General features: G+C 40.5%; 2 protein-coding genes and 1 long non-coding RNA gene across 8 annotated transcripts; 2 read left to right on the top strand and 1 right to left on the bottom strand.

Moving 5' to 3' along the window:
• Nucleotides 1–16,967: 16,967 nt before the first annotated feature.
• DUSP19 (dual specificity phosphatase 19) lies at nt 16,968–26,767 on the top strand. Its single transcript, XM_075608890.1, has 4 exons — nt 16,968–17,325; nt 18,447–18,493; nt 20,237–20,389; nt 26,380–26,767. The coding sequence occupies exons 1-4, from the start codon at nt 17,100–17,102 to the stop codon at nt 26,602–26,604; spliced, it is 651 nt and encodes a 216-aa protein (XP_075465005.1). The 5' UTR covers nt 16,968–17,099; the 3' UTR covers nt 26,605–26,767.
• LOC142499485 (uncharacterized) lies at nt 26,482–33,542 on the bottom strand. Of its 2 annotated transcripts, XR_012802686.1 has the most exons (3): nt 33,247–33,542; nt 29,967–30,090; nt 26,482–26,739 (listed from the first exon to the last, which is right to left on the bottom strand). It is a non-coding gene; the product is annotated as an uncharacterized LOC142499485 (long non-coding RNA). The 2 variants fall into 2 exon arrangements; XR_012802685.1 differs by lacking the exon at nt 33,247–33,542 and having other exon boundaries at nt 29,967–30,269.
• On the top strand, nt 33,336–66,100 carry NUP35 (nucleoporin 35). Of its 5 annotated transcripts, none has more exons than XM_075608884.1 (10): nt 33,336–33,481; nt 40,372–40,521; nt 40,916–41,040; nt 42,162–42,222; nt 45,259–45,400; nt 47,003–47,072; nt 47,170–47,298; nt 55,396–55,560; nt 57,331–57,400; nt 64,194–66,087. In XM_075608884.1, exons 1-10 carry the CDS (start codon nt 33,451–33,453, stop codon nt 64,277–64,279), a joined length of 1,029 nt encoding a protein of 342 aa, XP_075464999.1. In that variant the 5' UTR covers nt 33,336–33,450; the 3' UTR covers nt 64,280–66,087. The 5 variants fall into 5 exon arrangements, with proteins under 5 accessions (XP_075464999.1, XP_075465004.1, XP_075465003.1 ...); XM_075608886.1 differs by lacking the exon at nt 33,336–33,481 and adding an exon at nt 33,500–33,703 and having other exon boundaries at nt 64,194–66,100; XM_075608887.1 differs by lacking the exon at nt 33,336–33,481 and adding an exon at nt 38,332–38,750 and having other exon boundaries at nt 64,194–66,100.
• The last annotated feature ends 5,989 nt before the right edge of the window (nt 66,101–72,089 follow it).

Below are 72,089 nucleotides of genomic sequence, written 5' to 3'. Positions count from 1 at the left end.
TAATTACTATCGTAAGTTTATACAGAGTTTTTCCACCATTGTGGCACCTCTCACTGCGCTCACCAAAAAAGGAGCTGATCCTTCTGCTTGGTCATCCAAGGCCATCTCCGCCTTCGAGACACTCAAGGAAGCCTTTATATCCGCACCTATTCTCCATCATCCCAACATCGAACTTCCCTTCGTCCTGGAGGTCGACGCTTCTGATTGCGGCGCTGGTGCCGTTCTTTCCCAGAGACCCACGCCCCAAGATAAGTTACATCCCTGTGCATATTTTTCCAAGAAATTCTCGTCTGCCGAGAGGAACTATGACGTGGGTAACAGGGAACTTCTGACCGTGAAGATGGCTCTTCAAGAGTGGAAACACCTGCTAGAGGGGTCGAAAGAGCCGTTTACTATTCTCACGGACCACAAGAACCTTCTTTACATAGAGAACGCTCGACGCCTTGGTCCACGATAGGCTCGTTGGGCTCTTTTTTTTTCTCGATTCGATTTTCACCTTTCCTATATCCCCGGGACCAAGAACGTAAAGGCAGACGCACTCTTCCGAATACATTCTTCTGAAGAGAGGCCAGAGGAATCTTTGGAGACTATCCTTCCACATGAGAGGATTCTCGCCACGTCTTCTTTCAAGAATCTTGACAAGATTTTGCACTCCCAGAGACGCATTCCCAAGGATTTGGTCGTTCCCGACAACAAACTCTTTGTACCATCCAAATTTGTTCCAGAGGTCCTGTCTTGGGGTCACTCCTCTAAATCTGCAGGTCATCCAGGTTTTAAGAAGACTACTGATCTCATTCGTCGGAATTTCTGGTGGCCAAGGATGTCTCAAGATATTCTGGAGTTTACCCGCGCATGCCCCACGTGCGCTCAAAGCAAGACTCTCCGTCAAAAGCCTCAGGGTTTTCTTTTACCCCTTCCAGTTCCCGACCGCCCCTGGTCCCACATTTCTATGGACTTCATCGTGGAGTTGCCCAGGTCCAGAGGAATGAACACTATCTTGGTGGTCGTGGACAGGTTCTCAAAGATGTCCCATTTCATTCCACTTAAAGGATTACCCACCTCCCTCGCCCTTTCTGATATCTTTACGGAGCAGATTTTCCGGATTCATGGGATCCCTTCGTCCATTGTTTCTGACAGAGGTTCTCAGTTCGTATCCAAATTTTGGAGAGCTTTCACGAAGAGATTGGGCATCTCTTCTTCTTTCTCTTCCGCCTATCATCCTCAGTCCAATGGACAAACGGAGAGAATCAATCAATCCCTGGAGAAGTACCTGAGATGTTTTATATCCGATTTCCAGGATGATTGTGCTCAACTCCTCTCTTGGGCAGAGTATGCCGTCAATTCTGCAAAAAACGAGTCCACCCGGGAGTCGCCCTTCTTTATAAATTATGGGTTCCACCCTCCCTGTCTTCCCATCCCCAACATTCCTTCTGGAGTACCAGCCGTAGATGAACGCATTTCTTCCCTCCAAACCGCATGGTCCAGGATTCAGTCTACCCTTCTCAACTCCTCCCGCAGATCGAAACTACAGGCCGATCGTCGTCGTCGTTCGGCGCCCAGTTACAAACCAGGGGATTTGGTATGGCTATCCTCTAGGAATATCCACCTCAAGGTACCATCTCTTAAACTGGCACCTAAGTTCCTGGGTCCCTACCCTATTTGTGAACAAATCAATCCCGTGGCATTCCGGCTCCAACTACCACCCAGTATGAAGATTCCCAATGTCTTTCATGTGTCCCTCTTAAAACCATTTATCTCCAGTCACTTCTTTCCGGATCAGACTCGTAAACCGGATCCCATTACTGTACAAAATAATGAGGAATACGAAGTTCACTCTCTTTTGGATTCTCGCCTATCCAGGGGTCAGCTCCAGTTCTTGGTGCAGTGGAAGGGCTTTGGCCCTGAAGAGAGATCCTGGGTACCTTCAAAGGACATTCATGCCCCGGCCCCTCTTAAGTCCTTCAGGAAAAAGTTTCCAGAGAAACCGTTCTTGGACCGTCCTGAGGCCGTTCCTGAAGAGGGGGTACTGTCAGGAATCGGCATTCTCCTCGCTCCCCACACAGCACTCCCTCCCTGCAGGGAGCCCCTGGACACACAAAACAATCCTGCCTTACCGGCCTCCACGGCTCCTCGCCCCTGCCGCCGTCGCGTGAGCACTCCCCTCGGCGATTCCTCTGCTCAGCGCCGGGCGCGCCCACGCCCTTCTGCACGCACACCTGCACCATCCACTGGCTCGGTTCACACGTGTACACGAGTTACGGAGCTCGCTCAGTCTGCACACTCTTATTCCCGTCCCCCGGGCCTCAGGCTCCGCCCCCGCACACTGCACGGGCATACTCAGGTTACTAACAAGACTCACCTGGCCTGTTATGCCTGCACCAATCTGCAGTGTCTCCCTGTAGCTCTTCCTGTCCCGCCTCCGTTCCTAATTGGACCTTCCTGCTTTATCTAGCTCCTCTCTGCTCTCAGTCTTTGCTCGACATAGTCTCTGTATGGAAGTACTTCTGGATTCTCTCAGTGTTTTCAAAGGTTCTGACGCAGCTCGTACGACTACCCCCTCTGGCTCTTGATCTCGGCACTCCTTGGACAACGCTCACTCTGGTAACCCCTTGAACACGGCTTGGACTACGACCTATCTCCACTCTCCACTCCCTGACTTTGGCAAGGCATCATTCACTCTCTCTACAACCGGTACCGGCAAGTATTGTCTACCTTACTACACCTGGCCTGGCAACGCTTCATACCACACTCCGGACACGCTCCCTTTGCTGCGGGTGCGTGTATTACCACTTCCCCCTTCAGCTCAGGGGACGGGTCTGGTCTGCGGGCAGCACCGGCGTAACACTTATTAGCCAAGTTCAACGACAAGTGGCGTGGGAATAAACAGTTCTAGAGCACCTAGAAATAAAATTCTTTTTGCCCCTAGTTCCTAGGCCTCCCCCCACTCGACCACCACCGGGTCCCCGAATCCTGGACCCCCGATAAGGGTCGAACCGAGAAGAGCGGGTCGCGCCATAGGTTCCAATGGCGGCGGCAGAAACAGCTCAAGAAAACGGCTAAGTGTGAAAAGCTGAAATTTAGGAATCCATAGCTCCGGTTCCGGAGGGTCCAGAGGGCCAGGGTTTGGGGTACATGTAGTCACTGCTCCAGCATCGCTGCAGAACCATCCTTGACCCTCTTGGACCAACCTGACGGAGTATGGACCCCCCTGAAAGTTCGGGACTTTTCCCATAGACTTCAATGGCGGCAAATTTCCATTGACCGGCTATGGCGGAAAACCCCCATTGACTTCAACGGCGGCGTGGCCCTGTTGAAAGTCTATGGCAGCGGATTCCCATAGCCGCCAACGGCGGCGGTTTGCCATTGAAGGTCTATGGCGGTGAAGCCCGTTGTTTTCAATGGGGATTTAGTGAAAAACTACAATTTACAGCAGAGTTTTTTGTATTAAAATAGGAAACGGTTTAAGGTGTATTTGTGTAACTCCAGTTCCGAATGTCGTAGCAAGTCTCAAATTGGACCATAGGGTGTCCCAGTTCCGGCATTGAGAACTGGGAAGTTTGGACCCGCTGGACCCAACGGAACCAGATATTTTATATGTTTGTGTTTTATTTTTAATACTGTGTCCCAAGGTATGGATAAAAACCAGAGGAAATTCCCTTGGCCATCAGGTAGCAGATGGTCAGAGAAGCGTCCCAATGTCTAGAATTTAAGTGCTGTTCAAAGGAGTTTATCACCTACACTGTTTACAGGAGGGCGGAGATGACTCAAACCAGAGCAGGCTATAAGTGTCCCATTTCACACCTTACAACAAAGGGTTTCCTGCCAGATATTCCGTTTGGTAGACTAGCTGGCATTCCTGATGCAAATGTGGGATTACAGAAATGAGACCCCAGAGTGCTAATGCGCATGTGCCAACTAGCAGGGGGGCAGGTATCAAAATGTGTTCCCAGGTTAGTGAGTGGCTACAGGTAATTGAAAACCAATCACCTGTACTTAATGTTAAGGATAGGGTTACAAAAGGTATATAATCTGTGGTCAACCCTTTGTCCTGTGTTAGTTGTTCGTTCTTATATACCATCTTGATTGCTGAGAGAAATGCTATGCAATATCTGCATGCAAGGCCTTTTCATGGCTTTTCGTGTCTTGGGATGATGAAGATTTGCTGTATGAACTGCCAGTCCAGATGTGACTGTTTCATAATTTCAATCTTTAAGTAAGTGTCCATATTTTGCCTGTTATTTGTATAATCTGTTGTGTTCACCTTTATCAAGGAATAAATTATATTTTATCATATCTAAGTCTCGTCCCAGTTCAACCCAGTTATATATGTATTATATTATATATATTTTGGTGTAAATTACAGCCTGTGATAAGCTATCGTCACACAGAGCCAATCTGATAAAATGATGGCTAAGCTGAAGCGGAAGTATGAGGAGGCACTGAAGGAGGTGACAGTTTTTCAGCAAGAGATGCACACTCTTCGCATAGAGCTGAATGCCTCACAAAAGGAGGTCAACAGTGTCCGGACAGAGGTAGACGTATCTCAGAAGGAAGTTCATACACTCCGCAGAGCACTGGATGCCTCACATCATGAGATCAACAGCTGCCGCACAGAACTAGAAGTCTCCAGAAAGGAACTTCACAGTCTCACTGAGGATCTGGACATGTCAAAGAAACTATCCTACATCTTAACTTAGATCTCAAAGTCTCTCAGAAGGAGCTTCAGAACCTAAACCTGGAGATGGAAGTCTCATGCCAGGAGACAGCCCGCCTCCAAGCAGATGTGCAAAAATGGAAGGTGGACTGCAAGGAAGCCCTGAATAGTACAGAGACTGAAAAAGGAGAAAATTTAAGATTAAAAAAAGAAAATTATGAGTTGACAGAACACGTCAAGGGAAAGAATGAAAAGCTGCACGAGCTTATAGAAATAAATAAACTTTTTGAAGATGAAAAGTTTATAGCAGAGCACCGACTGCAGAAGCAACTGCAAGGTCTGCATATGCACCTCCAGTATGCCGAGGAGAAGCAGCAAACGCTGCAGGAAGAAAAGCTGCAGGCTGCTAAAGAGGTACAAGCGCTGCAGGAACGTCTGAATACCCAGTACGTCCCCACAGAGCAGTATGAGGAGCTAAAGGCCATGCTGCATGTCATCAGAGCATCATTGGAGGCGGAGCTTCGATACCAGGTGACTGTATGAGAGGGAGTGGGAGAAGGCCCAGAAACTGGAGCAAGAGCTGGAGAGACAGAGAGACTGTTCCATTCCCTTGAGTCAGTACACCAAGGAGAAAACAGATGCAGCGGCAACCTTGACGACAAAAATTACAGAGCTCCAGAATATGAAGGAGACACTGATACAGACTCAGAGAAAGCAAAGTGTGCAGATACATTCCCTGAGAAGAGACTTGCAAGACGCACTCAAACAGAGTAAGACTCTGCAGACCAGTAACTTACAGATTCCTCCAATACGGGAAAAGGTATTGGCTCTGCTCAAGCACCGATATCCCACAGTAACTAATGCCCGTGAGGACATGGGTACAGTGAGAGTTGGGGACTCCACGCACCTTCAAAAAAAGATTACGAAGTTTGAGCCACCTAAGAAAGCACTAGCCAAACCTGCAGCTGCCCAACAGGCAACAAACAGAGGTAGGAGTGCAGAATTAAAGCCAGAAGAATCCTTAGCTGAGGAAGCTGAAAAGATAGGACGTTCTCTGGAAAGGGAGGTGGAGGACGTTCTCTGGAAAGGGAGGTGGAGGTGCAACTCAGTCCCAAAGAAGCTGAATTGGCGACTCTGTTGTGTGGAGGAGGTGGAGAAAGACCGCTTCAAGAGCGGAAAACTCTAATGGCTAGTCCTAACTACTCTACAACTGTTGCATACAGTTTACCTACAAAAAGAGGAGTGCCCGACGCAATGGAAATCTCATGACCGCGCACTCGGTAAAAAGACTTTACTTGGAAAAAGTCCTCCTCGAGCGACTGAGGAGTGCTGATCTCAAGCACCTTCGTGAGGAGACAAAAATAAACTGGAGAAAGGGCTCCAATCCCAGCGAGACAGAGGGTTCTCTTCCTCCATCCACTCTCATTCAAGTCACAGAAAGATCTCGAATGAGAGTGGAAGGATGGGCTTTGGCCGTGGTAAGCCCGAGCTTCCCACAAACAGGGAAGGTATGTAACAGGGGACTTATCCCTGTTCACAAATGTGCCTCTAATACAGCAGTGTGGTGGTTAACTGCTGGTAGGCAATTAACTAACACCACCTGGCTGATTACAGGTGGTAGAAAAAGCCTGCCTCTGAGACAGAAAGAGAGACTCCTTAGCTCACACCTGAGCTGAACTAGGAGACAGAGCAGAGATTCCTTAGTCCACAACTGGGCTGAACCAAGGAAGGACAGATGTCTTGAGCGACAAGCTGACCACAAGACAAAGGGGACAAGATTCTAAACTTGGAGCCTTACATTGCCTGTGCACACAAGGGTGCGGTTCCAAGAGAGCAGAGAAGCTTCCCCTACAGCAGTCCAGCTAACAGATAAGACTTTTCGTAGAAGACTATTATCTATGTCTATGTGTATTGATAAATGTCTCCATGATTTGGGGCTGGTAAATAGCTTAGCTAACCAACCCAGTCAGAGAGGGCTGAGCTACATGTGTAGATAGTCTCCAAAGCAGAGATAGTTTTTTTTGTTTGGTTTACTCTCTTATGTTGATTTTTGCTGTGTTTAAAGCGACAGGCACAATAAAGCCTTGTTTTAATTTCACCTTAAAACAGTCTCCATTGTGTACCTCTGCACATGTCCTCCTACAACGACCCTCTTCTATGTGTGTCACTGTGGTGACAGCACAGTGATCACTGACGAATGATTACATGATCGCAACTTACAGGAGGAACTGTGGCACTCTGGTGGTTAAGTGGTGCGATCTGGGTGATTGATATATATTTTTCTGACTCCTATAGGTTTTTTAAATTATTTATTTATTAACCATTTTGAAAACATGTTAATCTAAGAATTAGGATGTGTTTTGTGTCCTCTCGTTACTCTCTTTTGTTTGAAATCACTGTGTTTTCAAGACGTGTTCACAGCCAAAGTTCCTCTTAAGTTCCCCCTAGAAGTCCTATATAATAGCTGCATTCCCTATTTGAAGTAGTATGTGAGTTTAAGCAGCACTCCACTAGAGATAAAGGGGGTCATGCACTAAGCTCCGATAAGTCGTTTTAAGAACACAAAGTGCTCTTAGAACGTGATGTTGCGCTGAACGCGATTCACAGAGACATGCAAACAGGCACTTTGCATTCTAAAACTGACTTTTTTCTGGAAATTTTTCTAAGTCCAACTTTGCTCGTTCGTTACCCTGTTTGCGTTCAATTCTGCCCTTCTGCGGGATGCACTAAGCTACGCAACCTTAGCGTACGCGAAAGTTGCGTTCAAGAAAACACGTCGGCTCAAGGCAGCCACAAAAAAAGCTGGACTTAGAAAAATTTCTTTGTTTACATTTTTGCATGCGCAAAACCCATACAACAGGCCGGCGGGTGTCCCCGGCTAACCCCGCGGGAGGCCACGGATCATGCGGGTGTCCCCGGCTCACCAAGCGGGCGTCCCCGCGGGAGTGCGGGAGTCCCGGGGTACCCGCGGGCCTGCGGTACCAATGTTGTGCCTACAAAAATAATAAACTATATTTATAACTAAATACATCCCCCTAACACATACAACACAGTAATGCGCAAAATTACTATTATCCACATATGGATAATAATGCATTTACCCATTTTAAATACATATAAATTACAATAAATACTGTAAATACATATTACACTTACCTTTTGCAGGCACCCACGATGAAGGCCGTCTTCATCCTCATCTTCATCCTGCCCATGTCCCTCCAGTGCTGCAAAACATACACAAGAATAAAAATAGCCCCTAAACCTTTTAATCTTAGTATCTTGCTCTCTGAGCATGTCTTGATCTTTTTTTTTAATGTTTTTTCTAGTGTTCAAAAACATGATTTCTTCTCTAACTTATGAGGTTACCATGGTAATCTTTAGACTGCATTGAGCTCTGGAGCTTGAGAAAGAGCTTTATTTTAACCTCCCGGACACTTAATATTTAAAATGCTGATTTCTCCTAAACAAAGCGTCAGATTTAAAAATAAAATCCATATTTGAAGGGGCAAGAAGAGATCTCCTGAATTCGAAAATAAAATAAAAAATGGTGATAAGCGCGGGCTGCTGCTTTAAGCAATTGCCTAGTCGGCTTATGCCCTAGCACAGGGGTGAGCAAACTTTTTATGCCGAGCCCCCCTTTTTATCCATGAAATTTCTCGGGCCCCCCTGCCTGATGTAATCAAAATCCCATGAAAAAAAAACCTTTATTAAACGGTATACAATGTAAATACAAATATGTCTAAGGCCGCGCGTATAGTGCCCGCGACGTCACCCGTCGCCGCTAGCGAAAGTTGTATTTCGCTTTGCGGCGGCGGCGTGGGCGACCAGGCCATTGATTGGTTCAGGGGCTGTCACATGAGGCGACAGCCCCTTAAAAATCAAATATTGCCGGCTTCAAAAAATCACGTTGCCACGGCACGCTTACTATAAGTGCACGAGGCGGCGGCGACAATGCATTTGTTTTCGGGCGACGTCGCGTCGCCGGCACTATAAGCGCAGCCTAAATACTTACATACTTCAACAGCTCGCTCTTGCAAAATTAGGCTGCGTCCACGCTGCCGCTGAGAGCGGTGACATCACCAACTCTCCAAGCATGAGCACAGGGGGTCCTGCATAATTTTGCAAGCACGAGCGGGGAAGTGTTTACACTTTTTTTTATTATTTCTGTACATTCATAGTATGATTGATATAGTGGCAGCCTACCCTCTCACATGAAGAGGATCGCAGCTAAGCAGGTTGCCAGCGGAGGAGAGCAGGACCACAGCGCTATTGTAGGCAGACACCGGAGGGAGGGGCGTTTGACATCACAGCGCTGGGGCGTGCTCCTCCGCGTACCTCCGAATCACGTGGCCCCACCTGCACTATTCTATTTGGCCGCCCGCGCGCGCACATCTTTTTCGCCTGCACAACCAGGTTTTTTTTCTGCACGCGCCCCGCCGAAATAATCTTGCGCCTGGGGTGTCCCCCCCTCAGTTTGTGCAACGCTGCATTCAATCACAACACCCACAACCAACACACACACTCAATCACAACACACACACACACAACACACACTCAAATCACAACCAACACAGCACACACTCAATCACAACACACACACAGTCACAACCAACACTCACATAATCACCACCAACACACACAACACTCAATCCCAACACCCACACCCACAGACAACCAACAGGCACAGCGCGCACAGCGCGCACACACACACACACACACACACACACACACACACATATACACACACACACACACCCACACAACAATCCATATATATATACACACAAACACACACACACACACACATATATATATATATAGATATGCACACACACACACACACACACACACACATTCACATACTTTATATATACACACACACACACACACATACACATACATATATAGATATACCCACACACACACATATATACACACACACATACATATACACACACATATACATACAAAACACATATACATACAAAACACATACACACACATATACATATACACACACATACATATACACACACATTTCCACACACACACATTTACACACACACACACACACACACACACACACACACACACACACACACACACACACACACACACACACACACACACACACACAGTGGGTGGAGGGAGTAACTAAACCTGCTCCGGTCCCCCCATGTGCTGCTGAAAACGGGCGGGTAAAAGACAGGAGGAGGAGAAGGGCTTGTCTGTGTGCAGGGAAGGCCCCGCCCCCTCTACAAGGCCCCGCCCCCTCTGCAAGACAGCAGAGAACTGGAAGCAGCCTCTGCACGGAGCTTCTGGCACAGCTCTGCCCGCCCCCAGGTTTCCCCGCACGCAGCCTGCGCCCCCCCTACATAATCTTGCGCCCCCCCAAGGGGGCGCGCCCCCCAGTTTGCGCACCACTGCCCTAGCACAGTCCTCAAGTGCCACCAACATTTCAGGTTTTAAGGATATCTTTGCATTAGCAGTGGTGGCTCAATCAATGGCTCAGTCATTAACTGATTGAGCCACCTGTACTGAAGCAGGGATATCCTTAAAACCTGACCTGTTGGTGGCCCTTATGGACTAGAGTTGGCCAGGCTCTTAAATCATGCTTCAAAATACACACAACTCAGTCTACAGTTCTAAATGTCAACCTTTCTCTAATGCTGACTTCTCTTGGCAGAAATCTCACCTATCTTAACTGGGTATCAACTTAACGAACTCTTTCTATACTCTATATGAGGCTAAATACCCTAAAAGGATAAATACTTTAAAGAAAAGCTTAACTCTTGGTATAAGTTTTTAATATCAAACTACCGGTACATATCCCATAACCCCCAACCCCTCTAACCTACTTTGAAAATAATTTGTAATAGTCAAGTAAATGCTTACTACCAACTTTACCTCCAATTGATGATTCTAAGTGTAAGTTCATAATCAGGTGGGAGAGTGAGTTGGGTAAAACCCTAGAACTTGGGAGAAAATATTTAAATCAGCAGCAAAGACCTCAATCTGCACATAAAAGTAAATGCCGATCAACAGTACATGAGCAAACGAAGTAAAATTAATAAGGATATATCTACTGTTTGCAGAGAGTGGAGATTCCTTGGTTCATTAAATAAGCCTGTCCCAGTTTTATCTGGACATGAAAGAAAGCATGTTTTCACATTCTGACAGTGACTAGCTATTGTATTGCAGTCTGCTAGAGACAAATTAAAAATCACACTTGGTTTGTAATGGAAGTTTTAAAAAAATGACCAGCTACACTGAGTATCTTTCGAATGGATGTTGTAGATTTCAATCAATCTGGAATCCCTGGTTGAATCATATAAATTACCCTAATTTTGTCAAAGCTTTTACAGATTTGAAAATACTTCATATCCTTACTCAATTTTGTATTTGTTTTGCTACTTTCATTACAATTATATTTGTATGGTACTCTTGAATATTTATTAAATACTTTTTTTTTTTAAACTCACATTTTTTATTAATCGTTTTGCAGAGATTGGGGGTGGGGGATAGATTAAAGAAAAGTGAGTGGGGTACATTGGTACATATAATTAGGTGAAATCACACAGGGGGGGAGTTAGGGGGAGAGCGAAGGATACAGCATTTGTACATACAGTATATATTAAACACTTGAAGGGTTTCGTGTATTTAATAAAGAAAACAAAAGAGAAAAAGAACAGAATTTGTTACAAAGATGTCATTGATACATCCCATGTGCAGTTTGATTTACCTCATAAAGATCGGAATTATCTGACTTAGAAAATTTAGAAGTATTATGTCAGTTACATCACCCTGATATATTTATTTTACATCTCTGAGTCGGCTAGGAGATTTCAGGTCTCAGGCAATTATCTTTGTAAGGAACTAGTGTAACCACCAGATCTATTCTCTGTTCTTTTGAAGTTGTATTATTATGTGTCCCCTGAACAGCTAGGGACAAGAAAAATAAACTGTTCTAACAAGAGTTTAAAAAAAAAAAAAATGTAAGTGTCATGATGAATGGGACACAGATTGCCAATCCTGATCTATTCTCTATGCCAGTGATTCTGAACAAGGGTCTCATTAAAATCAACCACATGCAAAAAAGGCAAATACAAATAGCTGTGTATTAAGAAGCAAGGTGTAATCACATTAGGAGTGACAAGTGTATAAACATCAGTTCTTATTAGTGCTGCTGTGTTTACAAGATTTTTTTTTTTTTTAAAGCTGATAGGCGCATGGGAGTTTTAGAAGTATTATAAATAGTATTTTTACTGTACATCCTATTGCTGTTTAACCCTAGAGAACACCATCAGAAAAAAAAAGCTAATTCTACAGTTAAAGTCATCCTTAGTTGGACTACGCATACTGCAATTAACTGAAGCCTGGAAGATGGCTACGCTAAATTATTATTAGATCTCCCCAGTAATTACATATAATGTCTCCACTGCATACAGAGCAGTTGGAACGTTTGCACAATCGCTTTCTGGGATTTGTAAGAGAATGCTCTTTAGGGTATTTTGATGGATCATCTGTACAGACTCAGGGGCTGATTCATTATACTGTGAAGTGAATTGATCACCCTGCAATCGGCCGAAAACTCCTATTCCAGCCAATTGGAGTTTTCGAACAATGACTGTATAATTGTAACGCATGTGCTGCCTGCAAACCAGAAAAGACCCCGGTACTGAGGTGGGACGGAATGACACCACGCACCCACAGCAGAGGAGGCGTGCCCGGAGTGTGGTATTTGAGCGAAGCCGGATCTAGGCCAAAGAAGGGGGTTAGTTGGGTACTTGCCGGATCCGGGGTAGTAGAAGGTAGAGTGGTCGTGTCCGTAAGCCAAAGGTCTGGAAGAAGAGATAGCTGCATAGTCGAATTTTCGTTTGCCAAGTCCGAGGAGTAGAGAAGACAGCATAGTCTAATTCTGTTAGCCAGGGTCAAGATCCAGAGGAGGTTTGCAGACTAGCCAAGGTCAGGAACGCAGAGACTGAAAAACAAGAGAAGAGTCAAGCACAGGAGCAGACAGCACCAAGGCACCAGAAGCTATGCTGAGCACTGACTGAATGGAGATCTGGGGCTAAATAGCTGACAGGTGCCAATCAGAGGGGAGGTGGAGCCCGAGGGAGAGCCAGGATAGGAGTCCCGAAACGAGGAGGCGGGCTGGGACTGTCCTGAGACTCGGGAACGTGGCGCGTAGTAACGCGATAGGCGGGGGCGGAGCTAGCCTCTGCAATCAATGTATGAGATGCACGGGTTCGCACGCGCCCTAAATTTTGTCCCAAGAACATCAAAATATGCTTTTCTTGCATAGAAAACAACTGGAATCCTTACAATTGGCGAAGTGGCTCCAGTAATAAGGATAAATACTTTGACGTAATCCGTAAAAAAAAAACATGTTTACCTAACAAGTAAAATGTTAGGTTTTTCACAATTATCACATTTTATACTAGTACACACACACACTCTCTCTCTCTCTCTCTCTCTCTCAGACGTACTTTGAAAGTCTCTGTAGGAGAGCAGGGGTTTCATATCTACATATCTACATCATATCTAATTACAAATCCAGAGGAAGAAACATAAAACAAATACATGTGGTAATGGGAAAAAGTACTACTGTAGGTGATAGCTTGGAACTTGAGTATTGAAGGAAAACCTGTTCGTGTATACACACACACACACAGAAAGGAACCTATAAATCACTTCTACCAATTAGTATCCTACACCAGTCTGCTTAAACAAAATGGACAAAGCCACATCACCTCCGTGTTTTTTCAAGATTGCAGACAAAATTGCTCAAATATGGGGGTATTTATGTTGAGGTTTTTCTCCATTGTGCTCGGATGTTTTCACACTGATTTAAGAACATACTCGGACTCTCACTAACTACAAATTCTTAGTCAGCGTTCTTAAACAGGACATCCTAAAGACATACAGACAAGGCACATTTTACTAAGATTTGTATTACTTTTTCACACTGAAATTCTGACGCACAATTGAAAAATATATACAGTATATAACCTTAGTACCATAGGTCCCTAAATATCAAGGCAAAAGTGGCGCAATTTCGGGACAACACAGTTTCACCAGATGTAGCAATGGAAAGAAGTTATTCATTTCAATAGCATTTTTTTCTTTGATACATCTGCTGCATTTTTATTGCCCAGAATTGTGCCATATTTGCCTTGATACAGCACAGAGACTTCGTTTGGTTACAATATGTGAAGCGCTATGTACACTAATGGCGCTATATAAATAAAGACATACATACATATGGGAGAGTGTTACCATTACATGTCACACTTCCCTTGGCAGTTCTATAACACAGGTTTATATCAAAGTTCACTTGGGGGGTGAATTAGATATTATAAAATCTTTAATACGTTTCCCTGAGCGAATTCCAGACACTTTTCAATGTTGTAATAGTATTCAGGATGAGATCCAGGAAAAAGTACGTTTTGGAGTGAGACAGCAACTCCCATACTGTTGTCACCCAAATGACATTCCTGCAATGTCCGGTTATGCTTATGCTTTACCCTGAGGGCTTGCCAAATACTCTGGATTGCAGACAATAACATATACTGTATATCTAGCAACATTGTAATTCCTTACTATATTACATGGGGCCGGAAAACATTGTCCCCTGTTTGACCCTTCTTAATGACTGGTTGTATGGTATGTGTGAAGGAACATGGGTGACCTGAGCCCCTTTGATGATACCAAAAGATGTTTCAGAAAACCAGACACTGTAAAGCCAAACAGTTTATGACATGTATCTGTTGGTACGTTTTGTATATTTAAGGTTTTTGGCACAGAAACCAGAAAACCCTCTTGATAGTTAACTCTCCATTTGCCAAACTACATCCCAACACACATTAAATGTAACCTTTTCATGACTCAATCTTGACTATTAGTATAACATGGTATTAGTTTAATATTTGTATTAGCATATGTAATATTATAACTGGCAAATTATTGGTACAATGAGAAAAATGATGCAAACATAAAAATGTAATGGCCTTTGTCCAGATGCAAAAAATCTTGCATACCTACATGTTGCACTGCATTGAAATATGTAGCCTACAATTAAAAACAGATTTGACACCCTGAGGTACCATAGCAACATTTCTAAATAATTTACAGAAGACACAATACATAGGTGAAGTAACAAAACGAACACAAATAAATATGTTTCATGCAAACAATACGAAAGTAGCGTAAAGGGGGATCCTTTCGCGACAACACATCCCATTTTTTTAAGGTGTATTAAATTGCATCATAACCTGCACTTACTTGTTAACTGGAGGTATTCTTTCATATTTATTTAAAACTTAATTACCTTTTGGTTTAACCTAAAATTAACGGGCAAACATAATGCGGGTAAGTATTTATTGGTTCATTGAGTCACATATTCTCTGAAGGTAATAAAACAGATACATGATTCAAAAAATATGATGATCAAAGAATGGAAAAATAGAAAACGAGATTGACCAACTAAAAAATAAATAAAAAGCAAATAACCATGAATAATACAAAGCAAAAAAATATAATCTAAAACAACAACAAAAAAAGCTATAGTTGGCATATCCATTAAAGCTGCGGTTCAATAAATATCCTACATTTGTGTTTTTTTTTTTATAAATCAGTTCTGTACTTTGAGAAAATACTTGCAACTCAATGTAATTAGAAAAGATGTAACTCTGTAGGGTACCCTGCATATCACGTAGTATCTATAAGGGTCAGTGTGTGATCAATCTGTTCAAGTGAGGGTTAATCAAGTTATCCACAGCAATGTCTCAATCATTTCTTGATAGAGTTTTCACTAAAAAAAGTATTTACTTTGTGCAAAATATTCACACAGAGCAATGACTAAGACTTCCAGATAAAAAGATTAAGGGCCATCAAAATGATTATTTATAGGGCGTGTGATAAGACTCACCTACAATAGGTAAAATTCATGCCTAGATGCATTAAGCTCTGTTAAATCAGGGAACATAAAGGGATGTTACCTAAAACAGGAACACATGTTGTGTTCCTTGAATTAATGATATATCCACAAAGCTAATAGTATGCAAAAACTAAGTCTGTGCTTCATCTCATTAGTGGTTAACGTCATGTTATTGTAAGATAATGATTCATTATCTTATTCTTCCCATAACATGATGTTATGTAAATCATGGTATTACTAATTACTCCAATCCAGACCCTGAACTATGTATTTTGCTTAATTGGAAAGAGAGATAGGAGAGGGAAATAACTACTGTATGTCATTTAAATCATGCCAAATTGTGGAATTACACACATCAAGACACTACGAAAGCCATATTTCAGGGCATGAATGGGTGTAACGCCAAGTTTAGCTATTACTTCAACGACATAAAGTTACGTCCCTGGGTTAACCTTAATGCATTTGAGTAAATATGAGATTACATGGTAAAGTCCCATTTACATGTCATTTGCTTCTGATTATCACTAATGTCATATGTAGTTAATGCTATGTTATTTTACGGGGGAAAAGATGGCTTAACATTATGTTATTCTCATTTGTGGATACTGCATTACTATTAATATGCCGCTAATTTACTGTAGGTAGAGTTTAGGGCATGTAGGCATTGGATAATTATACCACAAACTGCGCTACTTTTTCAAACTAATATCCCACATTTCCTTATAATAATTAGACTGGTGTTGTTACACAGTCAAATGTCCATGTCACCAATGTAACATGAAAGCCCAACTTAATCTGAAAAAACAAAATGGTGTATGAATTGCTTGGTATAACCCGCAAATAAAAATATCACTTGTGAGCACATTCATGTCTCAGGAAATCTAGAAATTAGACTGAATTCTTGATCCTACCAAACTGGCAACCATTAGTAGCACTCAGTTAGTCCAAAGGTCACAAATAGAGGATGGTACTGTGTTAAACTGTAGTATAGACAAAGAAAAGTAAGGTAGAGGGGATACTTTTAAAGCAGCAGTCCAAGCTGCCGTTTTTTTTTTTTTACATTTTAAATAATTATATTATGAAATTCTGCAGAACCCCAACCCTCTCTAATGCGTGTCTGAGATCAGATGCATTCTAAATTCTGCTTTATTTGGTAGAATTTTCAGATGACCAGTATTTATTTTAACTTTTTGCAATCAAATTATCATATTCCCATCACAATTCAAAATTAAAACTAAAACACCAGGATAACTGTTCATCTCTAAGATGTCAACATGTCAACAGCATTACAATACCATTTTCCTTGACTACTTTTGCTGAGCTCTAGAAAGCAAACCAATCAGATCTGCTGATCGTTTCACCAATGAAAAGCAGTGTAACATGTAAAGACAGGAAAGCAATGCTGTGTACAGTGACAGTGAGCGGAATCGGTGGCATATTGGCTTGTGAAGGTGTGGTAACAATCATCTCTGCTCCAGTCTGTAAGACTACAGTAATCCTCATGTGATGCACTCACTTGGAGAGCAAATCAAAGGCTTCTCTAAGAATAATCTCAGGAAACAATGTACAAGAGTCACAACCTTATCAGGGAAGAGGATTATAGAGACCTGGAAAGACTCCCTGGTGCATGTTGTGGATGACCCAGATCAGCGTGATGGTGCAGGTTGTGGCTACGTGCAGGACCTCTGCATGGACCTGCAAGTTGGGGCCATTAAACCCTGGTTACTGCTTGGTAAGTGTGTTTTTGATGTGAAAATATGTATATGGTTCACGTTTTTGTTAGTGCATGAAATACTTATTACTATGTTTCCCAGCTTCTGATCTGCAAACTACTACTGGTCTTCTGAAGTGTATCAGTTGTGGAATGCTGGGAGTTGTAGTTCTGCTATTTATAAGTGTGGCTGTGATTTTGGGTAACATCTTGTAAAATTAGGGCCAAGAGATTTAATGTAACCCCCCCCCAAAAAAAAACTCAATATAACTTAAGAAACATTTAGTGAGTATTCATTTCATAAGGGTGTAGTTAGTGTTTCAAGTCCAAGAAATGATGTCTGTTTAGACATACTGTATGGCAATAACAGAATTAACAGGTGTATGATGCCTAAATAAGGAAATGTACAGATTATCAAAATTAACATTTTCATATACAGCAGAGGCCCTGGCAAAGGGGCATGTACATACGTATAATTGTATTTATATTGTGTGCCAAAAGTGTCCGCAGTGCTTTACAGAATTACAATACAATTAAATAAATTACAAACAATTGCAATAAGCACAACAGGAAAATTACAACATAAGGCAAAGGGAGACCCTGCCCTGAAGAGCTTACAATCTAAACATTGCTCTATTTTATTAATTCCTATAATAACAATCAGATTTATTTAGCACAGTAACTGTGTAACAAAACTAACCAGGGAAGGCCGTGGGCCGAGATTCACTAAACGCCGATGCGGGTTAATCCACCCCGATCCGGCGTTAACTTCATTGACTTGCATAGCCATATAGGGGTGCAGGGTTTTGAATAGAAGTTAACGGCAGATAGTTGTGCGATTCCCCGCATTGGCGCGTAGTGAGTCTCCCCAATAGTGACAGGGCACCGACCATGCAGGGAAGTGATAAGGCAATGAAAACAGCGCCTATGTCATTTTAATATGTTTACAAATATATCTAAGACCGCTTTCACAATAATTAGAAAAAAATACTTCTACAAAAGGTATGTCAGCAAGATTTAACCAATGAAACTAATCACAGCCATGAAATCATTTCAGGTTTATGTGGGACCTTTTAATACATTGTTTAACTTTTTTTTTTTTTTTAATCATTTTTATATTACACTTTGTATCGTCTTCATAGGGTCCCAAGACATTGCACAGGATCTGGAAATAATGAGAAAATCTAAGGTAACGCAATTCATTAATACCTACATTTTGTAGTTTACAGCTCTAGCAGCCGTACTAGTCCTGGAGAAGTGTAGATTCATGGAAGTTTTGATATATACGGTACCAATATGAGAGCTTTTTATTGAAATGATATCTCACTTTGCCTTATGTTGTCATTTACCTGTTACACTTATTCCCACTATATTGTAATTTTGTAAAGCGCTGCGTACATTGTTGACACTATATAAATACAATTATACATACATTGTATAAGACAGGGGTGCGCAAACTGGGGTTTTCTGGGTGGGCGCAGCGGTTGGAGAGGCCCTGCGCTCTTCCCCAGGGCATTTAAATGCCGGGGGACAGCGCAAGGCCTCTGCAACCTCTAATTACCGGGATTCAGCCGTCTTCTGGTCACGTCACCATGACAATACGGCGTCAAATGACGCTGCGGGTCATGTGACGCGTCGTCATGGTAATGCGCGTCAAATGACACTGTGGGTTCACATGACGTCACGTTACCTCGGCATCATTTGACGCCGGGTCACTGGAGAGGGGGGGGGGCAGCGCTGGGGGCAGCGCTGGGGCCGGCTTACAGGCGGGGCGCAGCAAAAAAACTTTGTGCACCCCTGGTATAAAATATCAAAATCGCATATCTCTTCTAAAAGTGGACTGTCAACAAGCTGAATCTGTTTATTCCTGAAATCAAAGCTTATTTTTTCCATTATTTGCAAATTATGAGACAATTTCAGTTAATTTCATAAATAGATTTTGTAAAATTTGCCACTTGTCACAAAGACAGAATGTATATTTAGTTTGGCGTTTAATATATTTATGATTTTAGGTATAGTCTCCTACTTGACTTTAAAACACATTTTTGCATGACTTGGCTTTTTAAAGCTGTTTCTAATTTCTACAGTGCAGTGTTTCCATCTTTTGACTTTTATGGGGTGTTTTTTTTTTGTACATCGCAGTTAAGTGAGTATTATTAGGTTACTATGCCTTTAGTGCATTTTTTCCTAGGTATAAATGTGAATGCTACTTGTAAACTTGAACAGTACATTTTGTTCTGCGCTCCACCACTTACATTTAAAGCAGCAATCCCTGTTTTTTTTTGTTTTTTTTCTTTAAAACTCTACCGGACCTGGTGGTAGAAGGGAGAGGGATCCCCATAGAGCTCATATGTCCACCAGTTCCAGAGATATTAGTAGATTTTTTTTGGTACCGTTTTTGACATTAAAATAAAAAAAAACAAATATGGAGGCGGACTACCAACATGGCGGCCAGGGTCACCGATAGAAAGCCGGTCCACCCAAGGCTCGACCGCTCCTGAATTAGCGGATCCCCAGACGTCATTGATGAGCTTCATGGGACCGGTTCAGGTAACATTAAAAAGAAAAAGTATTCATTTACCCAGGGTTACTGCTTTAAGAACTTGTTAACGTTCTCAGCATGATTTGGGATAATATCATTGATTGGTTCAGAAATACCAAGTGGCTTTTTGAAACTCAACTAAGAAGAACCAGTGGTGACCAATATTTTGACATAATAGAACAGAAGATCAGTATGTTTTGTTAAATGTAATATATAATACATTAGGAATGACTTGCATATATTTTGACTGAAATATTAGGTACAGAAAACACTCTTGTACACATGCAGTGACTTTTGCATTTTATGTGAATTTTACTTCATGATACTGTAAATTGAAAAAAATAATAAACATTTTGTTTTAAAAAACGTATCTGTTTCATTTATTTGCAGGTCACTCACATCTTAAACGTGGCTTACGGAGTGGAACATTCTTTCCCTAATGAATTCACTTATAAGAAAATCTCTATCCTGGATCTACCCGAGACTGACATTACATCCTATTTCCCAGAATGCTTTGATTTTATAGAGCAAGCCAGGATTCAGGTATAATGAAGCAAATTGTTGATGTTGTCCTAGATAAATACACCTAATACTATTACACATACGTTCTAAACAGTAACACAAAGACCATTTAACATAACATTGTAAATTACACTAAGATTTGTTTGCCTACTTTCCAATCCATTACAGGAGCCAGTGGCCGTGAAGCGGTTAAGGGTACAATTCCTCATAGCCAAAACCAACATTTTTATTCTAGAAATCACCTTTGTTCCATTCTCACCATGATCGTTTACTCAAATGAAAAATCCTCCAATCATTTTTTTATTTTTTTTCACCAGGTCCTGAAAGTCAGTCATTGTGTTTTCTTTTCTCCACAGCTTAAATCTTATCACCGCAGGCTTGTAATTGCTGCTGAATTCATCCCTCAGTTTAGTGCAGGGGTGGCCAATTCCAGTCCTCAAGGGCCACCAACAGGTCAGCTTTTAAGGATATCCCTGCTTCAGCACAGGCGGCTCAGTGTACGACTGAGCCACTGATTGAGCCACCTGTGCTGAAGCAGGAATATCCTTAAACCCTGACCTGTTGGTGACCCTTGAGGACTGGAATTGCCCCCCCCCCACCCCCCTAGTTTCGTATAAACTCTGACTAGTTGATATAAAAGCGTAGCATGCAGTGTATATTTAGTGATATTTTGTTACTGAACATTTCTCATTAAAGCTCATGTATCGAAGTATGAAAGCAGTACAACATTTTCTAAACGTTTCCATTGTAGAAATTGTAGAAAATGTTTAAGTATATGCACTATCTATTCTCTGAGATATTTGCACTTTAAATATCTTTTTCCAAACAATGGAGTAGCAGTGCACTTTAATACAAGCCTGTACAGTGAATTTTGATGGCATGTGTTCCTGTTCCATAGAGCAGCTGTGCGCAAACCGGGGGGGCGTGAGACTGCATGCGGGGGGAGGGGGGTCGTGCGGTTTACAGAGGCCCCGCGTGCTTCCCAAAGGCACTTACATTAAGTGCCGGGGGAACTGCAGGGCCTCTATAAACCTTTACTTACCATGGCTCCACACGCGTCACCATGGCAACGCGGCGTCATTACGTTGCAATTGCAACTTGACGTCATGTCGCCGAAGCCGACACCGGAGCCGAGGTAAGTGGGGGGGGGGGGGTAGAGGGGCGCGGGGGTGACCGCTGTCAGGGGGCGCAGGGAAAAAAGTTTGCGCCCCCTTGCCATAGAGCATTCAATATAATTTTTTGATGTTAACTGATCTATAGAGTATGCTTTTTCCTCATCATAATTATTTCCTCTGCTGTTTCTTTAAAATAATGCTATGTTGAAAAGTTTGTGTTTCTTTTGTCTTAAAGTACAGTATTTGTCTGTGCAACCTTCTAAAAGCTTAAAACGACATTTTGATTACTTTGTAAATGTCGCAAACCAAGCATTCATTTTATGCAGGGTTAGAGTCTCATCCAAACTAACATTTGGATAATGTATCATAGATTAAGATCATGGAAGATTAAATTGCACCAGTCCTTGTTATGTGTCGTATCCTTTTCCCTTTTAAAGAATAAGTTACCAGACACTCGAATCTTGGTTTGCATAATAACCTCACTCAGGTTACATGCTGCTGTTAGCACTTAGAATGAGTTTCCACTTTATTTGTAAATGATGATTTACGGAAAAGCATTTAGTGATTATTTCACTCAGTACAGAACAAAAATAGATTCTTTTTTTTCCAGTGCATTCAGAAATGCTTGTGCAGGAGATTGTTTTAAAGCACAATGCATGTCAATGATACTCCGTCAGGAGATAGTATGCCAAAGCAAATTGTATGTGATGTAGACTGTGAACTTTTAATATTAACCTCTTCAGTGCCTGCAAAATGCACAGCCTCTATACACAAAGTTAAATATGTTAGACAAGTTTCCTAGCGTCAAATTTATTTTTATATTAGACTTTGCGTAGATATAGAGGGTTATGAAAGAGACCTATTTTAGTAGCGAGTAGCGTCCCAAGCACTATATATATATCTCCTCAAACTTCCCTCCAAATAACATATGGAGAAACACCTGTTCTCAAAAAGGAGCACACCTTACATACTGGTACATATGGTAATAGGATATGTAAAGTATATTTAAATGACCTAAACTCCCGAAAAGGATTTCCATAAGACCTATACTGACAAACCTATGGCTCCTTGTGAGGAAGGGTGTACTAATGTCAGGCCCAACAGGATCAGAACCCACACCCTTTGCTATTCATTGCGGCAGCTCTAGTAGTGTGAGCAAAACCAGTTGCTGGAAAGTTCCCTGGTCACAGCATACTTTTGAACTCTACTCCCCACACCTGTACAATGCTGCACGCTAAGCAGAATTTGTACATAAGAGCCGACACCGGGATTCGTACCAGGCTCCCTTGCTTTAAACTCTGTGTCATTATTTTCAGAGTCAGCGTCTTTTACTCACTGAGCTGCTCCTTATTAAGCAAAATAATAGGTGTCCGGGAGGATATTAAAATGGAGTTCGCCCCAGAACTCCATGCAGTGTAAAAGGTAACCATCGTGACCTCATAAACTAGAGATTACGAAAATCATGATTTGTAACACGAAAGAAACACTAAGATTATAGGACTTAAAAACTCATATAGGCTTCTGGGGACAAGAATGCTGCTTAAAAAAAAATCCAAAGTGAAAGTAATTTTTTTAAGCCTTTTTTGCAACCTGTGCATTCTGCAATGACACCACATATGCAACATACGTTCACTGCAGCTGTTTAGTTTTCTGTTATCAAGAACTGGACTCATTTCCAGACCATATACACACAGACAATAATGTGCTTAGATACATTTTAGCAACAAAAATAGTCATATCAAATCGTAATGCAGGGGTTCTCAACTCCAACCCTCAAGAACCCCCAACAGGTCTTCGACTGAGCCACTCACTGATTGATCCACCTGTGCTGAAGCAGACATATAATATCCTGAAAACCTGACCTGTTCGGGGATCTTGAGGGCTGGCGTTGAGAATCCCTGTCGTACTGCATTATAATGCAATACAGTATTATCTATGCATATTCATTGGTCCTCTTTCTGCATATGTAAATAAACTTTCTAAGCTGTTTCGTTCTGTCGATTTCCAATTCTGCAGACATGGGGATGGAACTTTATATTTAATTTCTACCAAACTCTGAACTAGAGATGTCCAAATAAATGTCTTGCAAAGTGATCCGCAACATTCTGTTCAATTTTGCGTTAGCGCAACATTTCAGCCAGTTCTGTCACTTTTTGCGAGACCTCAGAAAAAAGCAGTATATAACTCGTCATGTGAAATGGATTTAGCATCATGTGACTTTCAGTTCTTTGCCAGTTACTGGTATAACACACATCTTATTGTACCTAAGTTGCAAACAGACCTGCCCATTAAATGAGTTACAGCACTGGCTCACAGTCAGCTATCGATGGGGGTTGGTATAGTGTCATAACAGAAATGATCGCGGTTTAGCTCCAGAGACCCCGGCTTCCCACCTATGTAAAAAGAACAAGCCGGCAGAACCACACCTTTAAGGTTTTTGCTATTATCCTCTTCAGCATATTCTGAATTATGAAATATGTGTTAAAAAAAAAATATATGGTAAGTGTTGCATGAAAGAAAGGTATTTGTAAAAGGTAGCATCAGTATTTCAAAACTTTAGTGTCTTTTATTCTAATCTTTTGATGTTTGTACCATTGACTCAAACTGTAAAGGGGTCTGCTCACAACTGTGTAGTATTGTACTTGCATGTGGTATTCCTTTCAATTATGTATTTCTGTATCCCATATTTTATAAAATATAACAACAAATTAGAAATAAAATACATTATGAATTCTAAGTAGAATACAGGTGAGTGTTTCTAGCATGCATCATTCCATACCACCACTTCCATTGAATCACCTTCCACTCACCCAGTTTTAGTCCTAATTGTCACTCACCTTTTCAACCTCTCTCATCCGGATCATTTCCATTTCTACCTACCTGCAATGCCTGAAAACTCCACTCCTCAAACGTGATCTCACTTCTATCAGCAACTATTGACCCTTTTGCCTTGAAACCTGTTAAATGTGTTGTGTACTCTAGTCTATTACAATAACCTTTAGAAATCTCCTGTTTCATGCAGCCCTTGCTTTTTATTTTAAACTCCACTGAAACACTATCCAGTGTCGCCAGTGATTCTTGATGTAACAAAATCAGTCACTAATGCATTGGACACATCTGACCCTCTCTGGCCGGGAGTCAATAAAGCCCGATGCACGCTATCACGGTTCAATCGCCGATACCTGCGATTAAAGTCAATGGCAGATATCGCTGATTCGTGACGCAATACCTTGGATTATGCTTTGATGACTCCCTGCCAGTATCTCATCCCAGCTCAGTTGCTTTGCGCCCCTGTGCTTTGTCCAGGAATGCAAATGCCTGCTTTCTACTCCTCAGCCTTATCGTGACTGGAAATAATCCCCCCATGCAACATATTACCTCCAGCACACTCACTCAATTGACTAAGCAACCAATGTCATTATCTTTCAAACTTTCCCTCATGTTCCTATACTTTTATAATGCATATGTACTGTGACTGTTCCAGGGGCCGCGCTATTTTAACTAGAAAGCCATGGAGGTGATATCACAAACTTTTATTCCCCCTTTCTTAGAGAAACAGTGTCAGCAGACTGCCGTGAGACTGCAGCCATGTGTTGCTGTCTTTAAGTCATACTTCCTCTGCATGTGCACTCGCTTGTAACCATAGTGCAGTATTTTTCAACAGAGGTTCCTAGGAACCCTTGGGTTCCCCGGACATCCCCAAAGGGTTCTCTGCAATTTTCAGGTCAATTGAAAATTGTACCAAATACAGAAGAATTTACAATGCATCTGATCTCAGACGCGCTATTAGAGAGGGTTGGGGTTCCTTACAATGCATCTGATCTCAGACATGCTATTAGAGAGGGTTGGGGTTCCTTACAATGCATCTGATCTCAGACATGCTATTAGAGAGGGTTTGGGGTTCCTTACAATGCATCTGATCTCAGACGCGCTATTAGAGAGGGTTTGGGTTCCTTACAATGCATCTGACCTCAGACGCGCTATTAGAGAGGGTTGGGGTTCTTCAGAATTTCACAATATAATTATAGGATTCCTTAACCAAAAAAAGGTTAAAAAAAAAAACACTCCATGGTCTATCTATTTGACGCCTACTACATTGTTTGGATACCTCTCCATGGTAGATACCTCCCTTAACTGACTGGGGACTCACTTGTCACCTTTTTCTATTTGTGTCATACTATTATGCCAGTTTAATCCACACTTGTCATTTACTAAATTAGAACAAAGATATCTCTTTATAAGTGTAAGAGATGTGCGCAGAGGTACATATAATGACGATTGATTTGGGTGAAATTATATCTTGGCTTTATTGAGCCTGTTCCTTTATCCAGGCAAAACATACAAAAACAACAACATAACAACCCCTATCCCTTTGTAAGGGCTAACTTACTTTCCCAGACCCTATCTGCAGGACTGGAGGGATATTCCCATTACTAGCCTATCACCCCAAAGTCTCAGGAAGTACCTTAAGCAGGTGGCCCTCCATGCCAGTCTCTTGGGGGTTCCTGGGTCCTCTGTGTCCAGGAAATATAGGTCTCTGGGTATCTTGATCTCAGCACAGCCTTTGTGCTCAAGACAGTGTCTGTGTGCAGGCTTCTCTGGTCTCCTGTCAGCCAAAATGTGAGCTAAGGAAAATCTCTGTCCTGTTTCTCACATCAAGCTTTTTACAGAGCTCTCATTAGTCCAGGTGGAGACTAGTTAATTGAGTGGCTGTAATTAACTATCTCTCTGCTGGATTCTCATAGCTCTGAGGCTGCTGTATTTAAACAGGGATCAGTCCCTGTTACGATAAGAATGAAGAATAAGTACAATTAAAGCAAGTATGCCCACTATGTCTACATTAAACTGTTGTAGAGTAGAAAAATGCTAGAGAATTCTATATTTTTATTTTAACAGGATGGTGTGGTGCTCGTTCACTGCAATGCAGGAGTCTCCCGCGCGCCAGCAATAGTTATTGGTTTCCTGATGTACAATGAAAGACTTAATTTTGCCAGAGCCTTCTCAATAGTAAAAAATGCAAGACCTGCTACCTGTCCAAATCCTGGCTTCATGGAACAGCTCCTCAAGTATCAAGACTGTATAAAGAGACAGGCAGATGTCATACACAAAAAGGCAGATTGACGAAAACGTTTATCTTCTTTATTCCTCCAAACTTCAGATTTCAACCAACGTCAGTGTCTGATCTATAGTGATGTTTTTCTTTAATAACAGGAGAATGTGCTTTCATATATTTTGGACTGGAGTGTCTTATTTTCTCTGGAAATAAAACAAATAATTCTACTCATTCAATGTCTGAGGAGTTTATGAAACTTACATTTATTATGCTTTTACAGTAGCTAGCCTTTCCAAACCATATGATGAGCTACTGTAGGGCAGTGTTTTTCAACTAATGTTCCTAGGAACCCCTGGGTTCCCCGGGTATCCCTAAAGGGTGGCAGGCAATTTTCAGGTAATTTGAAAATGGTACCAAATACAAAAGAATTTACAATGAATCTGATCTCAGACACACTATTAGAGGGGGTTGCCGTTCCTTACAATGTCTCTGATCACAGATGTGCTATTCAAGAGGGTTGGGGTTCCAAAAATTCATCTGATCTCAGACGCATTATTAGAGAGGGTTGGGGTTCCTTACAATGCATCTGACCTCAGATGTGCTATTAGAGAGGGTTGGGGTTCCTTACAATGCATCTGATCTCAGACGCGCTATTAAAAAGGGTTGGGGTTCCTTACAATGCATCTGATCTCGGAGACGCTATTAGAGAGGGTCGGGGTTCCTTACAATGCATCTGATCTCGGGCGCATTACTATAGAGGGTTGGGGTTCCTTACAATGCATCTGATCTCAGATGTGCTATTAAAGAGGGTTGGGGTTCCGCAGAATTTCACAATATAATTATAGGGTTCCTTCACCAAAAAAAGTTTGGAAACCACTGAGCTAGGGCTATAAAATTATGCACCCTTGTTATCCCAGCATAAGTACTTTTTTCAAGAATATACAGTACACAAGGATTATGGTGTTATTGTTACACATTTTTGTTCTATTTTTATGGTAGTCCCCAGTGGCCATTTTAACTTATCCCATATAACCTATCTTGTACTGCTCTGAATATCAAGAATAGTCTAGGCAGGGGTGCACAAACTGGGAGGGGGCGCAAGATTTTCTGGGGGGGGGGGCACGGCGGTTACAGAGGCCCTGCGCTTCCCCGAAGGCATTTAAATTAAATGCCGGGGGACCACGCGAGACCTCTGTAATATTCCCTTACCTTGGCTTCAGGTGACGTGTCGCCATGGTAACCCCGGCGTCAAATGACGCTGCGTGACGTTGCATTGCCATGGCATTTGACGCTGGAGCCGAGCAAGGGGGGGAGCAGGCAGGGGGACAAGTTTGCGCACCCCTGGTCTATAGCACAAACATACCAAACAGGGTTCAAAAGAAATTTACCAAGCAGTTAAATAGGTACCAAGACCAACATTAATATTTTAACTAAGGTTGAAAAAAAAATGCAAATGTCCATCAACAGATATAGAACAGAACACCCAGGCACTTGCCTTAACCTCTAAATCCAAAATATGAATAAAAAATATTGTTACCAACAAATAAGGACTCTCTATACAATAAAAGATGATCTAGGATTCCCTTCTGCTTCAACCCCAAGGAGGGACCATCCAAGACCCTTAGTGATACTGGTTTCTGCAAACACATTTGATTTATTTCTGGTTTGTTTTATTATTAAATGTTTATTCTGCATTACAACTGTTTTCATCATTTAGCTATTAGACAGTGAGTGCTGGTACTTACGTAGATTTGTTAGTATTATACAGGGGAATAAGGGTCCCCTTTGGTTCCGTGCACCCTGCAATTGCATTAATTTAACATCATCAGAGTGCTGTCTATCGTCCCCCTTTTACCCTAAGACCCTTAGTATACATCATGATGAGCCTGACGAAGCCGATGAATCGGCGAAACGCGTAGCTCCTTCCTTGTTTGTTTCTGACCCACGGGGGCCTCCGTAGTCAGTGTAAGCAGCCGCAGTTGCACGTAGTGCTTCCATCTTCCTGTTTTCCGGACACGGAGACCGAGTTATCTGCGACAGGACACCTCACCTTGCTACGGCAGTGAACCTGGGACTTGTTCGATGTGAGTGATTTGTGAGTTGTTGCTATACTCCAATAAATGTATTGATCTATATGCTGATACATTTGCCTCACTTACCCTACACCGCTACACTTGGGAGGAATCGGGCCATTTGCTGGCAGAACAGAGGGAACTCTCTGCCAATACCTTGCTTGTGAGTGGACATCTGATTCCTGTCCTGTTGATCGGTGTGGACGGGTGTGAAACCCCACAGATACCAATTGAAGTATCTATACTTACACTTGGCCGTGTAAGTATTATAGACACCAGTTATATTTCATTATATTCATATCCCCCCTCTCCCTTAGGAGGCCCTACCTCCTTTTGGATTTTCATTTGCGATCAGTTTTTTAGATACTTTGATTGTGTTAACCCCTTGCTCTCCCTGTTTTCCGTTTCTCATCAAATGTCCATCAACGTCAACTTTTTGTCTAAACTGGATGCGATGCTAGTGTATTTGAAAATTTAGGTAAAAAGGACAAATCTATTTGAGTTGAGCAGTACTTGTTATTGTGGTATAGGCCGGCCAGACCATTAGTCTGAATTTCATATTTAATCATTTTAAAGATCAAAATATTTCGCTAAAAGCGGATTAGGTCAACGTCGACGTCTCATAGGAAGGAAGACAAATCTCCAGGCTCTCCAAGAATTAATATCTGAATATATGATATTTATTTTACATATCTGAAAGACTATTGTTATGGCCCCTAAGATCCTTCATCAGCGGTAGGACGGTGCTGTTTCGGCGCGACCAAATGGACACCCCGCCGCCAGGGCTTGTCGCCTCCGGCCGCTTCGCCGTTAAAGTAAGTACCTAAACCCAGCTACCCTAACCACTAAAACCCCTTAAATTAACCCCCTAACCACTAAAACCCAATAAATTAACCACCTAAGCGCTAAAACCCCTTAAATTAACCCCCTACCCCAAGTGCTAAAACCCTAAATTAACACCCTACTCTAAGTGCTAAAACTTAGAAGCGGTCGGTGGCGGGGGTTACAGCAGCAGATTGGCTGCGGCCGAGGGTCCATCTGCGGTATCAGGGTCACCATGTTACCCTGACAAAGGCACTTAAAGGACGACACGTTGATCTTTCAGATATGTAAAATTAATATATATTCAGATATTCATTCTTGGAGATCCGGCAGCACAATGCAGTTTTCCCTGTTCTACAATGCTGCATTATGGGTTCTACTATCGCCAGCAAGAACGTGCGGCGAATAATGACGTATCAATATATACATATTTAGGTAAGAAATGTTAATTCTTTAAAAAAAAAAATTTTTTAAATGCTTGATACATAGCCCCAGGAGTGGAACAAAATTTTTTTGGGTGGGGGTGCTGTACTTACACAATCAAAAATAATAAAAAACAGAAAACCGGCGCCTCCAAGGATGTAAAGTATGTGAAATCTGACCAAACAGAGAGTCCAATCGGGGATGGCAAGCAGTCCTGAGGGGAATCTTCAATGAAGTCTCATGAGGATGACAAACACACATAAACAACAGAAAAGACAAAGGGAAAAATCATAGTGTAACTCAAAAAACCAAACGCTGAAAAAGATTAACTAAAAGATTATTACAATTTTAATATTTTTAATATTTTTATAATTCCGGCTCCGGGTACCCCTGCTTCCTGAGATACTTACCACCTTAGGGGGTGCCGGTATCTCCAGCTCAGGTTTAAAGCCCCCCGGTCACATGGGCCAATCGGAAGCCACTTATGACGTCACGGCTTCCGATTGGCCCATGTGATGGGACAGCTAAACCTGAGCTGGAGATTCCGGCACCCCCTAAGGAGGTAAGTATTTCAGGAAGTAGCTGAAATTAATGTGGCTCAGCTCCGGAACCCCCCTGCTTCCTACCTACTGTAAATGTTTTAAAAAATGTGGGTGTGTTGGGGTGGGGAGGCGACGTCCTTATTAGTGATTGCCTAAGGGCGGCCCATAACCTAGGGACGAGCCTGCTTGTCTGGGAGAGCAATATGGCCATGGGAGTGTCAGGGTGGTTCTGATGGTCAGTAGGGGACCACAATGTCAACAGATAGATGTTACAGCTTTATATTGAGTGTCCCAGCTATCCAAAGTTTTTTCATTCATTCACCTTCAAAATTAAAAAAAAAAATTCTCTGCTACTGGAGGGTTTTCAAACTGATTGATAAAATTAAACGCTTTAAAAAAAGATGAGATTAAAAAATAAATTGAGCAGCGCTGGTTCCTTCTTTAAATAGTAGAATGTATTAGCATATCTGAACTCATTACGAGGTAGTTATATAATCTTATACACACACTTTTTAAATGTCATTGCTTTTTTTAAATCAGAATCTCTTGAAGGCGCAATTAAGAACATTTGTACACAATTTAATAATCTTATTAGCTTCATTAAGTAAATATAACTGCTAAAAGCAAAGATTTGGCTGTTTTTTTGTCCTTTGGAAATTAAGTATACGCCCTTTTCTTTGGGGCCTCTGAATAGTGGAAGTGTGCGTCAGTTAAGACTTTTCTTTACCCTTAGCCCATAACGTCCTTATCAAAGAGACCATCAAGATAAGGAGAGGGGGTGCTTTGACTGTGCAAATTCTTGTTGAACCCTAGTATAGGGACATCAGACAAAAGGGAATAGCCAGAGAAAATCAAACCCATCTGGCATCTCCATTCACCATGTTCACAAACATATATTATTATTTTTTTACAAATACTACTGGGTGTCAGATTTTGTTTAAAAAAAAAAAAAGCATCAATCACCCAGATATAACACCTTAACCCGTCCAGTCCCTTTATGTATAATTTTATTCATATAGTGCCAAAAATGTACGCAGTAATTTACACAATTACAATACAAGGTAAATAAGTTACAAACAATGGGGATAACAGCAACAGATAAATGACAACATAAGGCATAGGGAGAACCTGCCCTGAAGAGTTTACAATCCAAGTATCAGCTCATTGGTTAACGATAATTTTGTAGGGGGTGATTGAAACGGAAGTACAGCTCCATCCACGTTTGTTTCCTCTGTACAGGGGCCAGTCGGAATCCCAGCACTGAAAAGGTTAAACAGCAGTCCAGGCTAACTAAGGCTGCTGCCAGGGAGAAGCAATGCATGCGCGCCTCCGCTCAGCGCGATCAGTGATAACTGAATGCGCTCGTCCAGGCTGAGGGTGCGTCACCGTGCGCTTGCTGCTTGGCGACATTTGATTTGACTGCTCGCTGATGCGTCACGTAAGTGGTTTGCCCAATGAGGGCGAACCAGGTTTGTGACGCATGGCCGCCCCCCGACACCCCCCGCATGCACAACTAGCTCGCCAGAAATTGCCCGGCTGAGCAGAGCGCATGACGTCACAGTGCGCTCGCTCCCAGCCTGGCCGCAGCCGTAGGCTACGCTTATAGTGCCAGTGACGTCAGCTCCGTCACGTCGCGCTTACTATAAGCGCACACGACAGCGGCAATGCATTTGTTTTGACGCAGCATCGCTATGGCCGGCACTATAAGCGCAGCCTTACTCATATATTGTTAGTATCTTTTATCCCAAGCATGTCCTGCTCTTATATTGTTTTTTAAGTGTTACAAATCATGATCTTCTTAATCTCTAGCTCCATTTTGATCCCCAGACACATCATTTTAAAAAAGCCTATATCTCTTGAAATGAGTGGCAGATTTAAAAACGAAAAATAGCATTGGAAAAAAAATGGATAATAATAACTTTAACTTTACTTCATATAGCGCTTTTCTCCCAAAGGGACTGAAAGTGTTTCACAATTACAGTATACTGCATGGGACGCAGCAAATGGGATTTTTTTTACTGACACAGCCCCTGCCCAGATCAGTTTGCAATCTATGTTTTTGGTGCCTGAGGCACAGGGAGAATAAAGTGACTTTCCCAAGGTCAAAAGGAGCTGACCTGAATCAAACTCGCTATCATTGTCCCCCCATGATGAATCCAGTAGTGCCATCGCTGTTTAACCAATAGGAAGCCGCAACTGATGATGCTGTAGCTTCCAATTGGGCAGGAAGATTAAGGCTACGCTTATAGTGACGGCGACGTCAGTCCACGGTTACTGGAAAAATCAAATTGAGATGACTTCCAGCACTCGCGACCACGTTGTCGCTCCGTCGCTTTGCTCTTACTATAAGCACATGCGACGGCGGCAATGCATTTGTTTTGACGCGATGTCGCGTCGCTGTCACCGGCATTATAAGAGCAGCCTTACACTGCCATATTGTTTCCCCAGGATGCAGCCTAGCACCTACAACTAATGTGATATTCATCTCGGGAACCAAGCGAAGAGTGTCCCTGGTGCTGAAAATTTTACATTTCTGCTCCGGAGGACTCCTGGTTTCAATTATGTAAAAAAAAAAATAATAAAAATATATATATATATATATATAATCAAAAAATAAATAGATGATACCGTTCTGTGGCTAACGAAATGCTTTTATTTGTGCGAGCTTTCGTTAGCCACAGAACGGTATCATCTATTTATTTTTTGATTATTGAAGCTCGGCTAACACGGTACTGATACCTCTACATGTATATATATATATATATATTAAATTCCTGTTAAGACTGCTGATTTAAGTAACTGAAAATCTCCGTTTATTCATAGAAACGCTTAGTTATTGAGCAAACTTTACCTAGATTCCCCTACTTAAGATGGCCGCTTCTGCCTTCAGCTCCGCCCCCTTTAGTGACAAATAGTTGACCCTGAGTCCCGGATCTGCGATGTTAACGGAAGTGGTGCAGTTCCCAGAGTTCCCGGCGTCAGGCTCAGCGGATCTCTTCCGCTTCGGATAGTTTGAATCGCGCGGTCTGAAGCGGGTCTCTTCGCTGCCGGGAACATGATGTCCGCCTTCTCCGTGGAGCCGCTGGGTGAGCTGCGCTTCCTGGCTGAGCTGTGTTGGGATATGCAGAGAGGACCCAGGATACGGGGCGGTGCTGCGCCCTGTTAAGGTTTCTCGTGGTGTCACCCACCCGGCTCACTACCTGTCAGCTCCTTTAGGGACCATTCCTCATATGATAGGACCGTAACTCGCGTCTATGGACATCCGGAGTTGCTATAATAGTTACTCCAACGTGGCAATACCTATCTCCGTAAGCTCAATGTACAGATGAATGAAATGGATCAAATCCGCATTCTTACAAAATGTCTTTAACTCTCTGCCTTTGCAATGCTGTGCAGACCCCGGGTGATTTATTGAGATATATATTTAAAAAAAATAAATCACGTTTTGTCAATGTAAATCCAGGTAGTCCACTAATAGGAAATCAAATCAAATGCTCAAGATACAGAAGCTAAAACAACTCCCAAGTAACATTTTAATTATATTTCCAAACCGCCTATATATTAATCACTAATTGCCAGTCTTTAACCCAGTAGTTCTTGAAAGCTTTACACCTACATTTTAATAGGGCGTTGCCTTTGGGGAAATAGTATCAAAATGTATTCCATTTAAAGGGGCAATTTCTTCTAGGACAGTGCCACGATTTTTTTTTAGCTTTCATTGTAATCCAATTAATTTAATGTGTGGGTTTTTTTTATTTTTTCTCTCTCCCCTCTATAATTCTTAACCAATTTCTTGTGGTGTAACCGTGAACTTTGTGAGTTGTATGATAGTAATTATGTCAAACACACAAGGAAGGTTTTTTTTTTTTTTCCTTCCCCTCTCTTTTGTCCTATGCTTTTTGTATAGAAAATATGTCACAGATAAGGAAGTGTCTATTTACCCAGCAGCTGGCTCTATAATTTTAATCCAGGTTATTGGGTCTGAGTTCTGGTTTGGCTGGCATGTGAGGGTAAGGCTGAACAAGTCTTATTTATTCTTCTGCTGGTTAAGGCTGGACAAGTGCCTTATTTACCAGGCTCACTTTGTAAATAGCCTTTACCAATTGATGACGTAACTGATATGATTGAATTAATAGACCCTCGAGCAATAGGGGAATCATTCATTTATAACAAGATGCAATGCAAAGAAGTACAAATAACTTCATGGTCGATTTGAATATTTCCAAGAAAGCCATTTACACTGATCTGTCTTGCTATCTGGGCACCAGACAACATTGTGGCAGTGATATTAAATGGCCCCTACAATGTTGCCCAAATATCCATAGATATCTTGTTTCTATGGTAGATGGCAATCTCTGCTGTTATGTGATATCTCTTCTACTGATTGACATGTTTGTTTTTCCCACAGCTATGTGGGTCTGTCTAGAAGTTTATAACACACAATATGTGTAATCAAATTAAAGATGCTTGCGGGTGCTGAAACTAAGTGGTGACTTTGAGAAGTCTGCTGTGCTGGACTGAAATGTTGGATGTGAGTGTGCCCAGCAGGTAGTGCTGCCTACACCGCACACTTTTTACATATTAACCATGTGGCCACTATTTTGGAATGCTACTTTTCCCTTCACTAAATTCTATAGTGTAATAAAGTTTTGATGTAAGCCAAAACTGCATGGAATTTCAAAACATAATTCGTATTCTGGGCCTTCAAGCAGTGTCACTCATTGCCATTCTTATGCGAATTACCACACTTCTATTGCATTCAATTTCAACCTATCCCTGCTCTCTGTGGCAGGGACTCCTTTTTTTTTTTTTCTTCTGCCTCTCTCCCTAGTGTTATGTCTGAAGCGCTTATTCCCATTGTTATATTATGTCACATGTTTTCCTGCTGTGGAACGTTATGTACACGGATTGCGCTATATAAAGATAGATATACAGACCAATGACGACAATAAAAATCTAGTTTGGTCAAATTCTTGCACCAAAACTAGTGGACAGGAAGTAAAAAATAACAACCCCACTGGATATCATTTTCCATTTGAATTCAGTGTCCCTGTCTTCAGCGTAACTACTTCTATGGCGTAAATGACGTGGGGTTGGCAAACAGACTCGTGGGTATCTTGTCTCTTGTGCATCAGCAGGGCAATAATGCCCTGACTGGAAGAGTCGAAGGCCTGAGGCGAAGCCGAGGGACTTTAACCCAGCCAGGGCATTATTGGCCAGTAATGCCCTGTTGAGGGGATTATTACTATTATATGCTAAATGTAGACTTATTTTTTTTTCTTCTAATTTTCATAAAGATACACTTGTAGTCATATTGATTTTTATCAGCATGATTGTCTACATTCTTTTGCTTTTACTGCAACTTTATTAAAAGGAAATTGTACATACACACAGCTATATCTCTCACTCGGCAACCCCCCTCTACATACACAAACACACTCTGCTGTCCCCCTACACACTGCAGCCCCCTCTATACCCACAAAACACACTGCAGCCACCAGTAAACCCACAACTGCAAACACATGCAAAACACACTGCAACCCTCCTCCACCCACTGACACACACTGCAGCCCCCTCTACATCCACAACACACACCTGCAGCCCTGCTGTAAACCCCCACTGCAGCACCCCCCCACTGCAGCACCCCCCACTGCAACTACAAAACACACTGCAGAGACACACAAACCAACAAAACACTCTGCCACCTCTACATCCACAAAACACATCAGCACCCCCCTCCCTACACCCACTGCAACCCCACTGTAAACTCACACACTGCAGATACACACCAACAAAACACTGCAACCCTCCTCCACCCACAAAACACACAGCAGACACACCAACAAAACAGACTGCTGCCCCATCTGCACCCACAAAACACACACCAACAGAAGACACACCAATAAAACACTCTGCTGGCCCCCTTTTACACCCACACATAGACACACACCTTTCCCCTCACTCTCCTGTGCGGCGCTTTCTGCAGGCAAGGTGGGGGAGTCAGTGCCTTGCTTCTGCCTCCTATCCAATCACTTCCCCTGTTTGATGCTCATCTCACTCTGTGAATGAGAACTGAAAGCTGATTGACAAACTTTGCAGGGTGCCAAAAATTCAAGGCCATTGCTGATTGGTTACAATGCTGGGCATTATCCAATCAGGGAGCAGGGATTTCAATAATGCCAAGAATTTAACAGCTTTAGCCTATAATATAATTTATTCTATCAATCCCGGTTTTGATGCAGAAGTTTATAGAAAAGTAAGATTTAATTAATGAAATGTATGTTTTGGTGAAACATTGCTATAAAGTTAAAATTCATTATGAATTTTGTTGAAAATTACTACATGCATTTTTATGCAGTCCTATTATAAAAGCGGTGTATATTGCATGTTTTAGGGGTTCTCCATTTTCTTTATTGTGAACCACTTAAATATTAAGTTATTTGGAAGACTATCATATTTGGCTTTGCTCAGCTATGTTTTTATAGAACCCGTTAAATGTATTCCACTCTAATGCCCCTCCCTATTTTTCAGCTTGGATTTATTGCTGTTGGACCTCGGTCCCAGTGATCGCGACCAGCGTGCGCAACGCGAACAAAGACGCGTGTACCACATTGCCAAAATAAAATAAATTTTGTCTTTTGGGGTGGAAACGAGCGTTGGCTACATCGCGGAGGTTCAGCCAATAAGGGCGAACCAGCTGCGTGACCTCATGGCTGGCATTTAATTTAAATGCTTTGGGGAAGAGTGCTGGCCTCTAACCACTGCACCCGCCCCCTCCCCCCCAAAAAACAAGCCCCCTAGTTTGCGCACCTCTGCCTTAAGGGGTTGCACACATTTGTAAAGATTTCCCCTAGTAATGCAAAACATTTTTAGAGTTGGTTTGCACACAAATGAAATAGAAAAATGGTTCCCACATGTGTCTAAGAGGCTACAATTAGAGGAAATAACTTTGAATCTGAAGAATATATCAAGTCTATGGTACTCAAAAGGTAATCTCTCAATACCTGGAATCTAAGTAAAAACAGGAGTCAAAACACTAGAAGAAAAAAAAAAAAAGTTTAAATATTGGATATGAACACACAATAGGACAAAATGGTCCTGAATAAAGTGCATAATTATATTCTGATAAAGTGGAGAAACGACAATTAAAACAGCAATGCAATATACAGGCATACCCCGCATTAACGTACGCTATGGGACCGCAGCATGTATGTAAAGCGAAAATGTACTTAAAGTGAAGCACTACCTTTTTTCCACTTATCGATGCATGTACTGTACGGCAATCGTCATGTACGTGCATAACTGCTGTAAATAACGCATGTGTAACAGGCTCTATAGTCTCCCCGCTTGCGCACAGCTTCGTTACAGGTAGGGAGCCGGTATTGCTGTTCAGGACGTGCTGACAGGCGCATGCGTGAGCTGCCTTTTGACTATTGGGCGATATGTACTTACTCGTGAGTGTCCTTAAAGCGGGGTATGCCTGTAAACAATACCAAAAAGCCTTCTTGCCTATTTATTTAAAAAAAATCTTTTGGCTGACCCCTTAGAGCAGGGGTGCGCAAAGTTTCTCTCATGTGCCCCCCTGCCTCCTCTCTTCTCCAGCTCGTGCGCCCCCCCCCCCTCAAGGCTCCAGCATCAAATGACGTCACAGGGTCACGTGACCCCGCGGTGTAATTTGACGCAGTTTGCCACGGGGACGTGTTGCTGGAACTCTAGGTAAGTGAAAAGTTAGAGGCCCCGTTCTGTGCATGCGGTGATATGGGGGCCCCATACCTCAGTACCGCCGTATTGACGGATAGCCTAGGAGCGGGGCCCTACTGTAGGTTACACCTATTCATTTACTTTGGTCTTGCATGGTACTGTACCTTTAAAACAAGTCTGCAGCAATAACTCGCATTATGACATCACTCAATGTATAAAAGGGCAGGGAGCTTGTGCATTTAGCAATAATATTTAGAGAAGACGGCACCGATTTTTTTAGAACAATAATTATGGAACTCTGCATGCCTGTCCCACAAATTTTGATCGTACTGAAGTAAGAAGACACTATTGAGCTCTTATACAGCAAGCTTGTAACGATCAAGCTAAAACTATGAAGAACTCATGTTCGTCCGTGGCATGTGCGATTCTTGTTAGTGGATAAACACCGTTGCACAAGCAGTGGGCTGGGCAGCCCCTGGAAGGACCCTCCTCCTCCTGCTGCCCCTGGTAAGATTGCGGCACCCAGTGGGCAGGCAGCCTCCGGAAGGACCCCCTTCCTCCTGCAGCTGCCTCCGGTAAAATGGCGGCGCCGAGTGGACAGGCAGTGGGCGGCCAGCCTCCGGAAGGACCCCCTTCCTCCTGCAGCTGCCCCCGGTAAGATGGCGGCGGACAGGCGCAGCCGCAGGGGGGAGGGAGTCAGGAGAGAAGGGGGAAGCCCACACAAATACATACTGACTGACACACACTCACTGACTGACACACACTCACTGACTGACACACACTCACTGACTGACACACACTCACTGACTGACACACACTCACTGACTGACACACACTCACTGACTGACACACACTCACTGACTGACACACACTCACTGACTGACACACACTCACTGACTGACACACACTCACTGACTGACACACACTCACTGACTGACACACACTCACTGACTGACACACACTCACTGACTGACACACACTCACTGACTGACACACACTCACTGACTGACACACACTCACTCACTGACACACACTCACTCACTGACTGACACACTCACTCACTGACTGACACACTCACTGACTGACTGACACACTCACTGACTGACACACAATTCCCCCCTCAGTCAGCTCAGCTGCCAAACACACGGGGGGCACGTAGCTGGGGAGGGGAACGGAGCTGTGAACGTGGGGAGGGGTGCGCAGCTGTGAAGAGGTGGGGAAGGGAGTTGAGAGGGAGGATGGGGGAGTCAGAACATTACATCACGGGCAACGCCGGCTATATTAGCTAGTTCTAAATAAGAATTTTTAATCCTGAATGATGACATAGAAAGTTAGTGTTGACCAGTAATACCAAAAATGTTACATGCAATATCAAATTGGTGATCTTAACCACACTATTGACTCAGACTCCCGGTATTCAAGTTACTTGGCAGTTTTATTCAGTATGTCCCTCTGGGTTATGTATGCTGAAAGTACAGATATTATTTTTTTATTATTATTTAAACCAATTTGGTGCTTTTTAAAACCCCATAGAATAAACACTAATACCATGTGTCCATGTTGCAGTACAAAGTATTGCATTTAAGTATATTTGGGAAATATTTTTACTGCACTTTAATATGATTCACTAAAAGTGTTTTCTGAGATCGGCCTGGAAAGGGAAAAACTAAAGGCTGCAATTACCTTTGTGTGCATTCATATAATGGAAAATAATCTAACTTGCCAAGGAAATTGGTGTAATTGCAAGTGAATACAATTTTGCTTTAGTATCTCTGCAAATACTATTTACATTTTTAGAGGATGGATCAAAAGGATCTCTAACCACTGTTATGTGAAATATTTTTGCTATGTGCCTGAAAACTCTAGATGTGAGCATTTTAAGACTTCTGTTCATACATGAAGTACTGTAGCTGGTCAATGTTTTATTTGGTCTCGGAACATGCCATAATTGGAGATGAAGTTCAAGTCAAACAATTTTTCCCAGCGATATGTAATCGAGATGTGATGCAGTGAAGCCCACATGTCTTAAATATGATGTTTAATGGATGTATTGCTATAGCCAGAAATTCAAAGTTTGAGAGCTTGCTTAGAAGCAACTTTAAAAGGATACAGAATGGGTGTTGGACCTAGACACAAAGGTTGGTTTATGTATATTTTCCTGTTGCTTTAAATTCAATATTTCTTTTATCATGGTGTAAGTTGAAAATGTAAGCTTCAGTTAAATTCTCCAGAGCATTTAATTGTTTTTTTTTATTTATTATTATTTTAAATATAGGGTGTGAACCAATGACACTAGGTTCACCAACATCTCCAAAACCTGGTGCCCAGTTCCTGCCTGGTTTCCTTATGGGAGATATACCGACTCCTGTGACTCCACAGCAACGTCCATCAGGGGTTATGGAGATGCGATCTCCTTTACTTGCAGGTGCGTTCTGTTATGTTATAACACATTCATTCTCCCAGTAATGTATAACTGGTTTAGTTATTGATATTTTGAAAACTGAGGCTGTTTGCTAGTGGGAACAGAAACTACCAAACTTCTTGCCAACTTTACTCCCCATCAAGCTGAAGATGTTTTGCGGCGCTGATCATTGTATGAACTCAGCTGGTTCCATTGAAACCAGACAGTAATGCGCAGACAATAGAAATACAGGTTACTCATTAATCTGATTGCAGCCAAGTTGGTAAAGTTTTTTTTTTATGGATTCCACACAGAGCTGACAACTGAATTGCCATTAAACTCCATTGTTTGATATATGTACCGTAGGTAGGGGTTCTTCTCTCCAGAACTTATATATATATATATTTTTTTTTTTAAGGTGGATCCCCTCAAACTATAGTTCCTAGCCATAAAGATAAGAGTGGTGCTCCCCCTGTTAGAAGCATTTACGATGACATCTCAAGTCCTGGTCTTGGTTCTACACCATTAAATGCAAGAAAGCCGGTAAAGTAATATAACACGTAGTGAAGTGAATTTGTGTCGATGAAACAAAGGGCAACACAATCTATGGATTGGCTGTTACTTCTAAATAAGCATAACTAGAATTGCTGGAGGTATTTAATGATTTTGTGTTCTATTTGAGCTGTTGTGTATTTAAAAAGTACTTTTTTTTTTTAATTAAAATTTTTTTTTTGTCCAATCTAATATTTACCGTATTTCCTCGATTTTTGTAAGACGCCATGAATTCTAAGATGCACCCTTGATTTAAAAAAAAAAAAAAAAAGAAATGGGTTGAACTAGACTACACCTTTTATGCTCAGCACTATAGGAGCTGTGCTCGGTTTGTCGGCAACATAGTTCCTTCTCTACCATGATCTTGCTGCACTCCCTCTGCCCCTCCTGCCGTTCCTGTCCTACCAAGATTTGTCAGCAGACTTTTTTTTTATTATTATTTATTTGTTTTTTTTAAACCGTTTTCTAAGACGTGTTTCAATTTCAGACATGAGAAAATGGGGGGGGTGGGGTGGGAAGGTGTCTTAGAATCGAGGGAATAGGTTATTACATGTACAAATTAAGTTAGAAGTTTTGCATTTTCAAATGTAAACAGCGGGATGGCATACATATTTAAGGGTTTATTGAATCGTCCTGTTAAATATTTGAATTTGACAAAGCATTTACCTTGAGTAAAATGATTTTCTTGTGGTCAGTAGATTTCTTGCCTTTTAGTGCTGTTAAACTTCCTAATTCATGGTGCTATACTATTAAAAACGAGAACGGAAGCTTTACAGCGAGTGTTCTGCCTTATCTTTTTAAACAGGAGGTGCTTATAATATCTGATTAATGAATCAGAGGCACTAGCAGATTTTGACAAGGGGTGGGAGTTACTGAATAGTTTTTGAAACTCCTTTCAGATTTTGTGCTGTCTTAAGTGGGATTCCCCTGCAAAAATATATAAAATGTTGGCATTTGTAAAGGGGAAAATAGACTACAGCTTTGCTTGCTCAGTGATGTGTGGGTTTAAAAAAAAAAATTGTAAGGGAACCTTTTTCATAGACATGGGGCAAATCTATTGTTTGTAGCAACACTACTAACATTGAATGACTAACATTTTATTTCCCATATAGGTCGGCTTTTCTGTAATGCAGACTCCTCTGTCTGGGTCTTTGCCATCATCTCCAGCCACAGGTGAGCTGCTATATTCAACCAGGGGTGCTCAACTCCAGTCCTCAAGCCCCCTCCCCACAGGTCAGATCTTAAGGATATCCCAGCTTCAGCAAAGGAGGCTCAACCGAAGACTGCCTCTGATTGAGCCACCTGTGCTGAAGCAGGGATATCCTGAAGACCTGTTGAGTGGGCTTGAGGACTGGAGTTGAGCACCCCTGTATTAAAGCATTGTTAAATTTAATTATGTTTTAAAAAAAAAGGAAATTTGCTGAACCAAACCCATACTTTACAATCCAATAAATAAATTGGTTAAATGCTTATTAAAAGTGCCCTTTAAATTGTTCAGTTAAACAATAAGGAACAAATTGGCGTAAATAATTTTTTTAACTTGTCCTGTACATGGATGGTTCTATACGGAAATAAATATAACGAAATAAATGCATACATATCAGCAAATCGATCAATACCATTTTTGCTCTTCTGTTATCTATAGATTTCCAAATCAGAACAATAAAATCTTCAGCTCTCCCTCAAAGTTAAACAGACGTTACGTTTGATATCCTTTATCATGCAACCCTCTGTGTAACACGGTATAATTCATGCATTTTATATGCATGGTCCTTTAATTTCACTTTAAATTTACTTGCGTTAGTAGCCTCGGGCAGTAAAAAAAAACCAGACTGTTTAAAATGTACTTTCTCTTGGCATTAATTAAGCAAAATAGCCCCCCCTATTTCCTGTATTCAAGATGTGGTTGGTTAACAGTATTGTAATTAACAGTAGAAATTAATATACTGTATATGTTGAAATATTAATGTAAAGTATACTGCAACCAGTAAGGTGTTCAAAGTTTAGTGCCATCCAAAATGTAGTACTGTAATCTACATTTTTGTTAAATTATGCCTTTGTTCCACTATAATATTGTGTGTTTTCTCTGACCTCTGCTGGCTACTTTAATAATTGCCTGTATTTAATTGAACAGCAAGGGTGTTACACAGCAATGTCATCAGTCACTCACACACTTGTCATACTTAATGCACAGACTTGTCATTTGTCAATGCAGCACTTTTCTGGGTTGAGCAAAACTGGAGCAAGAAACCCTTTGTCTATTTTCTAGTCTTGGCATTGGGAGGTAGGAATGTACCTTGGGTATTACACACTTCTGTTTTCACCTGTGACAAACTTTACCAGCAGCAATGTCACAAAGGAGCATTTAGTTGAGACATTGAGGTTTATCCCCAGGGAACAAGTTTATTTTTTAAATACTAGTCATGAACATATTTTAAAGACTCGGGCTGTGAACTGCACATATTCCAAACATTTGGACTCTTTTTTTTTTTTTTTTTTTTTTTTTTTTAATCATTTTTAAAAGCCAACAAGTATTTGCAAACACAAAGTCAGTGTCTATTTGTGATTAAGTATTCTCGTGTGTTACACTCTGCACCCTGAAGTTGTGTACATAGAGCGCTCCAAGACTATTTCCACTCCCGGGCCTGTAACTTTTTTATTTTAAATCTTTATGAAGTCTTTTCTTGTGACCTTTGTCCAGACTTTTTAGAATCCATAACCAGCACTTTTATTTGGATTGTTTAATTAATCTTTTGCCTCCAAATGTAATTTTTGTTATGCATCTGATTTTAAAGACCTTTCAAGTTGCATACGCATGCCAATGGAAAAAATAAAATGCAATTACTGTATTTTGTGGTTTATCAACTTGTAATGTTTACAAAGGTTTTTTCTTTTCTTTGCAAAGAAACATTTTTAACGTTAAAGTTCTGTTTGTTCAAGAAAATCTGTTTTGCTTTCAATATTTTTTATATGAAAAAAATATTCTATACTTGTCCAGTAGGTGTCATCATTGTGTCACGTAGAAAAAAAAGCTCTTGTGCATAGGAAGTCTCATTTCATCCATAATAAAATTGTTCTCAATCTGATTTCGTATTGCCACCATTTAAATACACAGGCAGTCCTCGTTTTACAATGCTTCGCTTTACAACGAATGGCTTATCCAACGCTATGCAATGCATACCCATGTTCATTTTTACAACGCCAAAACGGCTTATCCAACGCTCTTACAACGCTTTGCAAAGTTATTTGTGTATATAATATATATTATATTATACTATCTAATATATTATATCTATATAATTTGTGTGTGCTGTGTATCTTACTGCCTGCATAAAATATTTGGTGTATTTTAGTGTTAAAAATGCCTTCAGGAACGGAACCTTTTATTTAAACAGTGTTCCTATGGGAAAACGTGTTACGCTATCCAACGCCATTTTGAGTAACACATTGTGTCAGATAACAGAGGACTGCTTGTATTAGGAAAAATAATTACTTGCATGTCTAGGAAAGGTCGAGCGTTAAACACTTACTTTTCTATTTACTAGTAATTGTAATTTATTACTACACTGTATAAGATGGTTTGGTAAATAAATTGAACATGGTTTAATTTAAGTATATATTAAATAGCTTATTAATCAGTTTAAATATTTTTTTTCACTATTGTCATTTGTTTAAAACTGCACTTTAATGGGAAAAAAATTGTTAATGAGCCTTCCCAACATGTAGGTCTAGGTGTAAATTAGATGGTCATGTAGTAATCAACAGAGTAGTAGATTATAATAATTGGTCTTGATATCCGTATGTTTGATTAATCTTGTTGCTATTTATAAATGACACTGGCATTCATTCAGTTTGAATAGTATTTTCTTGCTATTTTGTATTTATATAGACTAAGTAGATTGTTTAGTTTTTAATGCTCTATGTAGGATATTTTAATCTACCACATCAAGATGCTAATCCTGCACTTTTAGTTGGAACATTTACAACGGTTCACTCTTTAAAATGATGTGAATTACTTGTATAATAAGACATGAGTTGGAATGGGGCGGGGGGGGGGGGGGGAAGACGCTATGAACTTGGTCAATTCAGTATATTTTATCTGACTAGTAAACTAAAATGAGACACAAATCTAAAGGATGGGGGTTTGTTAAATCGGTATCTACTCTTTATACTTATGAACAAATAAAAATACTCCATTTACTTGAACAGGTTCAAGTGTTTTTAGTCAAGCAGCTATTGGCCAGAGCAGAAAAGCCACCCTCTCGCCTGCCCAACTGGATCCCTTTTATACACAAGGTGATGCTTTGACGTCCGATGATCAGCTGGATGATACTTGGGTGACTGTATTTGGGTAAGTTATTTGCATTTGAGTGATACAACCAGTCATTACCTGTAGATTCTGTCATCTTGTTTTTGCTTTTTTGTTCTTGGAAAAACTCAGACGAGCAGTATAGAGAAACTCGGAATGCTTTCCAGGTCTGTGTTGACACTTCATTATGGAACATCTTTAATTTCTGGGCTTCAGTGTTATGGTCCCTTTTTTTAAATACCTTTTGAGAAAATAGTGATCAATTGGGTGCTCCCACAGTCAATGTGACGTAAAGTGATAATGCTAAACACTATATAAAGTGGCAAAATATGTGTGCATAAAATAAGTGACAAATTTGTGGGGAAAAAATTAAAGTTGCAACTCCGTGCTCAACCTATGGTAGGGACTGTCTTCGCTGGTCCCAGAAAGGCAGAAATGTTCTTCAAAATCCAGGGGGAGCATAGGAGAGAGTCAACAAAAAGAAAAAATATTGTAGATGTTTTTGTTAATAGGCGAGTGTTGAGAGCGAATGCCGTGGCTCTTATACAATGCCTACTCACGATGCAGTGGGTTTTTAAATCGCAATTCCACTTTCGTTTTTAAAATATTCAATGCTTTATTGCTAACGGACACATATACACACTCCTACACCATGTGGGAGTTGAACATGAATACATTCGATAGAATACCGATGCAGGAATCGAACCCAGGATTTATAAAATAAATAAAAATTATTTATAAATTATACATAATTTATACATTTTATTATAATTATGTATATTTTATAAAAAAAAAATATTTATAAATTATTATATAAAATAATTTATAAGTTATACCATACAGGAATCAAACCCAGGTCCTTTTTCATATGCTTGTACCAATTCTCTACCTGCAAGCCACAGGGTTTGAATGACTTCACATACTCTTAAAAACCAACTTAACATATAGTACACAGTGCAGTCCACTGTGGTGTGATAAAACAGACTATAAATATACTTAACATCTACAGCAATCTGTGGCGTAGCAGGTAGGGAATTGGTACTAGGTCCTGGGTTCGATTCCTGGATATTTATTCATGTTCAACTCCCACATGGTGTAGGGATGTGCACGTGTACGTGTCCGTTAGCAATAAAGCATTGAATGTTTAAATTTTTATTTATTTTTTAAATTGTGAGCCACGCTCAGACCGCGTTGTAAGTGGATCCGCGTTGTTTCGGATCGCGCTATAATGGGGTTGAGCTGTATTTTTTTTTTTTTTTTTACTTTTTGTCATCGTTACATTAAGAATTCGTCTGATTTTTAGAGGGCTTTGCATTTTCATTGTATCTAATGAATGGGCAGTAGAAATTAGTTGTATGTCTATCTTTATATAGCAACATCCATGTGTATAGAGCTTCAAAACCGTAAATACACGCGACATCATATAAAACATAATGGGAATAAGCGCTTCAGACCTAAAATTAACATTGGTTAAACGAGTCCCTGAGATTAATTTATAATCTTCGTTGAAGCCAAAGTAAAATTTTTGTATAACAGTGACCCGATTTTGACACTATCCCAGTTAACTAGATAACCTGACAAGATTAAGGGAGTTTTTCTTTTAAATGCTTAACCATCCCTTTTATTTCTTATTTTTTTTTTTAGGTTTCCTCAAGCTTCGGCTTCTTATATTTTGCTCCAGTTTGCACAATATGGGAACATAGTAAAGCATGTGGTAAGGATGAATGTGTATGGAAGACTAAAAAATAAAAAAAATAAAAACTTATCATTGAAAACAAATATTAGCTGTTAATATTGTATTATGTTTACAGATGTCAAACAGTGGAAACTGGATGCATATCCAATATCAGTCCAAATTACAGGCTAGAAAAGCATTAAGTAAAGATGGCAGGATCTTTGGTGAATGTATAATGATTGGAGTCAAATCTTGCATTGATAAGGTAAGATTGTGCCAAGCAAACATAACATTCCCTTTCAAAGATTACAGTATAGTTAGAACAAGTCTTCACTTTTAAAGCCTTACAAAAAACATATTTTACATAGGAACTCTGGTCCATTTGTACATTTTCACAACCTACTGTACAACAAATCTATTTCTTTACAAGCAACATAGCACGGTGCACTGCATTCTTTTGTAGGGATTTTGTTAATTTGAATCGGGAAAGAAGAAAAATAACCTTCACCGCCTCCAGTTTTGCAACTGTAAAAATAATTTGTAATTACTACATGACGTTTGGAAGGAAGCATAGCTCTAAACATATCACTTTCTGTTGTGGGTAACACAACTACCACAATCTAAAAATAGTTTGGTAGTTGTACACTTCTATCACCTTTTTAGTTTACGACTTGGTATGTATTTTATTGTTTTTTAACACCCCATGTGACGATAGGCTCTATCTAGATTACGTATTCGGAAACAGAGTTAATTTGAGTTACATCTTAAATACATGTTTTTGGGCAATTGACGTGAAACTGTTTCTGTGGTCAGGCCAGATTGTGACCCCAGCATGTTTTATGTGATGTCTAAAAGTGGGGTTAATTTAAGAGCACTTCAATCTGTAAATTGTCTACCGGAGCTTAACCTGGGGTTGCCATTGATGGCCCAGTAAAATGTATGTGTATTATGGAAATCTGGTGACAGTACACTGACTTACTAGAAGCCCCTATTTTATCCACAAAGGGGCCCTGCATTCATGAATTCCTCCCGCATTGAGTCTAAGGTCTTTACTAAAATTAAGCTGTCTTAGATCAGATGAATAAAAATAAAAGCATATTTCCTGTTCACCATAGCACTGGGCACCGTAGGGTTATCTCTATCCTTAACTGAGTAGGACAGGAAATTAATTTTTTGCAGGTAGGCCATAAAAGGCCACTCCCACTACCTGCAGATAGTCTCTTTCTTGTCCTACAGCTAGGAGTAGTGTTATTTTTTTTTTTAAAGGACTCACCGGACTGTAGCTCGTGTAGTCAAGCCAGGGAGTCTCGGCCTCTCATACCCAGAAGCTCCGTTCGCCGTACTGTGGGTGGTAGCAAGATAGGGGACCGGGCAGTACCGCCGATGCTTCTTTGAACGCGGCGGGCAGACAGCAGGGTTGTAAAGCGTATCGGAGGCTCAAATTATTACCGCACATGCGTCTTGAGATTGCAGCGGAGTGGGGGAGACAGATCTACACGGCGTCCCATGTAAGTGCATAGCGCTCGCACGTTCCAGCGCGCGCTACAATCCCACAGGCGTGAGCCAAGCGCTCCGATTGGACGCATTGACGCTGATGTCAGAGCGATGGCACACAACTGTGTGAAGGTACCTGGAAGCAGCCACAGCATGGAACGCTCGGCAGACAGGAGAAATCAGCTGAAAGAAGTTTGGAAGCCAGCATGGAAGCTGGAAGAAGTAAAGGGTTGCTTACGAAGATTGGGTGAGTCCTTAGCTTAGTTTGCTAGAGAATAAAAGAGTTGATGTTATGGAACTGAAAGAAGTATTGTTTTTTCACCTTAGTACTATGGTTATACAACCAGAAGAAGGAACTTGTAAGGGGGCAGTATAGTCCCTGCATCAAAAGAAAAAAGCTGCTAAATAAAACCAACTAAATGGTGTGCAGCATGTGAAAAGCCAGTGTTAGAAGCCAAGAAGCTTTGTGCGGACTGCCTTAAAGCAGCAGTAGGAGGTCAAATGAACAAATGAATACTTTTCTATCATGGATGAACGATACAGTAAAGCAGAGTGTAGAGTCTAAGGTGCAACAAGCGGTGAAATCAGCACAAAAGAGAGCAAGGTCTCAGACCAGCCTGGATATAGTGAGAGACTCCTCATCAGACGAATCAGAGATGATATCACTAAGACTCTGAAGGGGTGTGATTCGTCAGAGCAAGAAATGCAAGCTTAAGAATTTGATTTAGAAATGGTGGATCCTCTTTTATAAAAGCAATGAAAAACATTGGAATTGGAGAATACAGAAGAAATTACTCAAACTAATCAGAAATCAGATACATTATTTGGGACAAGACAGAAGAAAACAAGATGTCTTACAATTCATCACGTAATCAAAGATCTGATACAAATGGAATTGTCGCAGCCGGATAGAAAACGAATTTTCCCAAACACTTTAACAGAATGTATCCTTTTGTACAAAAGGAGAAAAATACTGGGAAATCAGTCCTAAAATTGATGTCAGAATTTCAAGAAGAACAACCATACCTGTCGAAGATGCATCACTCAAAGATGTAATGGATAAGATGGGTAGTGTTTTTTGAAGAAAGCATATGGTACAGCATGCAAACCAGCAATTTCAACGACATCAGAATCGAGCATTGTGGATATGGATTGCTAATATAGAAGCATTGGAAAAAGTCAAGAGAACTTTTATATTCCAAAAGCATTGTCAGAAATCAAATGGGCAGCCAACTATGTAGCTGAAGTATCACTGGATGCTGTAAGACAGGCAACCAAATCAATTTTATACAGTAAAAGCAAGAAGAGTGCTATGGCTCAGACACTGGGTGGCAGACACAGCATCCAAAAACAGTTTATGTAATTTGCTCTTTGGGAATAAATTAGATGCAATTATAAACAAATTGAAGGAGAATTTCTAAGTGTCGCGGTAAAAGCAAATTTTTACCACAAGAAAGTAAAAATAGAATATATGGCCCTAGATTCCATCAGACGGAAAGAACACCGTATAGGGAAGCAAGACGCACGTCATGGAGAGGCGGACAAAATAAGCTTTTTTGTGGCTCCAGGGGGTAATTCTCATGAAGGTCAAGGGGTCCAACAGCTTCCAGTCGGAGAAAACTGAGTCAATTCGAAGCAGCATGGGCTCTATAAAAAAAAAAATAGGTGGGGTACTACAGATATATATATATATTATATTATATTATATTATATATATTATATTATATATATTATATTATATATATTATATTATATATATTATATTATATTATATATATTATATTATATATATTATATTATATATATATTATATTATATATATTATATATATTATATTATATATATTATATTATATATATTATATTATATATATTATATTATATATATTATATTATATATATTATATTATATATATTATATTATATATATTATATTATATATATTATATTATTTTATTTTTTTCCGGGTGCCACCTTGAGTTCAAGAACATTCCAAGAAGGGATATATTCTTAGACAAAATATACACCGCCAAAACAAATGACTTTTATCCTGAAGGAGTTATTACCGGCCAACATAATAAAGGTTCCTCAAAGACAGAGGAACAGTGATCTATTCCAATATTTATTTTTTGGTAGAAAAATCATTAGGAGGTTGCAGAGCAGTATTGGATCTAAGAAACGTAAATGCCTACTTACAAGTAAAAGTTAATGATATAATTAAACCTCATCAATCCAAGAAGTAAAACCTAACGATTGGATGATATAAATAGATCTAAAAGATGCCTATTGACACATCCCTATAGAAAAAACACATCAAAATTTTCCTCAGATTTACAATAAATCAGGAACACTACCAATATACGACGTTGCTAGTCCAAAACGGCAACATCTCCCAGATTGTTTACAAAGGTTTTCGCCCCATTAATGGCAGAATTAAGAAAAAGGGGTGTGAAAATGTATCCATATCTAGATTATATTCTGATAAAAGAGAAATTGCTACAAGAAAGCATAGTCTTGTCTTTTCTAGAACATCATGGCTGGATCATAAATGTCGACAAAAGCCAACTAGTACCAACAGTCTTTAAAATTCTTGGGCGTAGAATTTCACACAGCAGAAGTAGAGGTGCGATTTCCATATTCAAGGATCCAAGATATTAGAGTCCAGACAAGAACGCTCAGAACAGCGAACATCTCTTCAGCAGCAGACTGTATGAGGCACCTAGGAAAATTGACTTCAATGTGAAATGTAGTCAAATGGGCAGGTCTACACATGAGATGTGGGTAACCGGTGCATCAAAGAAAATAAAGTCCCTATAATAAATGATACATTTTCCGTTGGGACCACTCCAATGTTATAGTGAGCAGCAATGAAACACCCTAATAGGGCTAGGGGACTAGTACCTAGTGCTGACAAGCACAGTAAACAGTACATAGATTGTCCCATCCATAATAATATAGAAAGTAATAATATGCAAAGAAGACTCACTTTTTACATCCAGATTTCTTCAAAAGAGCAGTCCCATAGGGTATCCTTGGCAGCGTGTAATCCACCAGGCAGGTAAGTAGAGAGTAGGTAAACAAAGGCAGTGCACTGCCTAAAAATAGTGGCGGAGGCTCATGGTGGCAAAAAGGTTCCTTTATTAAATAAGGGGATCAAACATAACCCCTGGATAACACAGTAAAAACACACCTACGCGTCTACACATGAGACCATTACAATATTTCTTATAGTGGAACGGAGTTCCCAAGGATGTAAAACAAGAAATATACATGTACCCACACATAAAGATGTTGGGAAAATGCCCAGGTGGGAGACCTACTGGTACAAGGTACGTGGACAACCAAAGAGCAGTAGTTACAATCAAACTTGCCAGAACTCAAGACAGTGCAGAAGGCACTAGAAGCATTCCAAAGCCAGGTAAAGGATGGAAATATACAAATAAAATCCGACATCAGGGCCGTGGTAAAATATATAGCGGAGCAAAAGACTGATGAAACTAACGTCAGAGATTCTATCCTGGGCAGAAGGTTATGTTACAGATATAACGGCCATGCATATACCAGGGCCAGAAAATATTACCGCACTTTCCGTCGCAATCTAATTCACCCGGGAGAATGGTAATTAGACTACCAAATATTCTGCATGTTGGTAAAACGTTGGGGGCAAACAGAAATAGATCTGATGGCTACTCTCAAACACAAAGGTGGCGAATTATTGTGCGGCACTTTCATCCCAGCGCAAGGCACATAGACACCCTCTGTTTCAAGTGGTAGTTCAAACTGGCATATCTGTTTCCTCTCATTTCAAAGATAGTGGGGAAGATCCGGAGCGATCAAGCAGAGGTGTTAATGGTGGTACCATATTGGCCGAGGAGACCATGGTTTGCCCATCTCATAAACCTGGCAATGGACACACGCCGTGGCATCTACCAAATGTCCGGGGACTGATTACAATAAGGACCAGTATATCGCCCAAACAATTGGCCTTGGCGGCTTGGAGATTGAGTGGAAGACATTAGGAGAAAAGGGATGTTCAGATGGAAAAATAAAAACCCTTTTGGAGCAAGAAAGAAAAATCTACAACGGTATACTACTGAATTTGGTCATGCTTCATAGACTGGTGTGTTTAACAAAGTTTTTTTTTGTTTGTTTTTTTTGTTTTTTTTGTGTTCTCCAAATACTGTGACACTATTAGAATCCCTACAAGAAGGGTTTGCTAGAGGATTCAGCCTCCGTTCATTGAAGGTGCAATTTTCTGCATTATCAGCATTGTTCGAGAAGAAACTAGCAACTGACTCGTTTGTTTTGTTTTTACAAGCGGATCAAGAATAGAGTGCCAGCATGGGAACTATCACTAGCACTGGATGTTCCCACGGTGCATCCTTTCGAACCTATAGATCAAATACCCTTGAAGTTATCATGGAAGATTCCTTGCTGATGTAATACCCATCAGGAATGCAGAGTGGGAGAATTACTAGCCTTGTCTTGTAAAGCAGGGGTGTGCAAACTGGGGGGCGTACCCCCAGAGGGCAGCGGGGGAGTTTTCTGGAGGGGCGCGAGCGGTTGCAGAGGCCGACCGCTCTTCCCCAAGGCATTTAAATTAAATGCTGGGGGATCGCGTGATGTCCCTGCAACACTACAATTACTGTGACGTCAAATGACACCGCGGGTGACGTGACCCCGCAGCGTCATGTGACACGGATGTAAGGTAGGTGGGGGGGTGAGGGCGGTGCGAGAACTGGGGCATGAAAGACAGGGGGCGCAGCAGCAAAAGTTTGCGCTCCACTGTTGTGAACCGTTTCTGGTCGTTCACCAAGATAAAGCAGTGATGCGACAAGTACTATTTCTTACCGTAAGTAGTTTTTCATTTCATATAAACCACAAAATTGTATTGCCTTTATTTTTGCCCCAAACTGGGTAATAAGAAGGAAGGGAGACTGCATAATTGATGTAGTGAGGTGCTTAACCTATATCGAGAGGGTGCAAAACAAAGTCAGATAGGCTGTTTATCATTTCAGGACCAAGGACTGGGCAAGCGGCGTCCAAAACAACAATATCCAAATGGATTGTATCGTGTATCAGAAAATCGTACGAAAACAAAGGACAAAATCCACCGTTTGAATTTAAAGCCACACAACGAGAGCCGTGGGCATTCAAGGCACAAGCATCACCGGCACAAATCTGCAAAGCAGCAGTATGGTCTTTAACACATTTTATGAAGTATTACAGATTGAACATTCAGGCTTCAGCTGATGCAAGCTTTGGTCGAAAAAGTGCTACAGCATGTAACAAGATAAAGTGGAAGCCTGTAATAAATAAAATGGTTCAAACTGATATATTGGCCTTTGGGGTTTGATTTCCCTCCCTAAATAATACTGCTGGGGTATGTCTCTATGGTGCCCACTGCAATGGTGAACAGAAAGTGAAAATGTAACCAATTTACAGTAATTTTTCTTTTCCTGGAACCATGGCAGTGGGCACAATTACCTTCCCTATGTATGCCTAATATACATCAGGTGTATTTTTCAGCTATGGGAGAATCCAGACTGTGCAGGTAGTGGGAGTGGGCTTTTATGGCCTACCTTCAAGAATTCAATTTCCTGTCCTAATCAGCTGAGGATAAAGTTAACGCTACTGTGCCCACTGTCCTGGTTCCAGGAAAATAAAATTGCAGTAAGTTTGTTACATTTTCTGTTTTCTAACCAGCTTGTTCAGCTGTTTCAATGGAGTTCAATGCTGGACTAGGTAAGCTGCCTTTGTGACGCACTCATATCCATCTTTGATGGACAAATGGATATCAAAATAGATGTGCACATGTACATTCTGATCAGCCGCTTGCATTGTTACGGGTCCTAATGTTCTAGGGGCTATTGAAATAAAGTTATGGGGTTATTTTCATACTCTGGTTTTTTTTTTTTTTTTTAATAACTATTTTCTTGCAAGCCATAAAAATGTCATTACATATGAATGTATAGGACACACCCAGGAGGGTGAGTTTAGTCTGGTCCTATTGCAAAAGGTTATGGATAAACAGCCTGTATTTGGAATATTAGAAAAAAAATTCAACAAGTGGTGTGTTTTATGCCAAAAGACACTTGAACTCATCTTCCATGCTCCAAAGACCTCTTTTGGAAGAGAACTCCCAAACTTAGTAACGTATGTTCTCTGTTTTTACCCAGTTATGAAATTGCTTATATTCTGTTTCTTGACATGCTTTTCTGTAACTAAGCACTGTACTAATTTTGTATATGAAATCTAAAATGTAATAAGTACTGTCTTTGGGCTCTAATTGAACTTTGAGATGCAGTTACTCTTCAAAACGTGCAGACTTTTTTTTTTTAATTTATTTTTTTGCTGCCATAGATTTTTGTGCTAATTACTATAAAATATGTAAATGGGGCTAAAAACGTTGCATTAAATTTTGACACTCTTTTTGGTGGTGGCAGTGTTAAGATTGAGGGAAGATTCCTCATTTGTAAGGACTCTGCGGGCGGGGAGAGTAGTGAGACCACTGTATAGCGGTGTATTAAAACTTGTCACGTCCTCACATGTGTGCCTTTCATGACACCTCACTATTTTTAAAATAAACTTCTGAATATCTTCTGACATTCAATTATAATTTTTTTTTCTTATGCCAAGGTTTGTTTTATTAGTTTTCAAACTGCATTGATTGTGTATAGTTGTAAAATGCTGGGTGTTTTTAACGGCTAATTCCAATTTGGGCAAAACAATTTGACCTTTGGTAACCAAGTATAGGTTATTTTTTAAAAATTTTTTTTTTTGAAATGCAGAACATTAGTTTACCTGATGGCTCTACATGCATTTGTGGTTTACATGATTAACTTTCCCTCCACTTTCCTTGTTTCCAGAGTGTAATGGAAAGCAATGACAAAACGTCTGCATCCTCCGTCTCTTCAGTTTTTACACCACCAGTTAAAACCATAGGCACTCCCAGACAAGCTGTCAGTACACCCAGAACATCAACAATGAGACCTCTTGCTGCAGCTTATAAAGCATCAACTAGTGACTACCAGGTAGCGCGTTTTGTAACTGGTGATATTTTAAAGCTCTCTAATTACTCCCTAAGGCATAACCGTATACAGCAGGGCCCCGCTTCTCTGCGCTTTGCTTTTCAGCGATCTGCCGATACGGCGGCACCGAGAAGGGGGCCGCCATCTATGATCCTCAGTCGCTCATGCGCAGAACGGGCGGTTGCGGCCGGCGCGCATGCGCAGAACGGGTGGTTGCGGCCGGCGCGCATGCGCAGAACGGGTGGTTGTGGCCGGCGCGCATGTGCAGACCGTAGTTTGCGCGCGCAGACCATTGGCCACTCATGCGCAGAACGGCAAACACCGTTCTGTGCATGCACAGAACTGAAAATCGCCGGATCCGCTTTCTGGCGATTTTCACTATACGGTGGGCCCCTGGAACAGTACCCGCCGTATACCCGGGGCCCTGCTGTATAATCTTTTTACATGACCGTTGATTTGAAATTGCTTTAGTTTTTTTAAGATGACGAACATACCCCCCAAGAACAGCCTTGATCTAAATAAATTAAATTAGGTATATGAAAGTGTTTGCTAAAATGTGTTGGTTACAACATTTTTCATTAAAGGTGTTCTAGAGTTGATTTTATGAATATATTTCATAGGGTGTTTTTAAAATATTTAAAGTGTGTAACTGCTGCTACTCTGGGGGGGGGGGGAAATCGATCTATTTGAATCCTTGTATATAAATATTACAGATACTTCAACCCTTGAGTGCAACAAACACAATTTTCCTACAATATCTACATGTATATTACACTAGTGGTTTTTCTCACCCCCCCCCCTCCGTCTTCCCTTTGTTGTACAATGTCTAATCCATTAACCTCATCCTATTTCTACATTTTACATTTTTCTTTCATTTTATGCAGTTAACTTTACTTAAAACCATGTGCTCACATACCAAAGTATCTGTAGTATTTAAAGTTGTTTGTTTGATCAGATATGCATGAAAATGATCCGCCCTTTCTAATGTGTGCTTTGTGACTGACAAATAATGCATGGATTATTTCTTTAGATGCCATTCTTTAGCCGTGTTTAAATAATATTTGAAGTGGGGGAAAAAATAAAAGCTGTTCTGCTTGGACAAATACTGATGAAGCATGTGATTGTGCACATTATACATATTGAAATTGCATCACTTTCTCCCCCTTTCATGTAGTCAAGAAAATTGATGGCTACTTTCTAGGCACATCTCTGCTGCAGTCTTATCCAATGCGTCATATTTTTTCATGTAACCTTGTTAATATTGGTGTGCTCCATATAGTGTGCTAGATTTACGTAGGAGTAAGGTATATAGAACCAGTCTTGTTTCATCCTTTCCAAGTGTAACGGCACCAAGCGGTGTAGCTCACAGCAGGAAGGGAACATACCCTGCACTCCTTCCTCAAACAAAAATGAACCTAGAGCTACAATAAGTTTTATGCAGCAAAACCTTGCTTTGCTTTCTTTTCTGTACACTCTATTGTTATAATGAATTATCACACTTGCTTTTGGCCCAATGGTTACATCTTGCCTAAACCAAATTGAACTGAACTTACAATACAAGTAATTCCCACAGTTACTTGAAGCTATAACAAAGATTGAACTTGTGTGAGCAGATGAACGGTTCGAATACCAATGGCCTCATAACTTGTGCCTTTTGTTTCTATGTGCATACAGTGTCTGCACTATAGAAGAAAACATAACATTATATCCTTAAAGTTGTAAAATGCATTGCTCAAATAAAATGCATTTATTAATTTTAATTTTTTTTTACAGGTTGTATCAGATAAACAGACGCCACGAAAAGACGAGAGCGTTGTATCCAAAGCAATGGAATACATGTTTGGTTGGTAGTCTAGTGAGCGTCCTAAACCACCTGTCTTCAGTACACTAGTGCAATAAATGTTCTGCCAAATTCCTTGGTTAGTTCTATAACCGCAAATGGGCAGTTTGCTGATCTTGTAACATACCCCGACTTGCCTTTTTAATAATTCATACAAATGTATAGGTTTCACATTAAATTATGCGCTAGGTCATGTAATTTTATAACGCTGCTCTTCCAAAGAAGCTAATGTAAATATGTAATTGTTCTACCTACCCTACTGACCGTCTTTAATGAAGGTAATTATTGTTGCTTTAATTTGAGCAAGTCTAGCATAACTGCCAGCTCATGTAAGAACAGAAACTAGCAACTCTTGTATTTCAATAGGAGCCGTTTGAATAAATTGGGGTTTTCCGCCCCTTTGTTGCAAGACTGGTCAACAATGCATTACAAGCTCATGGAACAGGGTTTTTTTTTTAATGTAATGTGAACAAATGCACAACTCATTCAGCTAAAAAGAAATGATTGTAACATTAGTCTAGTCTATTTGTCTTTGTTTTAATTCAAATTCTGTTTCGGTGGTTTTAAATTAGAATCTTCCATTCTTTATCACTGCCTCTTGAATATTATTTCTATTGCTTTGTTTGTCTTTTACTGTTTTATGCTATTTTCTAATAAACTTTGTAAGATGCCATGTATTTGTCATGTGATTATGATCACCATAAAATGTACATTTTAGATGGCAGTCCCAGCCAAAATGAACTTTAGATGGATTCTATGGATGCTATTTTATCTTGTTCAGTGGTTTTTATTCTCTCCCTCCCAAGAGGGCAATGATCAGTGTAAAATTGAAGCTTTATCTGATTCGATATGACATTTTTGCATGTATAGCTTTTATATTTTTAGTGCCATACATGCACATAGCAGGAATACAATGCCTTAATACAACACCTAATGAGAATAAGCATTAGGGGGTAAAAATCCCTGCCCGAAGAATTTACAATCTAAATTTACAGACAGTAGGAAGGTTTTCTGGTAAGTGTTTTCAATGGGTCACTCTCAATGGCATGTTAGATGTATAGTATCAGTATGAGGGTACCCCCAACCCCCCCCTTCAGGCAGCATATTGGGATAGTTGCTTACTGACACGTTCAGAAATCTGCTCAGACTAAAGTCTGTAAAACCTTGCTATGTGATTGATCCTTTTAGCAACCATAAGTGTACAACACATTTTGTTCAATTGCCTGCAGTTTTCAAACAGCTGGAAGGAAAATTAGATGACACATCCTTAAGTATATGTATTCGAATAAACAAACCAGGATAGCCAAGTTGTGTTGGTTTTTTTTTTCCTTCAAAGAAATCCATAAGAATTGATTTAAACTTTATTTTTTTTTATAATAGATCTTATAATATAGCACTGGGTTCAAGCCTCCGTCAACGACATTGTCGGACAGAACAAATAAAGGGTGTGTGCCAAATACGTGCGTTGTAAGTGACATTTCGTAGTGTTTTGTCACTGAAATTGTAATTTGTTTTTTATGCTTTGGATAGAATGCAAGACTTGATTTGTTTTTTTGCACAGCAGAAATTTGCCTTTGCAATGTGGAGGTGTTTGCTACTTTTTGGTGAGTGCTGTTTCAGCAGAGTGAGCAGTGTAAAAACCTGATTGGAGAGGGTCTTGGAGAGAATAGAGGCTGAGGAAAAAGTATGTTAGGAGCTATTACAGAAGTTTAGAGGCGAAAAGCAGGAGAGATGGCGAAGAAGTGTAGTTCTTCTAGTTGCTTATTTTGATGTTTTACAGTGTATGGAGGGGGAGAAGAAAAATGGTGGGAAAGGTAGATGGTGTTTGGGAGGGCAGGTTTCCGGCATGTAGGCAGGGTGAAAAAGGGGGCACCATTATAGGAAGTTGATTGTCAACCTGTCTGAGTAGATCCATAAGTATTTGGTGCTGGAGGGGGACTGAAGTAACGCCACACAAATTGGTGTTGGTCCAATCTCATAGACAATAGTGATCCATCCTGAACCCCTGTTGTGTAACAAGGGGTCCGACATTCTACTGCATTTTGGGGGGCTATCATGGAAGCTAGTCAATGTTTGCAAATGCCTATTATGCCAGGCCTTCCTGATTTTCAGGAAGTGTAGGGAGAGGGTGTCTTAAGGTAGCGGAAACACTGGTAGTTACAGTAGTTTCTGAAAGGACATCTGACAATCCTTCTTTTTTTTTTTTTTTTTTTTTTTTTTTTTAGGAAAGCCAGCCAAGCGTCCAGGGGTATGTTTGACCCCAATCTTATTGAACTACAAGTTTATTTACAAACAGGTTTCAATTTGTGGGCATGTCCTCCAGGTATGAAACCTTGTGACCGGGGAACCCCAACCTCTGAAAACAAGGAAGACTGAGCTATAGGCTTTATGAAGGCTAGCAGGGTAGAGGTACCAGCTGTAGAAGGCCTTGTACTTATTTAATAAGTGTTTGTTTGATTAGTCTCCCTGGAATTGGCTGGCCAGATATCGCCCTAATCCGCAACCTTTTTCAGGGTTCGCCAATCTGCTTCCCTTTCTTATAAGAATCCCCCCCCTTTTTTTTATTTCTATTTTTTTTTTTTGTCTAGTTGGGGATAAAATTATGATAGAAAACAGAAATTGGACCTGTGCTCTGGTGAGAATATCTACATACAAATTCAAAATAGGTCCTTTGACTGATAGAACATGGGAAGGAAGGGACTGCAGAAAGTGTTTGATCTGTAGATAACAGAAGTATTCTGTGGGCGGGATCCCAAATTGCTCCTTCAGCAGCTTGACAGATTTAACTGTAGGTCCTAACTGACCAGACCCTCTGTTTTCAGCAAACCAAGTCCTGTTTATTCAGATCCCGGGCAGAAATGGTATGTGCCTAACAGTGGAACAAGGGGAAATCTGATTAGACCTAAATGTAGCTAGTTTTGAGTGTAGAGCAATTGGGTTAGAGATGGAGGTACTGTAGGAGGCATAATACTCTGGGGCAACAGAGGAAAGTCTAGTTCAAGTGGCAATACCTTGTCTCTTTCTAGATCAACCCAACCCATGTGCCCTTATCTAGTTGCCAGAGAACAAATTTACTCACTTGGGCGGCCTTGACTTCCAAATTCAGACCCAATGCTTCTGGCTTGACATTATTAAGCTTGAGACCTGTTAAGGCTCCGAATCCAGATAGTAGACCAAAAACCTTTAGGCATGGAAGTCAGAGGGTTAGTTTGTTAAAATGACGTAATCTGTGAGAATAACTTTTTGTGGTAGAAAGCTCCAACCTGGATCCCTGAAATCTGTTTATTGCCAAGACTGCTAGTGATTCAATGTAAAGCGTGAATAGGGGAGATTAAGGGCATCTTTGCCTAGTACCATTACAAATGTCGTTTTGAGTCGGAGGTAACCCCAGAACTGTATATGATGCTGGTAAAGGAACTATAAAGATATTTTTAACCACAGATTGAAATGTGGCTGATATTCCTAAGGCTTTTAGCATTTCAAATACGAAGCAGTCCATCCTACTGACGGTTCCCTGACAAAGTAGTTCGCTATGAAACATGTAGGATTGTTTATATTACATTGGTTACTCTCCTGCAATACTACCAGCGTCTTTGATCCTGCTTGCGCTACCCACAGGACTCTTGTGGGGGGGCCGTTGTGGACCTGCGATGTGCTGAGGTAACGCCAGAGTCCTGGTCTGTGAGTGTGGCGAGTCGGAAGCTTTGCTGTTCCCTGACTGGTTTTGAGCTGAAGCGGATTGGACGGAGCAGGAGAGATTTGACTTCAATATAAGCTTTATTGGGTACTGTGTTACGGATAATACTTGGACATATAAATGAAAAACTGACATTGTCAGTAATCATTCAAAGAAAGTACATTTTGGTGCACACAATAATACATTTTTATCTTTTTCTAGTGAATACACAAAAGTAAAAAAACAGTGCATGGATGAAGAATAAAACAAAAGTTAAAATGACACGTGGTGCTCACAATCAATAATGGTTAGCCGCTATAAACACTGCAATAATATTGTAAATAACCATTGTGTGAAAGGCAATATTCCAAGAAATATACAATATAGTAATAATAGTGTATATAGTAATAGTAATAGTAAATAGTCAGTGAATTTGTTGCAATGAGGTATGTCTAGATTGTACTCTCCTAATATAGCTAGGCTATCATATGAAAGTTGTTTGCTCCAAACAACGCAGCTCAAGCATTACTGCAAACTTTTAAAGCTAAACTCACTGATCTAATAGCCGTGAGTGTGACAAGATGTAACAGAACGCTCTGCTAATAACTGGGAGGGTTGACACACAATCGTTAATATAACTAAGCTAACATATAAATGCTGTGAACCTATAGACAGCGCAGCTCTAACATTCTGGGAGAGTCTCTATTCCGTGTCATGGCCAAAATGAGAGAAACTAAAAGAGGGAACTCCCTCAACCAAATTATGGTTCTCCTTCAAGCATTGAAGGAGCAGGAGGTGGGTGACAAAAAAAAACAAAAACACCTGCGTGAGTGGAAGAGCTATTGGGACATGCATGCGAGGAGGCTTCAACTCTGCAGAGAGTTTGTGCTTCTGGGAGAAAGTGGCAAACATGGATTTAAACAGTATACACCCATTACACAACTCGGAACTTATTAATAAACCAGAAAAACAAATATTTACAATGTAAGCTGTGGCTTGGTTAGAGATCTCCAGTGAGAACCAGGACCACATTTCTGGGGCAAGTGGGATAGGACCTACCTTAGAAACAGGGCTCATACGTGATGGGGCATTAGTAGACTGGGGCAATGGTCATTGAGCCACAGGCCAGACCTAAGGTCTCAGGAGTGAGCAGAGATGTAGGTGCATTTTTTTTTTTAATGTGGTCGGTCCTCAAGTGGCAGCCCTCTAAACCCCAATAGAGAGCTGGGAAGGCAGGACACGAGAGGGCCCAAAGTCAGTGAATTCTAGGCACTCTGCCATTATGGGTGCTGGAAACGTATGTGTCATGAGACTGAAGTCCCTCCAATGAGAGGACCAGTCTGAGTCAGGCCAAGATACGACCACCCTATAACAGTCGTGTGCGTAACTCATCCTGTGAAGGCCAACTGGACAAGGAGCCCGGGACCAGTCCGGTGAAGGTTCTTCGGAGAATCTGGGTCTGTGGTGACCAGGGGGTCCAGGACCCTGCTCCAGCATGGTGTGTTCTTGGATGGGACAATGGGGGCACCTGAGGTCTGGGTGCTAGCCCTTCCCCGGCGATCTCTCTGGTATGTTTTGGATGCCTCAACACTCAAGGATGACCTCCCCCGAGCAAGATCCTGGATGGTAGATTTGGCTTCATTGTGAGCAGCACACTATTTAAAGGGGAAATTCATTTACATTTAATGTCATTTACATCACCTCTGTGTGGGGGCTTCAACTCTGCGCTTGAGTAGAGTCATCTGGGAGAGAGCTGCATAAATCTGAAGTTGGACGCCATCTAACTCTACTGTGGCCTGTTTTGCGGGCTTCAATTATGGCCACCTTGATCTAGAACAAGTGCAGTCTCACAATGATGTCTCGGGCCGGCTCTGCTGGATCACATTCATGAAATGTGTGCATTCTAATTTTCTTTTCTTCCACCACATGAAAAAATCTGGATAATTAGTATGCATGGTTGCAACACGCTGTAAATTGTTAACTTTTTAATTGGTGATAATTCCAAAGTTTCTTGTACTTTTGAAGTGAAACTTTGCTGGCGCCTACAGGGTTTTCATGGGAAAAAATCCTTGCGTTGAAAAGAAAAACGCACGCGAGTGACGTCACTGTAGTAGTAGGCGCGTGGCCGTTGCGCTCACGTGCAAACACACTTTCTGGTCTCGGCCTGCTCTGCGCGCATAGACCCCACACACACACACAGACTGACACACAAGGAATTCAGTTATAAATATAGAAGTGCAAATCGCTAAAACACGTGTTCTAAGTCAAAGTTCTTTGCGTTTTGGCACTGAAAATGTGTTTTGATTTTCAATTAAAAACATCACCATCATAAATACAATATCTGTGACAAAACGGTGACAAATGACAAATATGTTTCACTTAAAATGCACGTGCTCGGCCCACACCATTTTTTTCCTATATCTTCACTTTGCAATTGAAATGATTTCACACATTGCTGCATTTCAAGGGAAGTTTATTTTACGAAAAAAGCATCAGTTGTAACGTGGTAAATGATTTATTACTCCGTTGCTGAGATACTAAATTGGTTTATCAATAGCTATGTCAGTTAAAATTCCTAGAAAACCTATTAGAAATTGCAACATTTCTTAGTTAATTTTATATGAAGTGATTTTACCTATTTTATTACTGGGCAAATAACCTCCGATGCTTCATTGAGAATGCCCTACAGCTGTGTTTCCGGTCTCCAAGTACCCCCAACCGTTCAGGTTTTCAGGGTAACTCACTACACTGGATGCTTACACAGTCGCAAGGAATTTTCACATATTCTCAAATACGAACAGTAAATTAAATAAAGCATGGCAGCACATCAATGTCACTGACGTACAATTTTATACAGGACGTACATTTAGGTTCTGTCGTATTGATTGACATTGGTGTGCTGCCATGCTTTATTTAATTTACTGTCTTAAAATCACACCAGAATTTGTTTTTATTCTGGAAGTCTATGGGTGAGTCTGAGATATTCTAAAGCGACCCTGTGAAGGACGGGGTAAAATCATGCAGATGGGAAAGTAAATGTGTGCTTGAGAATGTACAACATAGAAGAAGCAGCATATTTCTATATCTTTCCTGACTGTACTGATGTTTCTTCTGTTCCAGGCACAGTACTTGAGTATCCCAAGAACATCAAGAGAGATGAGCGTTTCTGGCATGGTACTGAAAAACCTACTCTTGCTGTTCTGTAGAGAAGTAAAGTGTAGCATGCACTTTCCTTCATCTTTTCAATATGTCAAACTTGGATTTAGTCAGGTTGCTTTCTCAGTGGGATACTATTGGGGTGTAAAATCAAATACGTAAGTCGATAACTATAAAAGATCATCAAATGAAATGTGATGTGCTTGGTTTTGAAAAACATGGTCTCTCAAAAATTATTTTGGCGGAGCAACAAATTCAGACACATATTTCAATGAATGAACCTAAATTGAAATTACCCTGCACATTGCTAGTGTAATAGTCTATTGATCTCGGCAGCATTTTCTCTTTCTCAGTAATTGAATTGTGACTACCAACATAGGGCCATCTTTATTTATGTGGATAGGAGATATATGAAAATGAAAGTTACTGCAAGTCGGTTGTATGCCAACAATGTAGCAATCTAGTAGATGGGTTTATTTCAGTGAGTTATGTAGAGTTTGTACACAATATATGTGTAATAAGACTCATTAAGATGTTTGCTAATGTTCACCAAGCTATGCCATGCAACTATTTAGAATTCTGTACATAAGCTTGGTTCTATGTTATTCATATATTCATGTTCACATTTTAGTTGAGCCTGGTGGTGTCTTGATAATTTAAATCTCTTTCAGATTAGGAAATGACATACCCTAAGGTCTAGAATTTTTATCTTGTCACTCATGGGAAAGTGAACTGTGTGCACTAGATAAAAAGGATATATCTAGTCAAACAACATTGGTTTAGAACAAGAGCCAATTTGGCCACAAAAAAATATTGTATCCATCTTTTAAAATGACATTTTGTAAATCATTGCTTCAAGCATTATTAACTCTTTTCATGTAAAAGTTTTCTGTTTAAAGTTAACTTCTACTTGAAATTGGACTAAGAAATGTACAAAAAAAAAAGACAGTTTTTCTGATTAAAAACTTCATGCTGAAGGAGGCTGTAACATTAGCAGAGGAATGCATTGTGGGAGTCCATATCTAAATGCTGACAATATGGTTAGTAGTAAAAAGTGTCAGCCTTGCCTGTCCCCACTGTACAGAGTGAATTAGTGTCAATTTGCTTAATCTTCTTAAACACTCTCCCACCACAAACGTGTTGTGCTTGGTTTTTGTGTGTGTTTGTAGCTTCAAACAGCAGTCAGAAATCAGGTCAGACAAAAGTTGTCCCAGTGTGACTTGGCATTATACATCATAGTTCTACTCTACAAGATGCATCATGTACAGGCTAAATCAATAAGGCATCCATATTAAAGCATTAACATAAATATGGACACTTAAGATGTTCATTTGTGAGCCAAACCCTGAATATTCAATATCATATAGTATTTTAAACGGCAGATATTAGACATGGGTAAACTGGGAATATAGATGGACTGAAGTGCTTGGATGTTTTTGTCCTTATTGTATTTACATGGTAACTATCATACACATGATGTGACTGGAGATTATTCCAGCAGATCATCACTACTTCGAGCCCACTATTATATTGAAGTCTTCATTTAAAGCAATGTGTTTTATAGATGCTATATGTAATGAGCCTTGAAAGAAGAATATATCATTCACATCGATGTTGTCTGGGATGTTTGCCAGAAAACAAAACCGTTTTTTCCCCTAAAATATCCTCAAGCAAGGCACTATTTAGTTACGAGCCAAGTACTTATCAAATATGCCTTCAATACCATGTATACACTCTTGAAGATGTATCTCAAGAAACTGCTTAAAGTAATGTATAGACAGCATTTAAATAAATTGTATTCGTTTTTGACCTGTTATTTTCAAGGTTAAAGGTTTGTTGACGTGAGTCCTTTGTAGGTGCTGACTTATAATTACTCGATTTGTAGACAGGTTTGATTAAATAAGCGCTCAATAAACTGTATATTCTAGGACTAGGTGTGACAAACAAGATCCTGACTCATTTTTTTTTTAAGGGTGACCTACCTTTTATGTTTTTCAAAGAAATGGTCTTTTTGGCTATTTTTAACATTTGAAAACCTGATAATCAGCCCAGCTATGTTGATCTGGTGAAGTGACGTCATTTGACGCCGGTTTAAAGGTAAGGGGGGAGAAGGCAGGGGGGCGCAACGCAGAAAGTTTGCGCACCCAACAGAGTACTGTGTTCAATTCTAGAGTGCATATCTTGGAGGGACATAGTAATTTGGAGAATATGCAAAGAAGTACTACTAAAATGGGGCATAATATACAGCATACGAGTTATCAGGAAATACTAAAGGACCTTAATATGGAAATATGATCGAAACTTTTAAATACTGTGCATAAAGGGTTTTAATTAAGTACAGTAGGGAACCATGTTTCAGAGCAGGGGAAGTGCTAGAACAAGAGGGAGGATTGGCAGGTTAAATTGTCATTATTGCTGTTGTAAACAGGATTATCCAAGTAACAATTCAGCAGGTGTCTTTTAAATGTTTATTGTGATAAAAAAAATGAAGTATAGGTATACACATAATAAGTGAAATAAGCATAATGCAATGATTTGATAAGGTGATCTGCATAAAGGTTCAGTGCCTATACACCTCTAGCTCCTGGTACCCAACATGTGACACAGTGAAAATAATAGCATCATTTACTACTCTGCAGTCTGACAAAAACACACTTGCTACATGGGCATAATTCAAAACTATAAACCAGGTTGTACCAGGTCGCTCAACTGCTAGGGTGCACTCAGTCACGTCATATTCTGTTCAACCTCAATTGGCAGATGGAACATGTATGCTCATCTGCATCCAAATGAATGTAGAGTTGTAGAAAGAGTAACACAATGTCTCATTGAGACTGCAGACAGCAAGGAAAATGCAAAGTTGAAAAGTTCAGGAGTGCAACCGCTTCAATGAGACAAAATAGAATATATCAGCCATAGCAGGAACATTTATAATAATTTCCCAATCAGTATTAAAAAGTCTGACATCATTTCTGAGTAATAGGCTTGAGAAATCTTTTGTCTTCCAGTGTTGTGCTGGCTTTCTACTGATTTGAGGGTCATCGTTTGGTACTACAGGCTCTCTACTGATTTGAGGAAAACAATTACTTGATAACCTTGGAGTCAATGGGCCAGCATTTGTCCTTTTTACACGGCACGTTTTATTTCTATGCAGACCCAATTTAACTTCCTGTTTCTGCAATTCCATCTTTTCATAAGGCTGAGGGTTAGACCATCTACCTGGCAGATGTGAGAGCGAGAAGCCTTAAGGCAGGGGTGTGTAAACTATTGGAGCTGTGCTCCCCCCGGTACTCGCGCTCCCCTTACCTCATTTTCCAGCGTCAAATGACGCCGCGGGGTCCTGTCTTAAGGAATCAATCCCCATATTTTACACCTCTGTGTACTGTACTCTTAGGAACATGAATTATTTATTTGGCACATATGCATCAGAAAGAGCAGTAATTAATACCTCTTGACCGTGACAGATTATTATTAATGATACTGGAGGATAGGCCTTATAATTATTGTTCATTACTGTACGATTTAGTTGTGTAAATAAATGAGGCACTTAAGAGGAGAAAGAAATTAGATGAGGCTGACCAATTTATAAAGCAAGATAGCCAAGTGCCCATATCTTTTGTATTTTTACTTAAAAGAAAAATGTAAAATTGCTTGTGAGTTAACAGTAACTACAAGATTCTTGTTTTGTGGACATTCTTCTGTATTTCTGTGACTGTTTTTTTGCAAATATAGTGAATTTTGATGAGATTTGATATCAACGCTTTTTTAGCACTTTCATTTGTAAGAAAAGGTTAGCAAAGATTCTTGGAGCTAGGATTTTAAAAGGAATGAAGCCGTTAACTTTCGTGTATGATCATACGCAATGCTGTATATGCAATACACTACTCATTATCTACGAACCCTAATCACAGTGCTCAGTTGCTGAGGCACCCCCACAACAGGACAGGGTCACAGAAAACACAGGACAGAGACAGGCAGATGGGGTAGGGCATTAGAGAGTCACAGGTGTCAGAGTGGTTAGTCGGAGCAGAGAGTCAGAGGGGGCAGAGTCACAAGGGACAGTCACAGGGGTCAGAGAGTCACAGGAGACAGAGGGGACAGAGAGTGAGAGGGGGCTAAGAGTCACAGGAGACAGAAGGGGCAGAGAGTCACAGAAAACAAACACACACACACCCCAACAGGACAGAACAAATACACACACACACACACATACACCAACAGGACAAATACACACATCACACGGACAGGCACAGGCACAGCCTCATCTCTTTCCGGTCCATGCTGCTTCCTCCTCTGCTTGGCCATACCCCCAATGTTCCTGACACCTCCGTAAAATTAAAAAATATATAATAGTGTAACCAATTTTACAACTAATAAATGTTTATATTGATGTCTATTCCACTCACATATTTCCCTTAGATGTATGGCATTTCAGAGATTCTGCCTCTCTGATTGGAGCAATGGTATTATTCTCCAGTGTTGTCTCTTGTGGATACTGCAGTGATCTCTGTTATATCTCAAAAGTAAGAGAAGACTCAATATAGTGTAGTCTGTCTACAATTTAGAATAAAAAGGAACAAGCTAAAAGATGTACACTCACATTTTGCACATATGCGCATTGGAAAAATGAGAACTGGGGGTCCGTGGCGTCTCTTGCCAATTGCAGCCCGCTCTGAGATTGCTTCCGCGATCCTACATCACTTCCAGTGACAGCTCCTCTGAGGACGGGATCAGCTGGGCTCGATTCGTTTGGCTATTAGGACTACACAATCCAGTTCTCTAAGCAGATGATCGATACTACGCATTTCGCTAGAGCTATGCACTTCTAATCGAATTGGCCAATCAATATAATCCTAATTGGTGCTAGCATTGGTGACTTACACGTATGTAAACACATATCTCTTAAATGCTATAGTGTATTAAAAATATATCACGCAAATCATAGCGAGATTCCAAAAAAGTGCATATTACTGATCTAGACTTTCCAATAACATAAAAAAGGTTTAAAATCTAGCATGGGACTAATGAATATGTCTGCAGCAATAAGATTGGGTCACCATGAGTTATAAACCAAATACAGACTATGAAATATACAAAATATAATCAATACCATTTTAATAACACCTAATAAAACGGCGTAACAACTAATTTATATTTTTTTTTTCAAAAATCGACACGAAGAGAGGAAAAATAAAAACAACAATCAGTAATTATAAAATTAAAAAGACATAATATTTTAATATTATTTTTAATATTTTTTATTTTATTTAAATGTTAATATAATCAGATATAATAGGAGTAAAATGTGGCAACCATATGTAAACAGAAAAAACCTGAACAAGGGAAAGCAGCTAATACTGTATGTAGACTTAAATCCACTAAAAATTCAGATAATTAAAGCCCCTATATCAATGTCTACATTTAACTCATTGGGGACTAAAGTGCACATTTTATATATCCAGAATGTTTCTCATTTTGCAAGGTCATTGAGTCTGTTGCCGCCTGTCTTATTTTTGGAGACCTGCTCTATGCCTTTAAAAGATAAAAACTTGGGATTCGCTTAGTGATAGATGTTAAAATGCTTAGAAACATTAGGGGTAAGTATTTCTCTTTTAATATTGCCCAGATGTTCTAAAATATGAACGTGTAAAGGTCTGTAAGTGTGTCCTATATATTAAAGGCCACACTGGCACTCCAACATATATACTACAAAATCTGACTTGCAATTAATGTAACTTTGTATAGTGAACACTTCACCAGTAGAATAAGAGCTAAATTTACATTTAGCGGCCCTCCACTTTTAGGGAAGAAAAAGATAGATGCCTATCCGGCTTAATAAACCGAAAGGATTTTTTGGATGCATTATGTGCAAAGCATGTCTACAGTATATAAGAATAATGATACATTTAAATTTAGCTCTAATTCTACTGGTGAAGTGATAACTATAGAAAGTTACATTAATTGCAAATCAGAACGGATCTAATATGAATTTATATATAGCGGGCTATGGGGTATATTGCAGTGAAATTAAGTGGAAGTGAAAATGTCACTTCACTGCTATCGACTTTGATTTCATGTTGCGAGATTTAGACATCATTTTGACCTCATTAGTAAAGTAGTGTACTCTGGTGATTGTCTCTTTGATGATCAGATGAGAGTGATCTTGCTCTATGCGTTCTCTCCAGGATTCTCCTCCAAATCACTGTTGTTCAAATAGCTTTTGTATAAAAGCATTAATGTCCTGGGGAGGGAACAGACTGGTACACCTCATATGTGCATGTTGTTCCGTCTCCCTTGGAACTCAAGGTCTTCTAGATCTTGAATTTTTTTGTCTTGGTCGCTAATTCTGCAAAGCATATTTTCTTCATGGACAGTCCACCTGTTTCTTTACTCCTCTATAATGTCGACCATGTGGCCTAAATCTGAGATGTATTTTGTAATGTCCCATTTCATCTTTGATCATTTGTTTAATTTAAGCTACCATTTCTTGAAAGTACTTTTTTCATAGGAAACTGTTTTATATAATCTTTTGTGACAAAATCTGAAGTTCCTTCACTGATATCATCTTCCTCTTTGTCAGAGGTAGTATGCAGCAAAGAGGGAGAAGAGTCCCGACTGCATGTTGAGACTGTGATTTCTCTTGGGTCACAGCTCTCGAAGAGCGTTCCTGATGCTTTTTTTTTTAACAGGTATGTCTGAAGGTCTGAAGGTGTCACGGGAGACCAGATGACTTACACAGGGATGACAGCACAAGGCAGAATAAGGGGTTAAATAAACGGGTTTATTTTGGCAAGAACCAACCGGGAACATCACAAGCATAGGTACACAGTTAAAATGAATAAAAACACTCACAACAATCAGTTACAGCAACTATGGGATTAATTGGGGACTCCTATCTCACTAGGTGATGGACACCACCAAAACCAGCTTACCCAGGTTGTCTCCAGCAAATCTGATCGTCTCGGTGGATCAAAATGCTCCTGATTGCCGCCTGCCCGTATATCCGGGTGTATGGAACCCTTGGAGGTATCATGGAAATCCACAAAAAACAGGAGACCGAAATACTAACATCTGACAGGGTTTATTGTTACACTCAAGGAAAACAAAACTGTGGAAACAAAATGGAATCTGCAAAGTGTGCAGAGATACATGTAAAAGGCTAAGCTAGCTAAGGGAAGAATCAAGGACAGTGAGCACATACTGTAATGCTAACGGAAACAACAGGGCAAACCAAGGTTAGCTGCAAGAATTGCAGTGCCACATGCAGAGCGAAAGTTGCAGGGGACAAATAATAAACATGGTACATAGTGCAAAGGGAATACAAGACAACAAGCAAAAAGGTACCTGGAGATCAGTAGAACTTGAAGTCTAATAATAAAAAAAAGAACAGGGCAAGTCGCAGTGCTATGAAAAAAAAATAACAACCTTCTAACCTGTAAACAGAAAGTTTGACAAGAAAAAAACTAACATACTGGGTGGGGTTTTATACCCAAACTAAAATGACAGCTGACCTCATGGCCTCTTTTAGTTCTGGGCCTAAACTTGACTCCTCTGTGTGCACCTATAGGTCTACGAGGAGTACTGTTGGAGGGAATCATGACACCGTATTTGCAGCTAGTCTCTATACACCAAGACTAATCATGGACTGCTCTGGAACTCCTGAGCGAGTAGGCATTTGTAGCTTCACCGCTCCCATTAAAATCTATGGAGGAATGCCGTTCGGACAATCAGAGCAAAGCAGGAAGGACAAACGATGCAATCACAGGCGATGGGGGGCACGGCTAAAGATCTGGCCATTTGCCGATCGTGACGTCAGAGCGAGTGGGAGATATGAATTCAGCCAATCACAGCAGTGCCTAC

The sequence above is a fragment of the Ascaphus truei genome, chromosome 7 (genome assembly GCF_040206685.1).
Source record: "Ascaphus truei isolate aAscTru1 chromosome 7, aAscTru1.hap1, whole genome shotgun sequence".
NCBI classification, from domain to species: Eukaryota; Metazoa; Chordata; class Amphibia; order Anura; family Ascaphidae; genus Ascaphus; species Ascaphus truei.
The sequence above is the reverse complement of the archived record's forward strand: the minus strand, read 5'-3'. Positions and strand labels throughout refer to the sequence as shown.

What these genes read in the sequence shown, in the direction of transcription:
- NUP35 (XM_075608884.1), top strand. Translation starts at nt 33,451, where the DNA reads ATGATGTCCGCCTTCTCCGTGGAGCCGCTGG. An exon ending in CTTCTCCGTGGAGCCGCTGG is followed by an intron (nt 33,482 to 40,371) that starts GTGAGCTGCGCT and finishes TTTTAAATATAG; the next exon opens with GGTGTGAACCAATGACACTA. An exon ending in TCAAATCTTGCATTGATAAG is followed by an intron (nt 47,299 to 55,395) that starts GTAAGATTGTGC and finishes CCTTGTTTCCAG; the next exon opens with AGTGTAATGGAAAGCAATGA.
- DUSP19 (XM_075608890.1), top strand. Translation starts at nt 17,100, where the DNA reads ATGCACTCACTTGGAGAGCAAATCAAAGGCTTCTCTAAGAATAATCTC. An exon ending in AAATAATGAGAAAATCTAAG is followed by an intron (nt 18,494 to 20,236) that starts GTAACGCAATTC and finishes ATTTATTTGCAG; the next exon opens with GTCACTCACATCTTAAACGT. An exon ending in TAGAGCAAGCCAGGATTCAG is followed by an intron (nt 20,390 to 26,379) that starts GTATAATGAAGC and finishes TTATTTTAACAG; the next exon opens with GATGGTGTGGTGCTCGTTCA.